This window comes from Bombina bombina, chromosome 4 (genome assembly GCF_027579735.1).
Source record: "Bombina bombina isolate aBomBom1 chromosome 4, aBomBom1.pri, whole genome shotgun sequence".
Classification (NCBI taxonomy): Eukaryota; Metazoa; Chordata; class Amphibia; order Anura; family Bombinatoridae; genus Bombina; species Bombina bombina.
This window is the reverse complement of record NC_069502.1, coordinates 410,831,780-410,903,868: the sequence shown is the minus strand read 5'-3', so window position 1 is coordinate 410,903,868 and position 72,089 is coordinate 410,831,780. Positions and strand designations below refer to the sequence as shown.

General features: G+C 37.9%; 1 protein-coding gene across 2 annotated transcripts; it reads right to left on the bottom strand.

Annotated features, from left to right (window-relative positions):
- Window positions 1-11,566: 11,566 nt before the first annotated feature.
- Window positions 11,567-50,807, bottom strand: LOC128656354 (leucine-rich repeat-containing protein 15). Of its 2 annotated transcripts, XM_053710211.1 has the most exons (3): window positions 50,749-50,807; window positions 45,193-45,344; window positions 11,567-16,752 (listed from the first exon to the last, which is right to left on the bottom strand). In XM_053710211.1, the coding sequence occupies exon 3, from the start codon at window positions 16,745-16,747 to the stop codon at window positions 14,984-14,986; it is 1,764 nt and encodes a 587-aa protein (XP_053566186.1). In that variant the 5' UTR covers window positions 16,748-16,752; window positions 45,193-45,344; window positions 50,749-50,807; the 3' UTR covers window positions 11,567-14,983. The 2 variants fall into 2 exon arrangements, with proteins under 2 accessions (XP_053566186.1, XP_053566185.1); XM_053710210.1 differs by lacking the exon at window positions 50,749-50,807 and having other exon boundaries at window positions 45,193-45,609.
- Window positions 50,808-72,089: the final 21,282 nt, after the last annotated feature.

The following is a 72,089-nucleotide window of genomic DNA, read 5'->3' as shown; positions in this document are numbered from 1 at the left end:
GGCCCCTGATGCCCCTGTTTCCACGCAAGCCTTCAGGTTCGCCAGAAACAGCAGTTATGAAGCATCTGTCTTAAGACTGCTGCTCCTTAACTGGTCCATTGTCTCTGAGGCTGTGGACATCAAACCACCCGATCCTATACGATCGGGTTAATTAAAACCCCCTGCTAGCGGCCAATTGGCTGCGAATCTACAGGGGACAACATTGCACAAGCAGTTCACCAGAACTTCTTGTGCAATGTTAAATGCCGACAGTATCTGCTGTCGGCATTCCTCGATGTCTGTCGGACATGAAACGCTACAGTCATGGGCGTATTATGGCCTAGGCCAACAAGGCCGGTGCCTAGGGCAGCAGATTTGGGAGGGGCAGCACATCTGTCCTATCCTCTCTCTAAAAGTCAGCACACAGTACAGTGAGTGATAAAGTTCAGGCTTTTACAGAGAAGACAAGGCGCTGATTAAGGTCGCTCTTTATAGGCAGTGCTCCTTTAAACCGTTGCTTCATTTAGAGACGCCAGCATTTTTGCAGTGGAAGCGTTCTTGGTGAGAAACTTAACCGGGGATATGCTTCCAAGGTGAGACTGGAGGAGAAGACCTTGTGCCGATATGCTGCCTCCCCTTATCAGCTGTGGTGGGTCTGCGAGCACAGTGCTTATTGCAGATCTTAGCAGCTAACAGACTGGATGCGTCTGTGCACTGCTTAGATCTGCTTGTGATGTCTAATCATAAACTCTCATTGCTAATGTATGCTTGTAACTTAAAATGTTTCATTACTTGAATAATGGTAATTACTGTATGTTGTTGCATGTAAAGGGCAGTGATTGTTCTTCTTTCCCTCCCTTCCTCTCTCCCTTCTTTACTTTTTTCCTTCCCTTCCTCCCTCAACTGACTCCCTTAATTCCCTCCCTTCTTTCCCTCCCTCCCTTCTTTCTCTCAACTCCCTCCCTTGCTCCCTTCTTTCACTCCTTTCTTTCCCTCACCACTTTTCTCTTCTCTCTCTCTCTCTCTCTCTCTCTCTCTCTCTCTCTCTCTCTCTCTATCTCCCTCCCTTCCTGCTTTCCTTTCCCTCTCTTTTTCCCCTTCCCTTTTCAGGGAGAAAATGGTATGAGATGCATGCAATTCAACCAACCTGTATGCAAGTGTTGTGCTAGCCCATTTTCTTTTTGTTATGAACAAACAAACAAAACAAAAACATTTTACACACTGGCCCAAAAAAAATATGTTGTGGAAAAAAAGACCTAAAACCTTTGAGAGGGGGCAGCAGAATTTTGAGTGCCTAGGGCAGCACTAAACATAAATACGCCACTGGCTACAGTATATCATGTTGGACAGACATTGATAAATTGGCCCCCTTGTCTGAACTTCAAATAAGTAGTAGATTGTTTTCTGACAAATTTCAAAGTTATATGTATTTCCTCCTCTCCTTTATCATGTGACAGACACCAGCCAATTACAAATGCATATATGTAGATTCTGTGAATTGTTGCACATGCTCAGTAGGTGCTGGTGACTCAAAAAGCATACATATAAAAAGACTGTGCAAATTTTGTTAATGGAACTAAATTGGAAAGTTGTTTAAAATTGCATGCTGCATCTGAATCATGAAAGTTTAATTTTGACTTGAGTGTCCGTTTAAAGGGTCGGGATACTCAAAACATTTATTTATTCAATTTAACCCCTTAACGACTGAGGACGTGCAGGGTACGTCCTCAGAAAAAAGGCAGTTAATGCCTGAGAACGTACCCTGCACGTCCTCAGTGTGGAAAGCAGCTGGAAGCGATCCTGCTCGCTTCCAGATGCTTTCCGGTTATTGCAGTGATGCCTCGATATGGAGGCATCCTGCAATAACCTTTGTAAGCCATCCGGTGCAGAGAGAGCCACTCTGTGGCCCTCTCTGCACCGGAGATCGGTGGCTTACTGCGTTGGTGGGTGGGAGCCGGACCGGGAGGCGGGTGGCGGCCATCGATGGCCCTGGTTGTGTGAAGGGGGGCGGGATCGTGGGCGGGGGGTGGCTGGGGGCGCACACGGGCGCGCGCGCGCGTGCACGGGAGGGTGGGGGCGGGCGCGTGCACGGGGAGGGAGCGTGTGGGAACTGCTACACTACAGAAAATTCTGAAATAAAAAATGTAAAAAAAATGTAAATAATTAAAAAAAAAAAACGATCAGCAAGGTGGTGGGGGTTTGTCTGTGTGTGTGTGGGGGGGGAAGCTACAAAGCTACACTACAGAAAAAAAAAAAAAAAAAAAAAAAAGCACTTTTTATTGCAAACTGGGTACTGGCAGACAGCTGCCAGTACCCAAGATGGCCCCCAATAAGGCAGAGGGGAGGGTTAGAGAGCGGTTTTGGGGGGGATCAGGGAGGTTGGGGGCTAAGGGGGGGATCCTACACAGTAGCATATGTAAATATGCTAAAAAAATGTATTTATTTTTTTAAAACCCTTTTATTTTAGTACTGGCAGACTTTCTGCCAGTACTTAAGATGGCGGGGACAATTGTGGGGTGGGGGAGGGAAGGGTAGGCTTACCAGAAGTCCCACTTTTACTGGGATTGTCCCTGTTTGGAGGCGCTGTCCCAGTGTCCCACCCAGTTGTTCATTTTGTAGCAGTAGGGTTTCCACCTCTGGGTTTCAACTCATGTATCCGGGTTTAAGACTGCCTGAAACCCGGATACATTATTCAAAATGACTGCACTATGACTCTCCAGCATAGTTGGATGCTGGTACATTGTTACATACAGCCCTGCTTATCTTAGAGTCTGTGTCCTTCAAAGTTTACATTTAGTAATACAGGCTGAGTGAGCAGCATAGGGTTTTTTAATTTTGTAGGGCTACTTGGTTTATTTTTCTAAGAATTTAACACCCCCCGTCGACCCCTGGTGACATCACCAGTGATACAGGTTTAGGGGAATCATATGAGTATGAACAGAAAGTGCATACAGGCTGGATTGGCGTGGATCTTGCTTTAGTTCATGCAGAATAGCACTTTGGCTGTAATCTTCCTGCATTATGGTATAGAGTAGCCTCTTAAACAGCTTTAGCAGGTATGTGTTTCCTTATTACTTATTCCATTCAATGTTGTATTAATGCCTTATCAGTATCTGGTTCTCTTCCTTAATTAGACACATAAAACACATATTACACTGCAGATATTAAATTGTGTGATGTATACGCTTTTCACTATTTTATGAAATTGATAATGATGCTTGATGTTTGGCAGTATTTAGAATCTGAGATTTAGATGAATGATTTATTTGCTCATGTTGTGTATGGGTTGCCATGACAACGTAATGGTGCCTTTTTCACTAGGGGGTGGTGTTATGGTCTATTTAAACTGTGTGATTCACTTGTTTGACTGAGGAAGGGTAGAGTATCCACAAAACATTACGCATATAAAAGCTACTACTTTAAAAGGACTGGTAATAGTCACGCCCCTTTGACCACACCCTGGCCACACCCCCACAGGCACCACACCAGGTGGTCCCAGTTTCACCTCTAAAAATTATGGTAAACCTAGGGAAGGGAGCTGTTTGGGAGGGATCAGGGGGTGGGATGTGTCAGATGGGAGGCTGATCTCTACACTAAAGCTAAAATTAACCCTGCAAGCTCCCTACAAACTCCCTAATTAACCCCTTCACTGCTAGCCATAATACACGTGTGAGGCGCAGCAGGATTTAGCGGCCTTCTAATTACCAAAAAGCAAAGCCAAAGCCATATATGTCTGCTATTTCTGAACAAAGGGGATCCCAGAGAAGAATTTACAACCATTTATGCCATAATTGCACAAGTTGTTTGTAAATAATTTCAGTGAGAAACCGAAAGTTTGTGAAAAAGTGAACGATTTTTTGTATTTGACCGCATTTGGCGGTGAAATGGTGGTATGAAATATACCAAAATGGGCCTAGATCAATAATTTGGGATGTCTACTAAAATAAAATATATACATGTCAAGGGATATTCAGGGATTCCTGAAAGATATTAGTGTTCTAATGTAACTAGCGCTAATTTTGGAAAAAAATGGTTTGGAAATAGCAAAGTGCTACTTGTATTTATGGCCCTATAACTTGCAAAAAAAGCAAAGAACATGTAAACATTGGGTATTTCTAAACTCAGGACAAAATTTAGAAACTATTTAGCATGGGTGTTTTTTGGTGGTTGTAGATATGTAACAGATTTTGGGGCTCAAAGTTAGAAAAAGTGTGTTTTTTTCCATTTTTCCTCATATTTTATCATTTTGTTTATAGTAAATTATAAGATATGATGAAAATAATGGTATCTTTAGAAAGTCCATTTAATGGCGAGAAAAACGGTATATAATATGTGTGGGTACAGTAAATGAGTAAGAAGAAAATTACAGCTAAACACAAACACCGCAAAAATGTAAAAATAGCCTTGGTCCCAAACGGACAGAAAATGGAAAAGTGCTGTGGTCATTAAGGGGTTAAAAGAAAGTGGTTCAAGATGATTTACAGTGCTTTGTTTTTTGTTTTGTTTTGTTTGTTTTTCTTGTTTTGAAAACCATTTTTTTCTGTGGGAAGTTGCTCTTCTCTAAATACCCATTTCTTTCTTTCAATACCATTTAAGCTATTTGTATGGGCCTTTGTTGAAAGATAGTATAGAGTTCTGGGTTCTTAGATATTTTTCTAAAAAAAGGATCCTTGAACATGCCAGAACTGATGGTGAAACATACATTAAATATACAAACATTTATTTCAGAAAGTGGCTTTTCAATGCACTACTCATATACTTCAGTTGTGACACAATAAGAACACGCTAAGTGAGAGTCTGCATTTCTTTAGCATAATATCTAGCAGCAATATTGTGTACAGTCTCTGTTTACCCATGTGATATATGTACTAGTTTTTAATGTCTTCATAATTCTTTCTCAGAAGGTCAAGCTGAAACAGGCAAAAATATAATAAAATAATATGGAGCCTTGTCTGTACTATACTCAGCATCACATGTGCAGACTTAAAATAAAAGAAAGGATATATTTATATGATATATTACTAGGGTTTTAAAAGATCTATACATTTAAAAAAGATTACATCATAACATGAAAAAGTATTCTATGAAACAGAATCTGTGCTATATCTTGTTCATGTGTAAGTGGTTTATTAATTAATATAATTGTTCACTATGCTATAATCACAGATGCTTGAATGCAAACATAATACTAGTAGCGTAATATGATTTTAATGCATGGAACACAATAATAGCTTCAAAATTGAACATGTCTACTCTTCTGAATGGTTAATATGCTTGAAGAGAGTTTCTCTGGCAATCCACAAATTTGTTAACCAGTATACCAATAAACCAGTGTTGCTTTTTTAACAAAGGAGACAAAGATTAACACGAAGAGGAAATGTTGCTGCTGGCCAGAAGAAAGACTAGGTGGGATTATAGGGTTTTATTGATGGGGAAGCCACTAGTGGTTATATTCAATTGGGAGGTCACTTGGGGGAAATTTATGCTTAAAGGGACAGTCAACACTACAATTATTATTGTTTAAAAAGATAGATAACACCTTTACAACCCATTCCCCAGCTTTGCACAACCAACATTGTTATATTAATATACTTTATAACATATAAACCTCTAAATTTCTGCCTGTTTCTAAGCCACGACAGACAGCCTCTTATCACATGCTCTTTTATTAGCTTTTAACAACAGGAGACTGCTAGTTCATGTGGGCCATATAGATAACATTGTGCTCATTCCTGTGGGTTCTGCACAACACAGCTAAAATGCAAGTCAATAGATAATAAATAAAAAGTCATGTGATCAGGTGGCAGTCTACAAAGGCTTAGATACAAGGTAATCACAGAGATAAAAAGTAAATTAATATAACCGTGTTTTCTGTGCAAAACTAGGGGATGGGTAATAAAGGGATTGTCTATTTTTTTAAACAATAACAATTCTAGAGTAGACTGTCCCTTTAAAGGGGGATTTGCAATGGGAGAGCTGTGATTAGAAATCGGATCAGTCATTAAGGGTATTTGCAGTGAAGGGACGTTACATTTATTAGCAATGGGGGATGATAAGGACAGCAAGAATAGGGTTATTTGCTTTGGGGGAGATAGTTAATTTTAGTAGTGGGCATCTGAACAGTGAAGGTGAAGACAAGTTATTTTGTGATGGCTGAAGTTGCAGTTAGGACTAATTACAATGTTGGTATTTGGACAACATAGGTCAATGTGGATGGTAGAGGCTATCATTAAAGGGAAAGTAAAGTCAAAATTAAACGTTCATGATTTAGACAAAGGGGGGTAGTTATCAAGCCGTCAACCTCAAATACGCTGGAATTCCGCAGCGTATTTGTGGCGAGGCTGATTCGCCTTAGTTATCAAAGGCTAGAGACCGGCAAAAGTAGAATTTTGTGAAGTAAACTTCGATCCGCCGGACTCAGTCCGACACAGATCGATTCTTACGTCACTACAGATGTTCCGCACACATGTGCGGCACAATCTGACTACTTTTGCTAGTTATAAAAAAACTAGCAGGTACGCTTGGCACTTTTCCGGCCCAGCGTACCTGGTTTTCAATCCGCCGCCCTGGAGGCGGCGGATCCCATAGGAATCAATGGGAGTCTGACCATAGCGAAAGTACAAGTTCGCTGCTGCCTGACATCCCATTGATTTCTATGGGAGCTGTCTGCACCTAACACCCTAACATGTACCCCGAGTCTAAACACCCCTAATCTGTCCCCCCTACACCGCCGCAACTAAATAAATGTATTACCCCCTAAACCGCCGCTCCTGGAGCCCACCGCAAGCTACATTATACATATTAACCCCTAAACCGCCACTCCCTGACTCCGCCGCAACTATAATATATGTATTAACCCCTAAACCGTCGCTCCCAGACCCCGCCGCCACCTTTATGATACCTATTAACCCCTATCCTGCCCCCTCTATACCGCCGCCCTCTATAATAAAGTTATTAACCCCTATCCTGCCGCTCCCGGACCCCGCCGCAACCTATATTAAACTTATTAACCTCTAATCTGCCCCCCCTACACCTATAATACATTTATTAACCCCTATCCTGCCCCCCCTACACCGCAGCCACTGTAATAAAATTATTAACCCCTAAACCTGTCTAACCCTAACACCCCCCTAACTTAAATATTAATTAAATAAATCTAAATAATATTTCTATTATTAACTAAATTAATCCTATTTAAAACTAAATACTTACCTTTAAAATAAACTCTAATATAGCTACAATATAAATAATAATTATATTGTAGCTATTTTAGGATTTATTTTTATTTTACAGGCAAATTTCAATTTATTTTAACTAGATACAATAGCTATTAAATAATTATTAACTATTTAATAGCTTACCTAGCTAAAATAAACAGAAATTTACCTGTAAAATAAAAACTAACCTAACACTACACTATACTTTAATAAATTATTCCTATTTAAAACTAAATACTTACCTGTAAAATAAACCCTAAGATAGCTACAATGTAATTAATAATTACATTGTAGCTATTTTAGGATTTATATTTATTTTACAGGTAACTTTGAATTTATTTTAGCTAGTTAGAATAGTTATTAAATATTTATTAACTATTTAATAACTACCTAGCTAAAAGAAATTCAAAATTACCTGTAAAATAAATCCTAACCTAAGTTACAATTAAACCTAACACTACACTATCATTACATTAATTAAATAAATTAAATACAAATAACTACAATTAAATACAATTACATAAACTAACTAAAGTACAAAAAATAAAAAAAGCTAAGTTACAAAAAATAAAAAAATAGGTTACAAACATTTAAAAAATATTACAACAATTTTAAGCTAATTACACCTAATCTAAGCCCCCTAATAAAATAACAAAGCCCCCCAAAATAAAAAATTCCCTACCCTATTCTAAATTAAAAAAGTTCAAAGCTCTTTTACCTTACCAGCCCTTAAAAGGGCCTTTTGCGGGGCATGCCCCAAAGAAATCAGCTCTTTTGCCTGTAAAAGAAAAATACAACCCCCCCAACATTAAAACCCACCACCCACATAACCCTAATCTAACCCAAACTCCCCTTAAATAAACCTAACACTACCCCCCCCTGAAGATCATCCTACCTTGAGTTGTCTTCAGCCAGCCGACCCACCGATGGAACCGAAGAGGAGATCCGGAGTGGCAGAAGTGATCCTCCAAGGGGCGCTGAAGAAATCTTCCATCCGATGAAGTCATCATCCAGGCGGCGCTGAAGAAGTCTTCCATCCGGGCGATGTCATCTTCCAAGCGGCGCTGAAGAAGTCTTCCATCCGGGCGATGTCATCTTCCAAGCGGGGTCTTCAATCTTCTTTCTTCAGGATCCATCTTCATCCCGCCGACGCGGAACATCCTTCTTCCCCGACGGACTAACGACGAATGAAGGCTCCTTTAAGGGACGTCATCCAAAATGGCGTCCTTCAATTCCGATTGGCTGATAGGATTCTATCAGCCAATCGGAATTAAGGTAGGAAAAATCTGATTGGCTGATTGAATCAGCCAATCAGATTGAAGTTCAATCCGATTGGCTGATCCAATCAGCCAATCATATTGAGCTTGCATTCTATTGGCTGTTCCGATCAGCCAATAGAATGCGAGATCAATCTGATTGGCTGATTCAATCAGCCAATCAGATTTTTCCTACCTTAATTCCGATTGGCTGATAGAATCCTATCAGCCAATCGGAATTGAAGGGACGCCATCTTGGATGACGTCCCTTAAAGGAGCCTTCATTCATCGTTAGTCCGTTGGGGAAGAAGGATGTTCTGCGTCGGCGGGATGAAGATGGATCCTGAAGAAAGAAGATTGAAGATCCCGCTTGGAAGATGACATCGCCCGGATGGAAGACTTCTTCAGTGCCGCTTGGAAGATGACATCGCCCGGATGGAAGACTTCTTCAGCGCCGCTTGGAAGATGACATCGCCCGGATGGAAGACTTCTTCAGCGCCGCCTGGATGATGACTTCATCGGATGGAAGACTTCTTCAGCGCCCCTTGGAGGATCACTTCTGCCACTCCGGATCTCCTCTTCGGTTCCATCGGTGGGTCGGCTGGCTGAAGACAACTCAAGGTAGGATGATCTTCAGGGGGGGGTAGTGTTAGGTTTATTTAAGGGGGGTTTGGGTTAGATTAGGGGTATGTGGGTGGTGGGTTTTAATGTTGGGAGGTTGTATTTTTCTTTTACAGGCAAAAGAGCTGAATTCTTTGGGGCATGCCCTGCAAAAGGCCCTTTTAAGGGCTGGTAAGGTAAAAGAGCTTTGAACTTTTTTAATTTAGAATAGGGTAGAGAATTTTTTATTTTGGGGGGCTTTGTTATTTTATTAGGGGGTTTAGATTAGGTGTAATTAGCTTAAAATTGTTGTAATATTTATTAAATGTTTGTAACCTATTTTTTTATTTTTTGTAACTTAGCTTTTTTATTTTTTGTACTTTAGTTAGTTTATGTAATTGTATTTAATTGTAGTTATTTGTAGGTAATTTATTTAATTAATTTAATGATAGTGTAGTGTTAGGTTTAATTGTAACTTAGGTTAGGATTTATTTTACAGGTAATTTTGTATTTCTTTTAGCTAGGTAGTTATTAAATCGTTAATAACTATTTAATAACTATTCTAACTAGCTAAAATAAATACAAAGTTACCTGTAAAATAAATATAAATCTTAGAATAGCTACAATGTAATTATTAATTACATTGTAGCTATCTTAGGGTTTATTTTATAGGTAAGTATTTAGTTTTAAATAGGAATAATTTATTTAATGATAGTGTAGTGTTAGGTGTAATTGTAACTTAGGTTAGGATTTATTTTACAGGTAATTTTCTCTTTATTTTAGCTAGGTAGCTATTAAATAGTTAATAACTATTTAATATCTATTGTACCTAGTTAAAATAAATTGAAATTTGCCTGTAAAATAAATATAAATCCTAAGATAGCTACAATATAATTATTATTTATACTGTAGCTATATTATGGTTTATTTTATAGGTAAGTATTTAGTTTTAAATAGGATTAATTTAGTTAATAATAGAAATATTATTTAGATTTATTTAATTAATATTTAAGTTAGGGGGGTGTTAGGGTTAGTGTTAGACTTAGGTTTAGGGGTTAATAATTTTATTACAGTGGCGGCAGTGTAGGGGGGGCAGGATAGGGGTTAATAAATTTATTATAGGTGGCAACGGTGTAAGGGGGGCAGATTAGGGGTTAATAAGTTTAATATAGGTTGCGGCGGGGTCCGGGAGCGGCGGTTTAGGGGTTAAACTATTTATTTAGTTGCGGCGAGGTCCGGGATCAGCAGGATAGGGGTTAAAAACTTTATTATAGGTGGCGATGGTATAGGGGGGCAGGATAGGGGTTACTAGGTATAATATAGGTTGCGGCGGGGTCTAGGAGCGGCGGTTTAGGGGTTAATACATTTATAAGAGTTGCGGTGGGGTCTAGGAGCGGCGGTTTAGGGGTTAATAACTTTATTGAGTTGCGGGGGGCTCCGGGGGTGCCGGTATAGGGGGTAGAACAGTGTAGTTAGTGTGGGTGTTTAGTGATAGGCTAGCAATAAAGCTGTAGAAAAGCCAAAGAGCAGCGAGATCAGATGAGTGATAACTATCACAGTCCGCTGCTCATCGCCCCATACTTGGTGTGCGGCTTTTTGGCAGATTTATTGATAACTTAGGCGAAATTTTGCAGGTCCGCGGCGGCGATGGTAGGCAAGGCTTAGGCGGGCGTATTGGGTCGGCGAAGGCAGGTAAAGTAGACGCGTTGATAACTACGCCTCACAGCATCTAATTTTTAACAACTTTCCAGTTCCTTCTATTATGTAATTTGCTTTGTTCTCCTGGTATGCTATGCTGAAAGCATACCTAGGTAGGGTCAAGAGCAGCAATGCGCTACTGGGACCTAGCTGCAGAAGTGTGACTGGATGTATATGCCCTTTGTCATTGGTTCACTGCATGTGCTTAGCTAACTCTCAGTAGTGCATTGCTGCTCCTTCAACCTAACCATGCAACACTACATCCATCAAAGCCAAGCACACTAGTCTAATTCAATGAAATGAGCTAAAAAAATTAAAGGGACACTAAACACTAAATAAATGCTACATAGAATGATGTTTTCAAAGAATATATTAGTTTGAGAGTAGCAATTAGATGTATTTTTTAAAGTTTCATTAGTTGTTTAACTATTGAAAAAATAAGTGTAAATTTTAGTGTCTATAAAACAATGGGAGCTGCCATGTTGTAACTTAGGTTACCTTCTCTGGTGTGGCCTATTAGGGACAGTTATAAATAGGTAACTAGAGTGTGCAGCCAATGGCTGTGTTGGATAAAACAGTGTTCTGCACTTCGATTTCTAACAGGAACTGAAGAGCTAACAATTTCAGAAAGGAATTACAGGAAAAGGGGAAAAAAAAATAATGAATGTATATTGCAAAGTTTTTATTATATATATGATTTATCATTTTAGATTACCATCTCAAAGTGTTTAATGTCCCTTTAATGCTAGCAGTAAATGATACTCATTTAAACATAAATATTAGTGTATGCATTGTTTATAATTAACACTATACATGAAAGGTTGTAAAAAATCTAACTTTTATTAAAAAATAAAAATAACATCTTACATACAGGTACGGAAACATATAAAATCATAATACAAAATACAAATGTAAGTACTGCAAAATATTTTGTTACTAGAGACACATCAAAGACATAAAGGAAAACCTTAAAAAGTAGAAATGTACACCTTATATAGAACATTTGTGAATTACCTAAAGAGTCACCAGATATATTCATTTGCTGTCAGTTATGTATATGTTAAATAATGCGAAATTATTTTCATTTTAAAATATTTAAGCAACTCTAGCCAAATACACCCTAATTGTGAAGCCTCTAAAGACTATTTTGCATAAGATACATCTTGACTAACTGATAAAACAATGTGAATGTTATTTGTATATGGGCATGATGGGTATATTGGTCATATGTGCTCAATTACTTTTTTTAACGTAATACTTAAAAAAAAAAAAATTGTTTTCCTTGATTGAGAAAACATAATTTTTTTATTTAATGATTTTCATCTAAAATTATTTTTATTTTCTGCAAGAAAAAAAGTGGCTACAACTGATATCACCTTCTATAACAGGATTTCAACAATTTTCATACTGTAAATCATTTAAATTTATGAGATTTAAATTACTGCCAGTAGTTTCAAACCTCACAGTATTGTATAAGGATGGTCTTTTCTGAATAACGTAAAAATTATTATTAATAAGAATCTATTAAAAAACATTCTGGCATGTTTTATATGTTTAAAAAACAAATTGTAAAAACACAATATTAAATATATTTTAAATCATGACTTTTTAAAAAAAAAAAAAAGAAGTAAGAACTGCAATCACAAAAATGGGAATATGAAATAAAATAAACATTATAAGAACGCAATTGCTAAAAGCCATTTCTAGATGTTGCAGTCATGATTTCCATTTTCTTGCATATCCTGCAGATATAGCTATAGAAGATATCATGTATTAAATACTTATAAATATGTAAATGTCTGTCCTGACCAGTACCAACAGACTATAAAATAATGATGAATAAAGTTAAATGTATCAAGACCATATAGTTGTATATACATCTAAAATGATGTTAGTAACAATTTCAGAGTGTATTGCACATGCGCAACATAATATAACTATTCAAAAACATAATGGAATACTTGCAAATATGTGGAAAAGGAACATGTTATAATTAATCAAGTCCCTTTAGGTATCAAAGTAAATAAGTAAAATATGGTCCCAGAAACCTGTCAAAAAGTTTTGAAACATTGCATTGTTAGTACCTTAAATATGACTATATAGGGCATTTATTGATGAGTCAATAACATGTTTTTGGCACCAAAAACCTCTTAATAATCCATGATTGTGAAAACTTCAAGTAAAAAATAATAATCATGTCATAGATTGTGATTGAGGCTCAGGTTTGAAGGAAATAGTATGGGAGGGCTCTGAAACTATGTATTTATCTCTGCGAACAATAAATTCTAACATCCATGAAAGCAGGAAAAGTTTGACTGATCCTGACACTACGTTACCATATGGACAATGTGAAAATATATTTTTTCTGACACTATGTTTAAACTAATAGATGTGGGAGGCTACTGGAACTACAACAAAAACTAAATTTCACACTTATGACAATAGTTACTTTAAAGAATATCACGTTTAAATTAATCTAGATAGCACATGGTTAACTCAGAAGGCCTGTACCAAGCATGGGAGACTATAGAGTTCCAGCAAATTTTACTAGCTGTTTGGTGGCATGCAGCCTTGTTGCACCCACGTCTGGGGTGCGTTATGCCTCCCTATCTTCAACATCAAAGTGTTTAATAATGAAGAAGTGATATTATATCTCACATGGACATATGGGTAATGTCACCTCTGTCCATCACAGAATTTGCTGCACAGAAGGATCATAGGGTGACTATGTGTTAATCTCACAACAGAAGAGACCACTGACTGAGTAAGCACTCTTTTGGAGGTGTGTCTATATGGTACTGCCCAAGTTACTATGTTTTAATGTATCTGAATAACTGCTTTATGTGAGGCTTCCTGAAGAAGTTATTACTTCTATATTGTTTTAGTAATAGATTAGTCAATATGAACAAAGACATATACATACATTTATATATAAATATATAATTCCTACACATAAAAGTAACATTCTTCTTTGCTAACAAAATGTATTAGTATTTATTAAACTGTGGAATTATTACTATCCTTTATCTCTGATAAAGAAAATATGTTTTATCTTATACCAACCCTATTCTATATATGAGATCAAGATATATTTTTGAGCTTCAAATTGCAATAGACGAATATATTCTCAATCCAAATAGATGCTGATAAAGAAGTGCTGAGAAAAGTATTTAAAATAATGTAACTGCAGTTACAGCTGCTTTTAAAGTACATATCCATAAAAAGACTGAACTTTACTTGGAAAAAAAAACAGTCTAGCAAGCTTCCCTCTAGATTCAAACATACAATTTACCTTTTTTAATCTCTTTAAGATTAAAAATTATATTGCTTTGAAAGCAGCTGTATCAATATATACATATGGAGCTTGATGCCCGGTGTCTAAAGATCGCTGCCCCATAACATGTCCGCCTGCTCTGAGGCGGCGGACAGAAATCGACAGAAATCAACCCGATCGAATACGATCAGGTTGATTGAAACCCCTGCTAGCGGCCGATTGTCCGCGAATCTGCAGGGGGCGGTATTGCACCAGCAGTTTACAAGAACTGCTGGTGCAATGATAAATGCTTTGAGCGTATGTTGTCGGCATTTATCGATGTGCAGATCATGTCCGCTTGCACCATTATAAATAGGCCCCATGGTCTTCACAACCTATTAAAGAATAAAATAAAATAATAATCTAAGATGTGTACTCCTCTAAAATGGAGTAAACATCAGTGCTTGAGTGATGCTTAGGCTTCAATTCCCGAAAAAGGTCATAAACATTTGCTTGATTTTACCTCTAATCAAATTTAAAAGCATGCTAAAATGCTAGTACCATCTACTTAATATGAACCTTCTGCAACAAGGACAGTATACATTCAGATTTGCATACAAACTACAATCATAAAGAACACTTATTTGGTATTTGATGTCATGTAGGTGCCAAGTTCATAAATCTTTAATAGTTCAGATGAAAAAAACTGACCACAGGCTGACATGTATAAAGCATTTCTGTTTGTTCAAAGCTTCATTTAAATATTGATATTGTAGATTATTTATAAAATACTAATCTCAAAAGTAACCCAATGGTTGATAATAGATCCTTAAGATGTATGTGAATCTCTGTTTACTTTTTCAAACTAGTAGACATGCCATACTGAAGACATTTTTTATTCAAGTCATTTGACTTATCTGTCCATTTCTTGTTAATGGCATCCAAGAATAGTAACGTTTTTTTTATGCATTTACTTTTAATCATGCTTCATTCTGTTTTTTCATCCTCATTAGGACCACATGATTTTTCTTTTTCCTGGCGTACAATATGCAGGCAATGGCAATTGAAACAAGTGCCACACAGCATAAAACTATTATAGCAACCACAACACCACCTAATAATTGTCCATGCGTTTCTTCATTTCTTTCAACAGGAGCATCTGTGAGTTCATAAGAAGAAGTATAACTCGCACTTCCTCCCATATTTGTCACCGAAGACTTTGAATTTGTTTCTGGCAGATCAGGATCTTTAGAAGAAGTGGGGAGTGTTTCTTCAATAGTGGGGCTGGATGCATCAGTGAAAAAGGTGTCAGGGAAGTTGGTGGATATCTCAACTGTTAATTGTTCCTCACTTAATTCCGAAATGGCCATTCCCTGGAAAGGAGGGTTATCACAGACAACTTGGCTATGGTTCCCAAGTCGGTTCTTATTTTGAGAAATCCATTTTTTAAGAGGTAGCAGATCATGGTCACATTTCCATGGATTTTCATAAAGTTTAACCTCATTTAGATGCACCAGTGAATCAAATATTCCTTCTGGTAGACTCTCCAGTGAGTTATTTTGCAGCTGAATATTCATCACAGTACTCATGTCAGTAAAGAGACCTTCAGGAAGATTATTAATTTTGTTATTCTGAAGAGAAATATTCTGTAATTTGGGAAGGTTTCTGAGAACATCTTCATCAAGAGTGGTAAGAGTATTTGTATGCAGAGAAAGCTCAAGGAGCTCCTCCAATCCACTGAAAGCTTTAGTAGAAATAGAATGAATTTGATTCTTGCTCAGAATCAGCAGTTGTACATTGGATAAATTACTGAACGCATTGTCTACAAGGTTTTCAATTTGATTTTCATACAGCCATAGCTCCCTAAGCTTTGGCATTGGTCCAAATACATCTGAAGGAATTTCCCTTATTGCATTTCCATACAATGTAAGCTTTGATACTTCTGGCAAGTTTACAAATAAGCCCTTGGGCAATTCTGTTATCTGATTGCTAGACAAAAACACTTTTTGTAAATATGGGTTGTTTGAAAAAGTGTCAGATGGTAAGTGGCTGATCTGATTGCTATATAGTCCAATTTCCTGTAGGTTGTTAAGTTTGCTGAGAAATCCAACTGGAATGCCTTTGAGCTGATTCTCATACAGTCTTAGGGTTTGGAGTTTAGTAGCTTTATCCAAAGCATGAGCTGGTAGATTTGTTATGCTGTTTTTAGCTAAATTAAGTTTAAGAAGACCACTCAATTGGTCAAACGCTCGATCTGGAACAGACTGCAGATTGTTTCCCAAAAGCTGAAGTTCTTTTACATTGATTAGTGGCGCAAGCAGGGAAGAATGGATCCGACTAATCTGATTGTTTGACAAAATAAGGGTTTCTAGTTTGCCCAAATCCTTAAATAAATTGCTATGTAGTTTTTGCAGCTTGTTATTGGACAGACTAAGATACCGGAGTGAAATAAGATTGGATAATGCATTGGATCCTATGGTTGAGAGCTCACTTTTTTCAATCCTCAGTATGAGTAATGCCGTCATGTTCTGTAAAATGCCATCACGTAGCTCTGTGACTTCTGTGTTTATTATCTGCAGAGTTCTGATGTTCTGTGGAATAGAACTTGGAATTTCAGTAACATCTGATCCAGAACAGTCTACTTGGCCAGGTCTCAGGCATCTACATTCTGCTGGGCACTGGGCATGAATCAGAGGAAGCACAAAGGAACAGAAAATGAACACACAAGATAAATTCCACTTCATAATTCCTGGAAAGAAAACATAAAAATACGTATTAATAATGCTTTTTTTACTTTCTAAACTTTTTAAATGTGAAAAACAGTTATCACATATGTAATAATTTTATTTTTGTTTTTTTTAATAGCATTAGATACTAATTTGTTACCACTGGGACAAAATATATTAATTCATCACAAAACATTGTTACTCTGAATTATGAATGTTTAATTTTGACTTTTAGGTCACTTTAATAACATTTACTATGAATTTTCAATCAATTTAACAGATGACAAAATAGGCTGATGGGCTTTATTTATTATAGGTTGAGTGGACATGCTACCATCAATCATTGCTGCGAGCGGAACAGTATACGCTGTCACATTTAACATTGTACAAACATTACGACTTACTGAAACGCCTCCTTGCACTGTGCAGTATGTTGCGTTAAGCTCCATACCGCACAAAAGCCAAGGGCTGCTTTGACATGCTCGTGCACACTTTCCCCCATTGACATCAATGGGGAGAAAGTGTTAGAAAAAAACTAACACCTGAAGTGTGGAATGGAGATCTCCGTAATGCAACCCCATTAATGTCTATGGGGGAAAGAAAGTTACATTTAAACCTAACACCTAAACATAAACCCCTAGTCTAAACAACCCTAATCCACCAATCCCCGACATCGCCAACACTAATTAAAAGCTATTAACCCATAATCCATCGCCAACACTAAATAAACACTATTAACCCCTAATCCGCCGCTCCTGACATCGCCTGCACTAAATAAAAGCTATTTATCCCTAATGAGCCACTCCCCGACATCACTTACACTAAATAAAAGCTATTAACCACTAATCCGCCATTCCCTGACATTGCTGACACCAATAAAAGCTATTAATTCCTTATCCTCTGCTCCCCGACATCACCGCCACTAGATAAAGGTATTAACCCCTAATTTGCCGCTCCCCGACATTGCGGACACCTAAATAAACCTATTAACCCTTAAACCACCACCCCCCACATCACAAAACACTAAATTAAACTATTAACCCCTAAACCTAGCACCCCTAACATAAAAATTAAAATTACAATATAACTATCTTAAAATAAATAAAAACAAACCTGTGAAATAAAATAAGATAAGTTTAAACTATAAATTAACCTAACATTACTATTCTAATAAAATTAAAAAAACTACCAATTAAAAAAATCAAAATTACAAATTTAAAAAACCTTAACACTACGAAAAAATTTAAAATATTTAATATTACAAAAAATAATAAACACTAAATTATGAAAAATAAAAAGCACTAAGATTACAAAAAATAATAAACCAAATTGTAAAAAAAAACAATTACACCCTATCTAATAGCCCTATAAAAATAAAAAAGCCCCACCAAAATAAAAACACCCCCTAACCTACAATAAACTATCAATAGCCCTTAAAAGAGTCTTGCCCTAAGTTAAACAGCTCCTATACAAAATACAAAGTCCCTCCAACAGTAAAACCCACCACCCAACCAACCCCCCAAAATAAAAACCTAACTCTAAAAAAAAACTAAGCTACCCATTGCCCCTAAAGGGGCATTTGTATGGGTATTACCCTTAAAAGGGCATTCAGCTCTTTTTCACTGCCCTTAAAAGGGCATTCAGCTCTTTTACAATTTGCCCAAAGCCCTAATCTTAACCCCCCCCCCCCAAAAAAAAATAATAACACTAACCCCTGAATATCTATTTACGGTTCCTGAAGTCCGGACATCCATCTCCATCCAGACGGGAGAAGTCTTCATCCAGGTGGTGACATCTTCATCCATCAAGGGGGCATCTTCTATCTTCATCCTGGTGGCCCGGAGCAGAACTATCCTGGACGACGATGACATCCTGGGTGGAGCGTCCTCTTCATACAGTCACCGTCGTACACTAAAGTTGAATGCAAGGTAACCATTTCAAAATGGCATACCTTGCATTCCTATTGGCTGATTTGCTTCTTCAAATTAAAATCAGCCAATAGGATGTGAGCTTCTGAAATTCTATTGGCTGTTCAAAACAGCCAAAAGGATGAGAGCTACTGAAATTCTGTTGGCTGATTTGAACAGCCAATAGGATTTCAGTAGCTCTCATCCTATTGGCTGTTTTGAACAGTCAATAGGATTTCAGAAGCGTTCATCCTATTGGCTGATTTGAATTTGAAGAATCAAATCAGCCAATAGGAATGCAAGGTACGCCATTTTAAAACAGTTACCTTGCATTCATCTTCAGTGTACGGCAGTGACCATATGAAGAGGATGCTCCGCGCAGGATGTCATCATCCTCCAGGATAGCTCTGCACCACCGGGATGAAGATAGAAGACATCCCCGCGATGGATGAATATGTCGCCAACTGGATGAAGACTTCTCGCTGCCTGGATGGAGATGGATGTTCAGACTTCAGGAACCATGAGTAGATATTCTGGGGATTCCTTTAAAGGGCAATGCCCATACAAATGCCCCTTTTGGGGCAATGGGTAGCTTAGTTTTTTTTTATTTTGGGGGGTTGGTTGGGTGGTGGGTTTTACTGTTGGGGGGACTTTGTATTCTTTTTATATGTAAAAGAGCTGTTTAACTTAGGGCAATGCCCTACAAAAGGCCCTTTTAAGAGCTATTGGTAGTTTATTGTAGGCTAGGGGGTGTTTTTATTTTGGGGGGCTTTTTTATTTTTATAGGACTATTATATTAAGTGTAATTGTTTTTTTTATAATTTCGTTTATTATTTTTTGTGATTTTAGTGTTTTTTATTTTTTGTAATTTTAGTGTTTATTTTTTTGTAATGTTAAATTTTTAAAATTTGTTCGTAGGATTAGTTTTTTTTTTAAATTTGTAATTTAGGTTTTTTAATTGGTAGTTTTTTTTAAATTTTATTAGCATAGTAATGTTAGTTTAATTTATAGTTTAATGTTAGGTTTATTTTTATTTCACAGGTAAGTTTTTATTTAGTGGCGGCGATGTGGGAGTCCAGAGGTTTAGGGGTTAATAGGTTTATTCAGAGGCAACGATGTCAGGGAGCGGTTGTTTAGGGGTTAATAACTTTATTATATTGTCGGGGAGCGGCGGTTTAGGGATTAATATATTTAAATAGTGTTGATGATGTGAGTGGGCGTCAGATTAGAGGTTAATAAATTTATTTAATAGTTGCGATGTGGATGGGCAGCAGATTAGGAGTTAACAGATAGTTTATGGGTGTTAGTGTACTTTGTAACAGTTTACTTATGAGTTTTGTGAAACATTTTTGTTACACAAAATCCATAACTACTGCTCTCAGATGGCGGTATGGATCGTGTCGGTATAGGCTGTAACGCAAGCATTTTAGACTGACCGCAGAACATGTAATCCTGGCACTATGAAAATCCCACACTCAAACTTCATTTTTTTTAGTGCGGAATAGACGTTGCATTACAGGCTAAAATGCTCGTGTTACAGCTATACCGCCGCCACTCGTAATATGTGTTCCTGGCCATTACACACAAAATGGCCAATTTTTTGGTAAATGCAGCCCATAATCGGATCTTTTCACAAATAACTCTGTAGGATAAGACAGACTATTTAATGCTTAATTGTGCAGAGTATGGCCTAGATTATGAGTGGCGCGCTAATTGTTGAGAACAAGTGGAAAGGGGTTTATCGCAGCTCTTTGCAAGCGTCGGAAGTAGCATGATGTAACACGTGTGGGGATAGCGAGACTTCAGAGCTCTGGTTAAATGTTACATTCAACTAAAAAGTTGCACAAAACACATGAAAATTATATAACAGTGCAGTTAATTTAATAATAACACTACCTACATCAAATTATTTAAAAAAATGAATAAAAATGTTATAAGGGCTCAAGTATATGAGGTCTCAAGTCTTAGAAACAAAATGTATGCAAAGGGCTTTAACATAGAGATACATACAGTACATATACATATCTAAATATGTACAGTATATGTGTGCATATATATATATATATATATATATATATATATGTGTGTGTGTGTGTGTGTGTACATATGTTTTTATGTATTTATATGTGTATTTTTGTGTTTACAAATATCTATACACATATGAACACAAAAAAAATCTAATTTATACAATATTCATATTAAATAAACTTTTTACCTATGTATTTACTGCAAATATATTAATATTTCACATTACAATGAAATACATTGGAATGTGAAATATTACTATTTCATGTCGGGTTAGTGCACTTGGTTTAACGTAAGTGAGTTTGCATGTCTTGTTAGGTGTTAGTTTTTTTTTTTTCACTTTTCGCGGTCTATTGAAGTCTATGGGGGATACGTTAATGTGGTTGGGATATTCCAAGTTCGACTTTTTGCGCTCCTCAGGTTAGCGCTCATGTGAAAACTTTTTACTTTCAACTCCTTGCTACCTGACTCGTGCAAAAGAGTTAATGCACAAGCGAGAGCACAAACTAACTCATAATCTAGCCCTATATGTATAGAGAAACAAGAAACACATACCTATGAACAATTTAAAAAAACAACTCATTAATTAAAAAAATATATATTCATCATTTTTATTTAATTTTAATTTTGGATTTAAAAAATTCCATCAACATATTGTCTGTATTTTTTACAAAGCACAAAGCATGCTACAAATGTATATTTGTCACAGCATGTGTGTACTGGTTAATGCTTTACAGATCAGGATATGTTAACTCAATCATATTTTGTAATCGTTCCATATTACACAACTGGACTAGACTTGTAGTTTTGTTCTGAAATACTGGTTCCATATGTTATATACATGATATTAAGCCAAAAGTTCATGTCAGGGAAAGGAAAGAAAAGAAAGAAAGAAAAATTAGATTATAATAAAAAAGACGTGCTTCTAATATGTCAGGAAGAAAATTAAGCTATGCAGGTGAAATAGAAGAATTGTCACATTATTATTATATTTGAAAGAATTATAAATGGTTCAATAAGTACATCTTGAAAAACAAAACAGAACATAAGTATCAATATTATTATTATAACATTTGGAAATTTAAATCTGAGAGGCTGAGGAGACCGAAAAAAAGTGAACTAGGGACTGAGTTAGGGAAGCTTGTGGGAGGAGTTGAAGGGGTGTGTAGAGTAGTATGTGGGCGTGGCTGTCAGTTTAGGGTGGAGCCAGGGCAATCCTTGCCTCGTGAAGGTTAAATTCATTTTAACAAATATTACGAAAGGGGAAGGAGTGTGAAGGACAACAATCACTAGAGCAGCAATCACATGCTCCTCATGAGGAGTATTGGAAAATAATACTGTTAGTGATTGTTTTAAAATTTGGTTTAAATTTCTTGAATATTTTTTTTTCTTTTACATATTTAAGGAAGGTTTTAAAGAGAGTGGTTTGTCTAATTATTGTTCTGTTAAGCTGGATGTGGGATATGGGTTGTTAGGTGATAAAAAAGTTATAAATAAATGCTGCTGTTTATTTAGTCAATTGTATAACAACATATTATTTGCCTTAGTTTACATTGCTAAATATTCATGAGGAGGGGGAAGATTTTCCAATATACAGTGACTTAGGGCCTAATGATCTAAAGCTCTCCGCTCTAGCGAGATGATCTAAGAAGCCTCGTCAACACTGTGAGGTCACTCAAAAAAATGGAAAAGGCAAATTTTAGCTTGAGAGCTGTCTATCTCGCTATGCAGGGTTGTTGATGTGAAGGAGAGACACCTACACTACAGTATGAGGCTCAGAAAAAAGCCCCCAAAGATTTTGCAAAGATTTTTATCATCAGGGGATAGATTAAACAAGCAACGAATGCTGCTTTCTATGCCTGAAGTTTCTGGCTTGCCGGAAACATAAGTTAAGAAAAAACGGTTGTAAGACCTTAAAGGTGGCAAACTGCAATCATCCCGATCTGATCGGGATGATTGAAACCCCCTGATAGCGGCCAATTGGCCGGAAATGAGCAGGGGGCGGCATTGCACAAGTATTTCACAAGAAATGCTTGTGCAATGTTAAATGCCGACAGCTACAGCGAATTATGTCCACCAGGAACTTGAAAAATCTACCCCCAGGCCTTTAGCATACAACGTGTCTTGTGTGGTAAATAATATCTAATTTAGGGTGGAGGCAATTGTCCCTGCCAAATATCAGTGGTCATGCATACCCCAGTCCTACTGCAAGAAAGACTGTTCTTTATTGAAATATTACAATTGATATGCATAGGTCTGATGTGTGTGTGTACGTGTGTGTGCACGTGTGTGTGTGTGTGCACATGTGTGTATGTGTGTGTACATGTGTGTGTACATGTGTGTACATGTGTATATGTGTGTGTGCACGTGTGTGCATGTGTGTGTATGTGCATAAAGACAATAGTTTCTGTCTGAATTTTCCTCAGATGTTCCCTTCATCTGGAGATGGAGGGAGACAAAAGATTATAAGCATTTACTAAGCTTTCATCCTTCTTTCATTTTATTTGTGAAATGCCAGCGAAATATGAGATGCTTTCCGCTGAACGTGATGGAGAAGCCTCGGACTTGGAAGTTAATGGCTAATTTAAGTTTAACCCTTTGGTTAGCAAAGAGTGATGCAGTGTGTTGCAACCCTGTTATCTAAGTGGTTAATATAGTTTAACCCTTTAATTTGTAAAATGTAACTTTAAAGCAATGAGCAGTTTAACTTAGATTTATAAGGTACAACTTGTTAGGGAGGTTTAGTTATTCTCCCCTAAAGTATGAATTTCCTTTCTTGTAATCTAAAAGAATGAAATATCTCCAGTATTATCATGTGAGCCAAGGAGTGACAGTGATTGGGAACAAGCAGTGCTTGTACAGATGAAAGAACCAAGACATGCGACTGATTGCTCATAGGAAAGATTCTGCACTACTGTAAAAACAACAACCATCCAGCCATAAACTAGGCTGACAACTACAGAATAGAAAAGTGCTGTTTAAGCAGTTACATAGAGGAGAAAAAAGAAAATGTGCACAACTGTATTAAATTATAAGTTTGCTCATTGATGCTCTTTGTGCCAAATAACTACAAAGGGCTTATAAGGATGTTTATGTTTCAATATGATTGTATCATGCTTCATATAAACACTATTGATGTTCTTCCCCTGATGTCACCTGCCCATCTCACAACATGCATGGCCTGGGCTTGTGAGCATGCTAGTATGTTTCTTTGCTTAAGAACATGTAAACTAATAGTATGAAACTGTGTTTTATCAATCAAGTTAACGGACTGTATAACACATCAGTGTGGGAGCATTATCAGGGAGTGTTTATTTTGTGGCTGACAGTGTTCAGAGCTAGTTTCATTAGTTAATGCAAGAAAATAGGTGACACATTAGTGTAGTACATTTACTAACAGCCCTCTCTCATCTGTTCAGTTTTTCCAATTCCTATTTTATACCATGGAACCCATGCACTGAGGAGTAGAGATATGTCACGCTTTAGTGAATGGGCAGCTTGTGTTTGCTGGAGAGGTTGGAGAGCTGGAATCTAAGTGTGCTTATCAGTGTAACCACGTGTGACTTGTCAGCAAGTGTGTTTGTCAGTAAGTGTAAGATTATGCGTCACCTGTCAATATGACACGTGTTATTTCAGATAATGTGCGCAGACCGTCAGCGATCTCGATTTCTTAATCTTTGTTCAGTCTAGATGCTGCAAGGTCTGCTGGCCCTTAGTGCCCCCTGCTGGATTCATGAAAGGGGAATGTATCACTCTTGTACAACATAACACATTTTTCCTTTTTTTTTTTTGCTGCAGAATCTGTTGGCGTTCTACAAATAACCGATAATAATAATAATAATAATAATAAGAGAGAGAGAAGCAAATTTGTTTAAAAAAGTAAATTGGAAACTTCTATTCTTTATCTGAGAGAAAAAATCTCGGTTTCATATCGTATGATATGCATATCGTATGATAAGTAAATTGGATTTTCAAACTTGTCCCCTAGACCTGAACAAGTAAGAAATTGCAATTGATTAAAAAAAAAAATGGCATTTTCTATATCTTTTGCTGAAGATGGTCTTAGAATTGGTATTTTAGATGATTGTAAATGCAGCACCTATGAATTTGAACATCTGAACATAAATCTGAATTAAAGGTGCTGTAAATACTTTTAGTTTGCAATATTAGATTATTAAAGGGACATAAAAGTGAAAAGTGAAAGTGCACTAATGTGTGATTGTGTATACTTGGTTATGCTTGTGTATGCTTGTGTATACCTGTGTATGCTTGTGTATGCTTGTATATACTTGTGTATGCTTGTGTATGCTTGTGTATACTTGTTTATGCTTGTGTAGACTTGTGTATGCTTGTGTATACCTGTGTATACTTGTGTATACTTGTGTATGCTTGTGTATACCTGTGTATACTTGTGTATACCTGTGCATACCTGTGTATGCTTGTGTATACTTGTGTATACCTGTGCATACCTGTGTATGCTTGTGTATACTTGTGTATGCTTGTGTATGCTTGTGTATGCTTGTGTATACCTGTGTATACCTGTGTATGCTTGTGTTTACTTGTGTATGCTTGTGTATACCTGTGTATGCTTGTGTAATAACGTAAGGCAATATTACGACAATTTTGGGCACAATGTCAGAAAGATAAACCATATAAATTTGCTCATATCAGATTAAGGCAGTATTAGACAATCTGAGCAAAAACGGCAACAGTATAAAAGAAAAATAGCGAAAAATAAGCAAATAAACATCAGATGTATATATAAAAAATATACTAAATGTCCAATATACACTCTGCATATAGCACCTATATAGGGACATCACAGAGCATATAATAAAAAAAAATCATGTTGCCAATAAAGAGATAAATTAAACCCAAATGTAGGGCCCAACAGCACAGAAACCATATTTAAAAAAATAGTCAGTATCATGGACTCTCAACGTAGGACTCTTATAGTCCACTTGTCAATCAGGATAATTTAAAGGAAGCAATGCCAATCAAACATATTGTTCAGTCCATTAGGTTGTAAGTGTTCAATCGTTGGATCCATCTTGCCTCAACTTGTAATATTAGCCTATTCCTGTCTCTGCCACATTTCAAGGGGGGGACATGATCAATGAGGACAAAGCGAAGATCATTAACACCATGGCCGGCCTCCAAAAAGTGTCTCGCCACTGCTTGGTGGAACGAGGTTTTAGTGGTGCTTTAATTGATGAAAACATTTTTCGCTGCCGAAAATTCATAAAGACTTAAAAAGGCCACCTGGCAGACCAATCGTCTTGGCCAGGAATTCCATTACTTCAAGTCTTTGTGGATTTTTTCCTTCAGCCCCTTGTGAGAAACATACACTCTTATTTGAGAGATTCATCCCATCTGATTGAGGAACTGAAATCCTTAAATGTTGAAGAACCCTGCATTCTTGCCACGGCAGATGTGAATAGCCTCTACACAATAATACCTCATGAGGCAGGTAAACTATGTGTAATGGAAGCCCTGGATGGATACCCTTATATTGGTCCTCCAACAGAGTTCCTAATAGAACTACTGGACCTGAGCCTAAGATTCAATTATTTTCGCTTTGAGGGTCAGTATTATCAACAAACCTCTGGTACGGCCATGGGATCCAACCTGGCCCCCTCACTAGCCAACTTATTCATGGAGAAACAACGGTGATGCAGATCTATGCAAAACCAGAGGTGCTGTTCTACAGATGGTACATCGACGACCTCCTCATTATATGGAGGGGGATCAGCAGCAGGACCGGCCTTAGGGTGTGATGGCGAGGGTGGTCGCCTCAGGCCCCGCGGTTAGGGGAGGCCCGCCACGTCACCGGTACTGTGCAATAAAAAAATTAAATGTAAAAAAAAATTGCCGCCATTTTTAAATTGGCGCCGCGCAAAGTTGTCAGGAGCAGAGCGGACCAAGAAGTGAGCTGTGGGACTCTGGTGGGAGGAGCCTGGAGGATGAGCAGCAGAGTCGAGAGAGAGTGGAGAGACTGTGGCGTGGGAGCCATCATTATTGCAGCAGGGGGATTCATTTTATTGCTGGGGGGCTGGGGACATGATCATATTTTTGTTGGGGGCATCATTTTATTGCAGGGGGCATCATTTTATTGCAGGGGAGATGGGGTATAATTGTATTGCTGGGGGCATCATTTTTTTACAGGGGGGCTGGAGCATCATTTTTTTGCAGGGGGGCTGGGGGCATCATTTTATTGCAGGGGGCATAATTTTATTACAGGGGGACTGGGCATCATTTTATTGCTGCAGGGGGGGCTTCTTTTTATTGCTGGGGGCATACTTTATTGCAGTGGGGCTGGGGGCATCATTTATTGCAGTGGGGCTCGGGGCATCATATTATTGCTGGGGGCATCATTTATTGCAGGGGGGCTTGGGGCATCATCTTTTTGTTGGGGGCATCATTTTATTGTAGGCGAGCTGGGGCATCTTTTTATTGCAGTGGGGCTGGGAGCATCATTTTATTGCAGTGGGGCTGGGGGCCTCATTTATTGCAGTGAGACTGGGGGCATCATTTTATTGCTGGTGGCATCATTTATGGCAGGTGGGTTTGGGGCATCATCTTTTTGTTGGGGGCATCATTTTATTGCAGGGGAGCTGGGGCATCATTTTATTGCAGGGGCTGGGGGCATCGTTTTATTGCTGGGGGCATAATTTTTTTGCTGGGGGCCTAATTTTATTGCTGGGGGCATCATTTATTGCAGTGGGGCTGGGGGCATCATTTATTGCAGTGGGGCTGGGGTCTTCATTTTATTGCTGGGGGCATCATTTATTGCAGGTGGGTTTGGGGCATCATCTTTTTGTTGGGGACATCATTTTATTGCAGGGGAGCTGGGTCATCATTTTATTGCAGGGGCTGGGGGCATCATTTTATTGCTGGGGGCATCATTTTTTTGCTGGAGCATCATTTTATTGCTGGGGGCATCATTTATTGCAGTGGGGCTTGGGTCTTCATTTTATTGCTGGAGGCATAATTTATTGCAGGGGGTCTGGGGGCATCATATTTTTGTTGGGGGCATAATTTTATTGCAGGGGAGCTGGGACATAATTGTATTGCTGGGGGCATCATTTTTTTGCAGGGGGGCTAGGGGCATAATTTTATTGCAGGGGGCATCATTTTATTACAGGGGGGCTGGACATCATTTTATTGCAAGGGGGCTTCATTTTATTGCTGGGGGGCTTCATTTTATTGCTGGGGACATAATTTATTGCAGTGGAGCTGGAGGGCATCATTTATTGCACTGGAGCTGGGGCATCATTTTATTTCCGGGGCATCATTTTTTTGCAGGGGGCATCATTTTATTACAGGGGACTGGGCTTCATTTTATTGCAAGGGGCTTCATTTTATTGCTGGGGGCATCATTTTATTGCAGTGAGGATGGGGCATCATTTTATTGCAGTGGGGATGGGGCATCATTTTATTGTTGGGGGACTGGGCATCATTTTATTGCAGGGGGCTGGGGGCTTAATTTTATTGCTGAGGGCATCATTGCAGTGAGGCTGGGGGAATTATTTATTGCAGGGGGGCTGGGGCATCATTTTTTTGCAGGGGCATCATTTTTGTGCAGGGGGGCATAATTTTTTTGCAGGGGGGCCGGGGGCTGCAGGGGGACTGGACTTCATTTTATTGCAGGAGGGCTTCATTTTATTGCAGGGAGCTGGGGGCAATTGAAGGGGTCTGGTGCATCATTTTATTGCAGGGGATTCATTTCATTGCTGGGGAGCTGGGGACATCATGTTATTGCTGGGGGACTGGGCATCATTCTATTGCTGGGGGCATCATTTATTGCAGTGCGGTTGGGGGCATCATCATATTGCTGGGGGCATCATTTTATTGCAGTGGGGCTGTGGCATCATTTTACTGCAGGGGGGGCTGGGGGCTTTATTTTATTGCTGGGGCTTTATTTTATTGCTGGGGCATAATTTATTTTATTTTGTGTGGGCTGTGTGTGTGGTGTGTGGGCTGTGTTTGTGGTGTGTGGGCTGTGTGTGTGGTGTGTGGACTGTGTGTGTGGTATGTGGGCTGTGTGTTGTGTGTGTATACACCTGTGTATGTGTCTGAGTGTGTGGATGTATGTGTTTATAAGTATCTCTGTGTGTATTATATCTGAGTGTTTGTGTGGTACAGTGCATTGCCCCATTTCTTTTAAGTATTTTTTGTTCTGGGTAGAGTCCCTGTGCTGTCAATCTGCCTAGGGACTTGCATTTGCTAGGGCCTGCCCTGGCGTCTCTGTAATGTTCTTGTTATCATAAGAAAACACATAAAGATAAGACCCAGTTCAACTCAACTGTTCCTAATTGTCAGCATAATTCTTCATTATATACATAAACAGCTGTTCCAATAGTACAAATAGTATATTGCAATATATACAATGTTATAGTGCTCCACATTAGTGGATTTATATGTTTTTTTTATATATATATATAAAATGTTGTGCATTACCTTAAATTATTTTTCTTCTATTTTTTTTTTCATTTTAAACGCTGGGGGGTGGAGATTGGGCGGAGTTGGGGGCGGGGTTGGGGTGGAGATTGGGCGGGTTGGGGGCGGATATTGGGCGGGGTTGGGTCGGGGAGAAAGGGGGCCCCATTTTGTCATCCTGCCTTGGGCCCCGCAATGGCTAGGGCCGGCCCTGATCAGCAGAACAACTGGAAGATTGGTTTACACAGTTGAACTCCCTGAATAATCCGGTGAAGTTCAAGGTTCTACATAATGAGTCATCCATTTAATTTTTAGATTTAAGGATCTTCAAGAAAGATAACAACCAACTGGGTACTGCTCTTTATAGGAAACCAACCGACAGAAACTCTCTCCCGTATGCGACCAGTAGCCATCCTATATCACTTCTGAAAGCCATTCCAAAGGCCCAAATGATTTGTGTCATTAGAAACAATAGTGATGTACAGGAGAGATTAGATCAACTATCAGAAATGGAACAGAAATAGAGGCTATAACCCACGATGGATTAGCCAGAGTAAAGCAATGGCCGAAGATGTCGAAGATGTCACAACATTATCTACAGATACAAAAAAGGCTAATGAACCATTTTTTTTATTTTTTTGAATTTCTAAATATGGTTTCTGTGCTGTTGGGCCCTACATTCGGGTTTAATTTATCTCTTTATTGGCAACATGATTTTTTTATTATATGCTCTGTGATGTCCCTATATAGGTGCTATATGCACAGTGTATATTGGACATTTAGTATATTTTTTATATATACATCTGATGTTTATTTGCTTATTTTTCGCTATTTTTCTTTTGATATAGTTGCTGTTTTCACCCAGATTGTCTAATACTGCCTTAATCTGATATAAGCAAACGTATATAACTTATCTGCCGAGTGCTGGTGGAGAGTTATAAAAAAGAGTCCCCCTACCCCCACCTCACAAAATTATAAAGTATCCCATTCACTTTATGGTCAATCAAAAATGATGTCCAAATTTCTCTTCCTTATGTTACTTGCTCTTGCAAATGATGTAGAGTCTAACCCTGGTCTCCCAGCGAATGCCATTCCTAGCCTTCCAGCTAAAAAAAGGCCTCTCTTTTGTGCACTGTAATATCCGCAGCTTACTACCAAAAATCGATGCACTGCAAGCATGGTGTTCACGTTACAAGCCCAAAATCATTGTGATCTCTGAATCATGGCTAACCGCAAAAATACCTGACTCTGCCATTACTATACATGGGTATTCTTGCCATAGAAATGACCGAGCAAAAAGAGGAGGCGGCATTGTATATTATGTTGACAATTCCATAAAGTTCACCCCCTTGCAAAAATCTAGCTCTCCTGCCACCTTTGATTTCCTTTCTGGCACAATTGAGATCCCTTGCAGTAAATCAATCATTGTTGCAGGAATCTACCATCCACCTAGCTCCCCTGTGCATTCCCTTTCTGACATAGCCTATCTCCTTAGTGAAACCATAGCTCAAAACCCAAAAATTGAAATTTTGGTCTTTGAAGATTTTAATATTGATTGGCTGAATTCTAAAAACAATAGTTCTTCCTCACCATTTAAGACTTTGCATCTAACACAATTAATCTCCTCCCCAACTTGCATAAACATTAAAAGCCATAACCACACCCTGCTCGATTGGATTCTTTCCACTTCCCCTGGCCAAATCCAGGAGGCAGGTGTTCTCCCTAACAGTTTCATTGACCATATACTGCGTGCGCAAAATTAAGGCTACTAAATCCCCTCCCAAGGTTAAAATCACAAGGTCCTTCAAAAAATGTAATCTTCAATCATTTCTAAATGACATCAAGAACCTCCCCTGGCACAGATTAAACCTAATTCCAGATTTAGACTCTGCAGTTGAATTCCTTCAGTCCGGACTCCTACAAGTTTGGAACTTGCATGCCCCACTGCGTAAGGTGAGAGTAAAAGGAGTGCATATGAATTGGATCACTGCTGACCTCATTCAAATGTACCAGTTTCAGGATTCATAGTGGTCAAAATTCAAGCATACTTGCTCTATGAACAATCACTGTGTATATAGAAAATGGCGAAATATATGCACTAAACAAACAAAATTGGCCAAGGCCCAATATTTCTGTGAAAAACTGAACAATAACATAACAAACCCTAGAAAGTTTTGGAAAGTCATAAATAACAATACACAGTCCCCTGCAACTTCCTTTAGAAGTAGCAAATGCCTTTAACAATTATTTTGTCAGATGCTCCACCACCCTGATTGACAAACTAATAAATGACACACATCGTGAAACTACAAATGAGTATCAGGCCCCACTAAATCTACAAAGACCCAATTTAGAAAAGTTAAATTTTTGACCTGTACCCATCAATGTCGTTAAGAAACACCTTAATAATCTAAAAATGAAAAAAAAAACAGTCTGGACCTGATCAAATCCCAACAATGCTGTTGAAACTCAGTTCGTCAGCAATTGCTAAACCTGTCACAACCCTAATTAACGAATCCTTGGTGTCTGGATACATACGCAAACTTTGGAAGACTGCAAGAGTAGTGCCTATACATGAAAGTGGTGAGTTAACCTTGGTTAATAACTATCGCCCAATATCATTGCTCCCAGTATTGTAAAAAATCTTAGAAAAATGCGTCCATACGCAACTATGTGAGTATTACCAACAATCTAACTATATGGCCCATGTTCAATTGGGTTTTCGCCCAAATCCCTCCACTACAACTGCCCTCCTAAAAGTTTGCAACGACATCCAAACTGGCATGGAACAAGGAGACCTAACTGGAGCTATTTTCCTTGATTTTGCAAAGGCCTTTGACACAGTAGACCACGACATACTACTGCTCAAACTAAAAAACTCAGGTATTGGTGATCATCCGCTAACCTGGTTTCTATCATATGTATCGGATTGATCGTAGTATGTCTCTATTTCTGACAGCAACTCCCGATCACGTGTGGTGTTCCCCAAGGTTACATTCTCGGCCCCCTACTATTCACATTATTTATAAATGATCTGCCAAATGTCTGCAAATCCTCAACTGTACATATCTATGCAGATGACACGGTAATCTATGCAAACAAATCTGATCTGCCGCAGTTTGAGGCAGTGCTCCAAGACCAGTTCAAAGAGGTAGAAAAGTGGATCTCAAAAAACAAACTCTTCCTAAACACTGACAAAACTGTCACAATGATCTTTGGAACGGTAACTAAATTACACAAACTACAAAAGTCCCATCTACACATCAAAACAAAATCAAATTGCACACTGACCACAGTCCAATCTTTCAAATACCTGGGTATGTTGTCTTTTGGCCTCCACATAGAAAAACTTGCATCTAAACTCTATCCAAAACTAAGTGCCCTGTACAGAAACAAATACTGCCTCAGCCGTACAGTAAAGGAAAAGATTGTACAGCAAATGCTGATGCCAATCATGGATTATGGAGATGTAGTATATGCACCTGCACCGCAAACTCACCTTAATAAACTAAATACACTGTATAACTCGTTCTGCCGCTTTGTGCTACAATGTAACTACAGAACCCACCATTGTGACATGCTAAAAGAACTAAACTGGCTGTCACTGGAATCCCGACTCACCCTCCATCTTTCCAGCCTTGTGTTTAAGAGCTTTTCTGGGATGCTCCCACCCTACCTGAGCAGTATGCTCTCCCCGGCTGTTCCCACCTCCCATAACCTCTTATCCAGTACCAGCACATTATTTAGTCTGCCTCCATACAAAAAGAAAGCAGCTCGATCCTCCTTTTCCTACAGAGCACCTCAATTATGGAACGACCTCCCGCACACTTTAAAACCTTCCCCAAGCCTAAAATCCTTTAAGAGATCCCTTTCTGCATATCTCAAAACAGAATGCACCTTTCATGGTTGATTATATATTTCCTACCTATTCTATGTTAAAGTTTGCAAATATTATGTATAAATATTGTTTTTGTATTTTATTGTACCCTATTGTATCAATCCAATGTTTTATGGACCCAGAACATACTTGAAAATGATAGAAATCTCAATGTATCCTTCCTGGTAAAATATTTTATAAATAAATAAATATGATACTTATCTTTCTGACATTGTGCCCAAAAGTGTCGTATTATTGCCTTAAGTTAATATGATATGACTGATTCTATTCATTGAGTCCCAGATTGTATATTATTTGATTTTTATCCCCATCACTGGGGATAACGGCATCACTATGGCTACCATGATGCCGTTACCTGATTGGTTCCAGGTGTCACGTGACTGTGACTTGTACCCAAGTGTATGATAAGGGTACTTCTGGATACACGCCGCGGCTGCTATGCAATGTCTAGTTGCAGTCCTGATGATCAGAGCATGGTTTAATCATAAGGAAGTGAGTCTATGTGTATAAATTTATGGCTTAGATGCCTAGTCATCCGAGGAGTTCTGATTACAGTGTAGATGACGTTTATATTTGTAGCATACATTTGGTTTCTATATCTTGTACATATCTGTGTTCCATGTTATTCTTTCCTCCTGTTTTAAATAGTCACTGTTTACTATGGATCACTGATTAATGATAGGCTCAGACAGCTGCTATTATATATCACATGAAGGTATTTTGTTTATTCTGTGATGTAGTGGTCTGGTCACCATGGCGACCGTTTGGCGGTCTTTTTGTCCCAAGTAGGGGGTGGGATTATGTTTAGAATTGCTATAAGTTTGTATCCTTTTGTACATTCTGTGTCTGAGGAAGGGGATACTTTGTTCCTGAAACGTCACTTTTTTCACAGTAAATATTTTACCTGATTGAAAGACCAGTGAGTGCAAGTTGTTTCTATCTGTTGTTATTGATTCCACTAGCACCCTGGCAGTTGTTGGATGGAGTGAGAGTGCACATCCCAGCTATACCTATATATATATACATTATATATATATACTGTATATATACATTTACACATATAAACACATTGATACACACATATATATATACAGTATATACACATAACAGCCCTTCTCAGTCAAATACCTTGTCATATACCATATCCCATAAATATAAATAAATATATATATTTCTATTCAAAACACAACGTATTAAAAATATTAAAATTCAATATAAATGTTTCAACATATTTAGCTGTAAAAGACACTAAAGTGTCTATATAAGTGTATATATGTATATTCATGTGCATATATATTTATTTACACATACTGTATATATACACACACACATACATGTATATATATATAACCCCTTAATGACCACAATGTACCCTGTATGTCACTGGTCGTTAAGGGTTTTTTCAGGACATAATAGCACAAGTCTAGCAAGAACACGCTATTAATGCCCTCCCTCCAGCTGGCTTTGTGTAATAGAGCAGTCTCCACGCTGGTGGCCAGACCGCGCTATAAAACAATAAAGTCCCAAAAAAAGGCCAGTGACATACAGGGTACGTTGCTGGTCCTTAAGGGGATATTATAGCCCTTCCCAGTCACTTACCTTGACATGTACCATATCCCTTTTAACCCTTACAAAACATTTTTATTATTATTTTTATGATTTTTTTTTCCATCAGAAATTGTGTGTGTATATATATATAGTGTGTTTGTGATGTTTTGTGCAACTTTGTTTTAAACCCTTACACCGAGATTACGAGTTTTGCGTTAACAGGGGTGCGTTGCTAATGAGCATTTTTTTTCACTTAAGGCAACGCTGGTATTACAGGTTTTTTTAAACCCGGCGTTAGCCGCAAAAAGGTGAGCGTAGAGCAAAATTTAGCTCCACATCTCACCTCAATACCAGCGTTGCTTACGGTAGCGGTGAGCTGGCTAAACGTGCTTGTGCACGATTTCCCCATAGGAATCAATGGGGCAGAATCGGCTGAAAAAAACCTAACGCCTGCAAAAAAGCAGCGGTCAGCTTCTAACGCAGCCCCGTTGATTTCTATGGGGAAATAAAAGTTATGTCTAACACCCTAACATGAACCCCAAGTCTAAACACCCCTAATCTTACACTTATTAACCCCTAATCTGCCGCCCCGACATCGCCGACACCTACATTATATTATTAACCCCTAATCTAGTGCTCCGGACACCGCCACCACCTACATTATCTCTATGAACCCCTAATCTGCTGCCCCCAACATCACCGACACCTACTTTTTATTTATTAACCCCTACTCTGCCGCCCCCAATGTCGCCGCCACCTTCCTACACTTATTAACCCCTAATCTGCCGCCCCCAACGTCGCCACCGCTACAATAAAGTTATTAACCCCTAAATCTAAGTCTAACACTAAGTCTAACCCCCCAAACTTAAATATAATTTAAAATAATCAAAATAATATTACTAGTATTAAATACATTATTCCTATTTAAAACTAAATACTTACCTATAAAATAAACCCTAAGCTAGCTACAATATAACTAATAGTTACAATGTAGCTATCTCAAGGTTTATTTTTATTTTACAGGCAACTTTGTATTTACTTTAACTAGGTAGAATAGTTATTAAATAGTTATTAACTATTTAATAGCTACCTAGTTAAAATAAGTACAAATTTACCTGTAAAATAAATCCTAACCTATGTTACAATTACACCTAACACTACACTATTATTAAATAAATTAACTAAATTACCTACAATTAATTGCAATTAAATTAAATAAACTAAAGTACGAAAAAAAAACACTAAATTACAGAAAAAATTAAAATAATTACAAGAATTTTAAACTAATTACACCTAATCTAATCCCCCTAAAAAATAAAAAGCCCCCCAAAATAATAAAAATCCCTACCCTATACTAAATTACAAATAGCCCTTAAAAGGGCCTTTTGCGGGGCATTGCCCCAAAGTAATAAGCTCTTTTACCTGTAAAAAAATACAATACCCCCCCAACATTAAAGCCCACTACCCACACACCCAACCCTACTCTAAAACCCACCCAATCGCCCCTTAATAAAACCTAACACTACCCCCTTGAAGATCACCCTACCGTGAGACATCTTCACTCAGCCGGGCACAAGTGGTCCTCCAGAGGGGCAGAAGTCTTCATCCAATCCGGGCAGAAGAAGACCTCCAGATGGGCAGAAGTCTTCATCCAGGCGGCATCTTCTATCTTCATCCATCTGGAGCGGAGCGGGTCCATCTTGAAGCCAGCCGACACGGAGCATCCATCCAGACCGACGACTACACGACGAATGACGGTTCCTTTAAATGATGTCATCCAAGATGGCGTCCCTTGAATTCCGATTGGCTGATAGGATTCTATCAGCCAATCGTAATTAAGGTAGGAAAAATCCTATTGGCTGATCCAATCAGCCAATATGATTGAGCTCACATTCTATTGGCTGATTGGAACAGGCAATAGAATGCGAGCTCAATCCTATTGGCTGATTGGATCAGCCAATAGGATTGAACTTCAATCCTATTGGCTGATTGCATCAGCCAATAGGATTTTTCCTACCTTAATTCCGATTGGCTGATAGAATGCTATCAGCCAATCGGAATTCAAGGGACGCCATCTTGGATGACGTCATTTAAAGGAACCGTCATTCGTCGTGTAGTGGTCAGTCTGGATGGATGCTCCGCGTTGACTGGCTTCAAGATGGACCCGCTCCGCTCCGGATGGATGAAGATAGAAGATGCCGCCTGGATAAAGACTTCTGCCCTTCTGGAGGTCCTCTTCTACCCGATCGGATGAAGACTTCTGCCCCTCTGGAGGACCACTTGTGCCCGGCTAGGTGAAGACGTCTCACGGTAGGGTGATCTTCAAGGGGGTAGTGTTAGGTTTTATTAAGGGGGATTGGGTGGGTTTTAGAGTAGGGTTAGGTGTGTGGGTGGTGGGTTTTAATGTTGGGGGGTATTGTATTTTTTTTACAGGTAAAAGAGCTGATTACTTTGGGGCAATGCCCCGCAAAAGGCCCTTTTAACGGCTATTTGTAATTTAGTATAGGGTAGGGATTTTTATTATTTTGGGGGGCTTTTTTATTTTATTAGGCGGATTAGATTAGGTGTAATTAGCTTAAAATTCTTGTAATTATTTTATTTTTTTCTGTAATTTATTGGGATTTTTTTTCGTACTTTAGTTTATTTAATTTAATTGTAATTAATTGTAGGTAATTTAGTTAATTTATATAAAGGGACAGTTCACCCAAAAACTTTCTCCCCTTTAAATTATTCCCAATTATCCTTTTTACATGCTAGAGTGTATTAAATTGGTTGCAAGTAGCTCCTTTACTCATATTTCAGCATTTGAAATAGCTGATTTAGCTTGTGGTTTCCCAACCTATACTGAAAGTTTTGATACTGGCGTATACGCTATTGACAAGCCTAAGTAAACACAGTCAGCAGAAGAGATTACACCCTCAGTGGGGGCATGATAGTTAAGTAATAAAATGATAATTTTCCATTGTTCTCTCTATGTAGTGAGCTTTGGTGTTCCAGACAAATATAAGATAAGGAAGCAAGTCTGTGTACATAAAAGTGATAACATAATGAGATCTGATATTACCTGAAGCTCAACCCATTGTAATAGGCTGTGGTTTCAAAGCACAAAACCAGCTACTTCAGATACACAAATAAACCTGAAAATGCAATTTCTCAAATATTTTATACCCTGCAGTTGGTATAACAAGTCATTTAAAATACATTTATGGAAAAACAATTTTACAGTGTACTGTCCCTTTAATGATAGTGTAGTGTTAGGTGTAATTGTAACTTAGGTTAGGATTTATTTTACAGGTAAATTTGTACTTATTTTAACTAGGTAGCTATTAAATAGTTAATAACTATTCTTTAAAATAAATACAAAGTTGCCTGTAAAATAAAAATAAATCCTAAAATAGCTACAAATGTAACTATTAGTTATATTGTAGCTAGCTTAGGGTTTATTTTATAGGTAAGTATTTAGTTTTAAATAGGAATAATTTAGTTAATGATAGTAATTTTATTTCGTTTTATTTAAATTATATTTAAGTTAGGGGGGTGTTAGGGTTAGGGTTAGACTTAGGTTTAGGGGTTAATAAATTTAATATAGTAGCGGCGACGTTGGGGTCGGCGGATTAGGGGTTAATAAATGTAGGTAGGTGTCGGCGATGTTAGGGACGGCAGATTAGGGGTTAATAAAATGTAACTAGTGTTTGCGAGGCGGGAGTGCGGCGGTTTAGGGGTTAATATATTTATTAAAGTGGCGGCGATGTCCGGTTGGCAGATTAGGGGTTAAAAAATGTATTTAAGTGTTTCCTATGTTGGGGGGGGGGCTCGGTTTAGGGGTTAATAGGTAGTTTATGGGTGTTAGTGTACTTTTTATCACTTTAGTTAAGAGCTTTATATTACGACTTTAGCCCATAAAACTCTTAACTACTGACTTTTAAATGCGGTAGGAGTCTTGACAGGAGAGGGTCTACTGCTCACTTCTTCCAAGACTCGTAATACCGGCATTAGGCAAGCCCCATTGAAAAGATAGGATACGCAATTTACGTAAGGGGATTTGCGGTAAGGTCGAGTCGCAGAACAAAAGTGAGCGGTGAGCCTGTACCTGCCAGACTCGTAATACCAGCGGGCGTTAAAAAGCAGCGTTGGGACCTCTCAATGCTGCTTTTAAAGGCTAACGCAAGACTCGTAATATAGCCGTTACACTTTACTGCAGGTCTGAATTTACGCTTAATAGTTTGAGTGCAATTTCTGTTTGCACTTGAGCGCAACCATTTACTTTCAACTTGTAATATGTGAGTTATTTAGGGGGTTGCATTATTGCTTATCGGCTATCGGGTCTAACATTAGTGCGCCACTTGTAATCTTGCCCAAGGTGTCTACTGTCCCTTTAAGCCTAGCACTGAACAAATATAACTTATTTTTGTTTTGAAAAAAAAATGACTAAAGAGATAAAAATACCATTCTCCTTCCCACCCAAAGACATATTTGGTTGAATTAGAATTTCTAGACTTAGCTGACGTGGCTGCTAGTAAAGCAAGATAATGCAAAACAAAACATAATTCTCACAGCTAAGATTATGTTCAGACAGCCGCTGTGCATTTTCAATATCTTGGATCTGAGGTTAGAATTAAGAATATGTGACTGCCAATCACATTGCAAAGTAATTCAATTCCTCTTTTCAGCAGCAAACATAGAGCTGCCAAGCACAGACTGCCCCCAGTTGGAATTCTGTCTGAGAAAGGCAGAGCTTCCTTTGCAAAATACTGCTGAATCTAGAAATCTCTGCTTTATTCTTTTTTCTTTTTTTTTAGCAAAAGTTTATATTACACTAAAAGCAGTATCAAGGTTTAACCATGTGATGAAGATTCATTTCACTTTAAAAGTCAGTGATGTAAAATAGCTTGCAATATTATTGCTGACAAATACATTAAACGTGTACGACTAAGTGTACATTTAGTTGAGTTGCACAACAATTTTTAAAACCAGAGGAAATATAATGCTAGAATTCACTTGGTTATACAGTCCCTAAAATTCAGGATTGCATGAACGTTCAATTTTTTACTGGGTATATTTTTACAAACAACTATAGAATAGTGCTGGACTGTGTTCCTTTGTGAAGACTCTGTGCGCTTAGTGAAAAGAACATTTTGAATTCTGGCTGCTACCTAATATCCTCGCCTGCCCTCCCATCCTAAGGGTCCAGTTACACGTACACTTCCTGACTGCTACTTTAAAAATCTTTTCAAGCAACAACTGTCAGCTGAACTAGTCTATGTTTCTCAAGGATATAACCAAAGGTGGACAAAAAAATAAAGACATAAAATATGCACTTTCTGGTCACATACTCAAGGCCAACCATAGCATGAACAATGAGCTGATTTAAACTGATATGGGTCAAATGAGACCTTCAGGCAATGAGGGATGAAGTAGTGATGGCATCAACTCAAAATAAGATATGAGGAGTGCTGAGAGCAGACAGAAAGGGGTAGAGTAGGAGCTCCTGTCCAGATGTAAGAAGAGAGGAGTGACTCACAGACACCAAAGAACAGGAAGAGGTGGTCAACTGTATCAAAGGCTGCATATACATAATGTATTAGCAGGGTGCTCTGGCTTTAGCATTGGCTATAAACAAATAATTTGTCCCCTTAGTCTCTTGAAATATTATGTATAGAAGACAGATTGCAAAGAGTTGAGAAGAGAATTTATTGAGGTAAGCACCTAAGCATGAGGCAATAAATGTTCATTAGATAATTTGTAAAGATTAGCACAGAGTAGCAGCTAAACTAGTAAAAACTATCAAAGACCTGTTCCTTTATGGCATTGGTCATACCAAGATGACTACCCCCAGAAAGAAATGGGTATATGGGCATAAGGTGGCGTGTTTTTCTGTGGTAGCCATCTTAAAAAGTCCACAACATTTGTAAACAAACAAACCTTTGGCTGTGCATATAAGAGATGCTAATGAGATCCAAAGATGAGAATGAGGGTAAAGTTTACAAAAGTATGTATTACTGGCACTACTGGTTGAAATCACCCCTATATATATTACAAATGCAAAGGGGGTCACCGCATAAGGAGGAGTAAATGACTGCTTTGTATGTTGCATGCAACCAATTGTGTAAGGCAAGAATTGGTGGGGTTTTGGAGTGGAGATGAGGGTCATTTAGTTCTGAGAAATACAAAAGGCAAATTTGAGCTACAATTGTTGGGTCTGGAGGTTTAGGGGGCAGCAGATTTTTCAATACCTAGGACAGCACAAAGGCTTAATACATCACTGGCCCCATTAATTTGTGTAATTTAAACATAATCCACATTCTCTACAACAATGTTCCCATTATTGCAGATGGGCATAAAAAGAAAACAAAAATATTAAAGTCTATGGGTACTGTGAGTAGACCAACAATTGACATGTTTTAAATCTGTAAAAATAGGTTTATTTTTTTTCTTTGAATGATACATTAAATTGTATCTAAAAGTGCACAATTATGATGAGCAACAACTATACCCTTCCTAAATTTAAAGTCAATCAGGAACTGCATAGAAATTTAGAATTTATTGTGTAAAACAAAGTGTAAGTGCAGAAGGGTAAAATAACCCCCCTTAAAACATTTCCTGGAGGTATTCCAGAAAAGAAAGGTGACGGGACCTCTGATGTTTCATTGGGGCCGGGTATGTCATTGGCGGGCCTTGTGTGTCATTGGCGAGTCACGTATGTTATGGGAGAGGCTGGTGGATTCTCAAAGTGTCATGGGAAAAGCATTGATGGTCCCTAGAAACAGGGACATTTGCCCTGGCCTGGGGAGCTGCTGATAGCAACAATACCACAGGATCCAGACGGTAAGGAGGTCATATCACCAAACCATGGGTATATTGCAAACAAGTATATAACATTACATTTGTGTAATGCTTCAGGCATTCTGTGTAAATGTGACCTAAATGGTGCTACTTTCTTGCTAATTTTAAGGAATAGTTTACATAAAATGTCTGCTAAATCGAAATCAGAATTAATGGGGCACAGGGAGTATAACGTCCCTTTAATAAACTCTATTGTTATTCATGCACTTGAGACAACTGATAAACCTCTGATTTCAGAATGTCATATTATTTTAGTGCAGGGGTTAAAACGTTGTACAATAAATACACATTCTAGTCCTAATCAAAATGTTAATATCCTTCCTAAAAAATGTCTTTACTAAACAGTTTATACAATACAAGATGCTGTCGCCAATCTGAGCGAACATGCAATTTATTATCCTGGTGCATGGAGCATATCTAGGTCAATACTGGCTAGAATGCCCCTTTTCATAGTGCTAAAATGCTTAAATACATTCTGATCTAGAGAAGAGACTCCAAATAGCGTGTCACATTATCTCATGTTAGTGAATTCATAGGTCTGAAACATTTTTGCCTCTCAAGAACATTTTGGAACCTTCTATATCCAGAATACACAGATGATCTCCTAATTTGTACATTTTCATGTAGTTCCAATACTGTTTATTCATTTTATTTTATGTATCCAAAAAATAACGTCAGTTTCATTGGATAGTGTCCTAGAAAGCTACATTTATCTCAACTGTAATATCTGAGCTTAAACAATACATCTGATTTATTGCTTAGAGAAGAAAAAAAACATATTTTGGAAATGTTATGTGTGGAGGAAACAGGATAATTGTTTTGCATTTACCTGCTTTTGTTCAGTATTATTTATTTATTTCAGTTGCAGTTTGGGAATAAAATAACATTACATTAAGCTGTCCTATTATGACCTCATTTGCTCCTACATGAACAGAATTACACATTGTCCTGGCAGCATTAGATTTTCCTGTTACATTTCCATTTTCTATTTTTAAAAGTAATAAAACCTTTAGTTTTAGTAATACCAAGAGGGGGGGGGGGGCAGCAAAATAAACATATCAGGATTTCAGGATTCAAGGTTAAATTGATATTTTGTGCTGCCATAGGCACTGTGAAATCTGCGGGCCCTAAACCCCTCACCCCATCAATTTTAGTTCATATTTGTCTAATATATTTTTCACAACCTCCAAGTCCAAAGAGAGCAGTGATGTATTCCCACTAGAGCTAGACAATCAAAACTAATGAATAAAATATCTAGAGAGTATAGGATTACGAAAGCATTATGCCATGGAACTACCCCTCAAAAGTCGCTGCCCCCAATACTGTTGCCATAATTATAGGCCTATTAAACCTAGGCCAAGTTCCATTGCTGCATTAAATTTAAATGCAATTCATTAATATATTGTGTTCTAATCCATTGTTTACCCTTTCAAAAGAGAGGCTATATTGCACCCAGGATGCAGACTTTCATGTCCTTGTTTTTTTCTTCTAAACCTAACTAAGCAATGCTGACCTAGCTGCCTAGCCAGGCCCCTCGATAATCTTGTTCTGTCAAAATTAAACTCTGCAAATTACTCTGTTCTCTTAATATCCTTGGTTGAAAAGCATACCTACATAAGGTCAGGAGTGTGCACGTGTTCTGAGCTCTATATGCCAGCAGTGTTTGTAACAATGCTTTTAACAAGGTTATAAATTGGTGAGCACTAGGGGAAAATACTTGAAGCAACAATGTATAACGCTGTTAATACAATTGGTCAAGACACTTGAACACATGTACCTAGGTATGCTCTTCAACAAAGTATACCAAGAGATGAGAACAAAGTAAATTTGCTAATAGAACTGGGAATTTGATTAAAATGAGATGCTCTATCTGCATCATGAAAGTTACATTTTGACTTTAAAGGGATATGAAACCCAAAACAATTATATTGTGATTCGGATAGAGAATATCATTTTTAATAAAAGTTTCCATTTTACTTCTTTTATCAAATTTGCTTTGTTCGCATGGTATTCTTTGTTGAAGAGATACCTAGGTAGGTGTTTGGAGCACTGGATGGCATGGAAATAGTGCTGCCCTCTAGTGCTCTTGCAAAGTGATAACATTCTTGCCAAACAGCTGCCATATAGTGCTCCAGACGTGCACACTCCTGAGCTTAAAGTGAATCTCAACTTTCATGATAAAGTGTCCGGTTTTTAAAAAAACTATTAAAAACAGGGGCACATTCATTCATGAAAGTTTACATTGCACCGGATTTTACAAATACTGACCTTCTTCTCCTGAAACACCAGATCGCCGATCCTATGCCTGCAGCTCCTCTGTACTTCGTCAGCAATGACGAAACCGACTCTCTCCAATCACGGCTTCCCCCCCAGGAGCGTTCATCTGGTGAGGCCACGCCGTGATTGGAGGAAGCCGGTTTCGTCATTGCTGTGTAAGTACAGCAGGAAGAAGCAGGTGGGGGAATTGGAGATCTGGCTTTTTAGAAGAAGGTATTTGTAAAATCCGGTGCAATGTAAATGTTCATGAATGAAAGTGCCCCTGTTTTTAATAGTTTTTTTTTTTTAAAAAACGGGCACTTTATCATAAAATTTGACATTCCCTTTAAGTCCCTGCTTTTCAACAAAAGATACCAAGAGAATAAAGAAAAATTGATAATAGACGTACAATAGAAAGTCATTAAGAATTAAATGCTTTATCTAAATCATGAAAGAAAAAGTTTGGGTTTCATATTCCTTTAATGTCATTTTAACCCCAAGGAGTTAATTATAGCCCTAGCAATAACCCCAAAATGAATATCCCTGCAGAAGCTTCAAACACTACTACTTCACAGAAAAAGTGGATTAGTAGATAAAGGGAATAACCTGCCAGTGGAAATAGTAATGAAAAATACAGTAACTTTGTCCATAATTACCCAGGATATGCATAAATCTACCAGATAAGGATCTATGTATAAGGTATTTCCAAGCAACAACCAGAACAGCACAGCATGTTAGGACCAGGAGTGATGTGTGCCAGGGTCAGTGTGATAAGGAATTATAGTGGTTGTAATTTTGTGACAGTCAGCAAAGTAGTGACCAGCATCTGATAAGTTACTTATTCATCATAATTAGATACACACCATTATTGTTTCAAATTAAAATGCAAAGAGTACCTATAAATATTCAGTCAGCTTTGGATTACTGTATTTAAAAGAAATATCTTAAAAAAGAATAAAATGTATATGATGGCAGATTAGGACAAGAAGACACATCAGTTCTGGCCATGTATCAGTCTGAAGTGAATACTTTATTACTTCTCAGGGTAGCCTTATGTATATCCCAAGCATTCTTCAATTCCTCCTCAGTCCTCACCATCTCTAATGGTTGTCTCTTCTAGAAATCAACAACTATTTCTGTAATGGAGTTCTTCTGAAAATTAGTCCTGAACCTATTATCTACCCAAACTGATACCATGACCCTTGTTCTTGTGTTTATTTTTTATGGGGGGAAAAAACACCCTCAGCTTTATTATATCATTTGATATATCATCTCTTTATACCTCTAAAATAAACATATTTTATATAAAAATACATAAAGAAAATAATTATCTTCTCATAAGTTTAGTACAGTTTAGTAGCCCTCATTTTAACAGTTTCTAGTCTATATATATATCAATTAATATACAAATAATGAAAAATATTAATATAATGCTGTTTTGGTATTTAATGAAAGTTACCACATTTCAAATGTAAAATTTCTAAGAAAAAAATATTTCATCTAAATTATCCTGAGCCCTGAAATTCCACACAAAAAAGTTTACTTACTTTGTCAGTTTGGTCCAGTGATGCTGAAATTGTATAGCTCTGTGTTGCAGCTGCAGACTAGAGTGGGTTTACTTCCCCTCCTTTATTTAAGTCTGGTTAGATCAATGAATCAGCAAAGGGGATGTGTCAATAAGTTGAAACCCCATCCACCTCTGCCCTGGGGAAAATACAGACAGATATTTACACTGGTCAGTTCTCAGCTGTATGAAAGCACAACTGCTGTGGAATTCAGATTTGATGATTAATTTAAAAATCCCAGAGAAAAATAGGTGCTTGTGTTACCCAGCTTATAACTAATGAGGGGACAATGACTTGTTTCAACACTGCCTATTTCTGCAATCTCTCCTTCTGGAAAGTATGAGCAGTTAAAGCAATGTGTTAGTTTGACCATAAAGGAGGCTGGACAGATTACAGTTAGGATGCAGACCATCCTATATGTAAAACTTTACTGTTCATAGAATACCTTGCGTTCATATGCTGATCCTCCCACATCACTGACTGGCTTACTAGAAATGCCAGAGGGTTTTTTTTCCAGCTTTTTCTTAAAACAAACAGATGTAATATTACTCTAGTTTCCTCCTTGTAGTGAAAGTAAAATGATCAGTATGATAACCAAAAAGCCATCAAAGCAGAAACCTCACATGCTTAGGGGAGTACATGCCCAGTTATTACAAAATGTGTAAACTACAAAACATAACCCATCTAAGTTAACAAATAAATCACAGACACAAGTTCTCTGGGAGAGAAAACCATTTTGGTTACATTTATTAAATCGCCATAAAAACATGAGACATAATAACAGTAGATAAGGAGCAGCAATCAGGCCCTAAAACTATAGGTAATATTAATGTAATAAGATGTTCAGTGGTCCAGACATGTTGACACCAAGTGGGACCTGGATTCTAAGCCCTTGAACAAAGGCAACAACATTTGGAGCTTTTTAGGTAACCACGGAACCAAGGAAAGACCCCCCCCCCAGGCCTAGTTGTGAAGGTGTCACTCCCCTTGTCTATGAGAATTACTCTATCCCCTCTCTGCCTGCTGTCTATGTCACAACCATTTGCCAATTAAATTCTGACCCACTACTCTCGCTATCACCCATAACAAATCAAATAGGGACTCTAACAAACTGGAGAAACACTCTCTTAATATTAGCCACTCTTTTAAATCTAAGTCATAGTCAGTTAAATGGATGCCATCAGGGTGGTACAGTGTTTGTTACTTGCTGTAATGTTTTCATGTCAAACAACAAAGCCACCTAGCTCCCAGAAATTTTGGCCATCTCTCTATTCACCTTTTTCCTCATACTAGAGGGTGCCTTATAACATACCATGTGTCTCTATCTGTGCCAAGTAACAACATTAGAATATTCCACATGCACCCCTGGCAACCAAGCACACAACCACCTTAGGTCAGCCTACTTACACTTGATAAGAGCCAAAGTGGTCATTAACCCTAGGAAAATTACAATCACTCATGGTAATCCCCACTTGAGAGAAGTGACTTGCAGCAAACTGTCAGTTCATGCCAACACAGACCCCTGTGGCCTAGCCCCCACATTGCAAGTCTGGATGCTGGAAATCCCAATTGGCCTCCCTTGGGAAATGCTAGGACCCTGATGGATGCCCAGTGGAAAATATGGGTGCCCAATTTTCACCTCCGTAACTGGACCTTTTACTGCAAACAGAAATTAGGACCGTCAACATGGCCAACAGAGAACTCAAACACTAAACCATAACATCTTAAACTAGTAATTCAAGTCTGACAGAGACCTCCTCATTGTGCCCAAGTGGCCTAAAGTTAGACCTACACCTTTGAGGTCTCCAACAGCCAGCAAACAGCCCAGGACCGCTACACTTGACGCAGCCCCAACCCTAAACAAATGAGGGGCTATTCTAGCAGGGTCCAGACCAGCCATAATGGCCGCTCATACCAGAACTCTGCCAAATTGAAATCACATTAATGCAGAAACATTGCTTGCAGTGAGGCCTGAAATGAGCAAAAATTTTAGACCAATGCCCATGTACACACTGTTGACCCAACTCTATGAATCAGCATAAGCAAAGTACCCCTGTCATCCTGATCCATCTTTGACCTTGGAATGTAAAGGAGCACAGCTCCAACTGTCAGCCTTGCATTCTCAGCTTGCACCTAACAACCCCTCTCCAGCCAGGAGGAGGGAACCAACTCACTCAATATGAAACCTCCATAAAACACTAAAGCAAAAGGTGCCAGGAACAAAACAGCCTCAGACTGAAAGAAATGCATCAATAAGCCCAACCAAATTTTCAACAGTTACATCTACGGACGTCACATTGCTCCTAATCATTGACTATTTGTTTCACCAAAAAATCCCCAAGGCAGCTCCAAAAACTTGAAAAACTCACTCAAAAACAATAAAGCCTTGGACCATTCCTAAGACATATTCATCTTTCTCAAATGCATGAGCAAATCCATTAACACAACCTGATTTGCACCACTCACTTTGCCTTGACAGAAGCTTTCCCACTAACCTCAGTGCCTGACATATGTCGCCCATGGTGCAGGAGCTAGTGATGCTCGCATGAGGGAGAAAATTGGTCCACACTAACCACCATTTGCCAAAGAATAGAGGGACATAACCACCCATTCACAGCTGCTTTTGAGGCTTCCAACGTAAATTGATTCAGCTGGAACATAGACAGGGCATCAGCTATCAAATTGTGAATACCATGTACATGCTGAGCCTTCAAGTTAATATTGAAGTACAGGCACCTGAGGACCACATTACAACCATGGATGAGGCAGATAACCGATTAACAGTGCACCCTACAACTCAACACCAACACAACTGTAAACAGTTCCAGCAAGTATAAATTGTGGGTTAAGCCCACCTTAGACCAACTAGATGACCACATCTTCATACTAAATTTGCCATCTAAATAAGCTCAATAGTCAAAAGCTCTTGCTGCTTCGTGAACAAATGCTGATTCAAACAGCTGATTCAAGAGAGGCCACTTGCACCAAATGCACATTCCATTGAACTTGCACAAAAAACACTCTAATGTCCTCCACCATGTCCCCAGTCACTCTAACAACACTGTCTCTATCAACATCTCCTCTCAAAAGCTCCTTCAGCCACCTGTTGAATACATGGCCAATGGGAATCACTAACCCCACAAAATTGACCAACCCCAGCAGAGAATGCAGATCATGAATCTGTAACCCTTTCATGGAGGCAGCCATTCTAACCGCTTCAATAATCTTGTTGAACATTTTTCTGTAAAGTTATATATAATTTGTGGTTTCTGTGTTTCAGGCAGGATGCTTTGTGTCTATACTGGACTTTTAAAGTAATTTACTTTTTAATAGTGGGATTCCATTTTGTTCCACTAGAATATATCCAGTTATGTTTAGGCTCTTTAGGCAAGTGTTTTATTATGTTTTTCTGGTGCACTGTGTACACTTAAAGATTAGGTATTATCCTTAATCTATATTAAAAAAAACAGACTCACATTTATTTAACTTTTATTTGATCTCTTCCCTTATCCCTAGGTTTTAGCCCTTTAAGTGGGAGCATAACTTCCTCCTTTTCTAATTGTATAATTTAGATGTTTATAACCAGGAGGTAGTTTGTTTTTCTCGTCAATAGAAGGAGTCGGGTTATGTACTAATAGGTTAAAGGGATATGAAACCCCCAAAAAATAGTTTGTGATTCAAACAGAGCATGCCATTTTAAAGGTTTCCTATTTACTTTTATTATCAAATTTGCTTAGGTCCCATGATATTCTGTGTTGAAGAGATCCCTAGGTAAGCATATTGGACACTACAGGGAAATAGTGCTGCTATCTCTTGCAAACTTATAAAATTCTTGCAAAACTGCTGCTATATAGTGCTCCAGAAATTTGCCTGATTTTCAACAAAAGATACCAAGAAAATAAAGAAAAATTAATAGAAGTAAATTAGAAAGCTGTTTAAAATGTCATGCTCTATCTGAATCATGAAAGATTGTAGGGGTTTTATATCCCTTTAATTAGTGCAGGAGACTATTATTTCTTCTTAAAAACACTGAAAAGGATCAGCCATCTGACATAGGGCTAGCTCCTTAGCCAGCTTGTCCCAGACTACAGAATCCAGAAACCCAGCTCTAAACTGAAACTATAAACCCCTACGGCAAACCCTGTAGCAGCAACCCCCACTACATTTTCAGTCAGTGGCCCCAAAATCCAGAAATGCATTGCCCACAATCTTCCTTCTGAAGGCCATGTCATACTTTGCCAAGCCCCATCCTGTATACATCATTTGTATCTATATGCTTAAGAACGGCAAGGGCTTGTGGCAGGACACCAACACCCAAAAACACAGCTGCCAATCCTCAAACATAACGAATCTCTTGAACTTATTCTGGCCAGTCCCATCATCAGCCATCTCCTTCTGCCGGTATACTGGGAATTTAAAGATGTTCAAATACTTCCCATCATGTATCACCTTGAACAGTTACCTTCCTTGCCAGTATTTACAACATTGTTGCCCCTCCCCCCACTGTCCAGCTAGCACCTGCACAAATCTGCCCAGCAATGCTAACGGGATCTCTCCCACATGTTGTCTTTGGCACCCAATAAGCATTTTAATCATTTTTTCTGCCCTCTTCTAATCTGATCTGTTTATGCGTTATACATGATTATAGATAGATAGAGTAAAAGATTAAAAGGGCATGAAGCTTAATATTTGGTTCCCTAAAAAATAATGAATAGTGAAAAAAAAAGTTTGCAGTGCACTTTAATTATTTATTCTGTCTACATTTTATTTGATTTAAATCTGAGAATTGTAAAAGTTTTCCTCTCAGAGAGGCTGGAATGTGTTATGTGAAATACAGAACCTTGATCCTACTACATTATGCGCAGTTATTGCTTGATCAGTGCAGAAACTCATTTACGTTTGTCCCTATAGCCACAGAAAGGAATACAAGATAAACACTTAAAGGGATATGAAACCCACATTTTTTCTTTCATGATTTAGATAGAACATGTGAATTTAAACAACTTACTAATTTACTTCTATTATCAATTTTTCTTAGTTCTTTTAGTACCATTTGTTGAAAAGCAGGGACATAAGCTCAGGAGCCTGCCCATGTCAGGAGCACTATATGGCAGCAGTTTTACAAGAATGTTTCCATTTGCAAGAGCACTAGATGGCAGCACTATTTCCTGCCAGGAAGTGTTCCAGACACCTACCTAAGTCTCTCTTGAACAAAGAATACCATGGGAAAGAAGCAAATTAGATAATAGAAGTAAATTGGACATCTTTTAATAATCTTATGGTCTGTCTGAATTATTAAAAAAAAATTGGGTTTCATATTCCTTTAAAATTTATTACAATAGATGTGTGACTGGACTGGAAAACAATGTAAAGTTGGTTAACACAGTGACAGTTTTAAATGCTTCTAAAGATTTATTTCACATGCAGATCTTTTGCAGTACAGAGCTTAATTTACTAAACATAGATCGGAACATGAAAGTCCCTTTAAGCCTGCCACCCTTTAATTCATCTCAATTTCTCTCTCTGGCATTTACTCACACAATCTTTAGTACAGCCTGTGACTGACTGCTGCCACAAATCCACATTTCATTTTCCGGCTTTTTCTGAAGACGTATTTGCCTTGTGATTTGAGAATAAATTATTTTCTTTTTGTTGTCTAACAACTTTACAACATGCAAAAAAATATGATCTTTCAAATACATTAGTAGAAATAAAGATGTTCCCATATGATGGGCATTTCCTGTTTTGTTATAAATGCATTGGGTATTTCAGTCAAGTAGTACTTCCTTACAATTTTCTATTATTGTCTGTTTATTTCACAAGAAGACAATGCAGACATAGATGCAGTAGTATTGCTTTGATCTTCAGCATGTTGACTTTTAAAGGGTGGTCCTAAGCATAAAATCTACTTTAAAACCAGTTAATAAAAATGAGTTTCTCTGGGACACAATCTGGAACAAATAAGCGCACATCTGGATTAATAAAGACATATAAATAGCACAAGTAAAAATGCCTATTCTGCAAAAAAAACATTAACTAGTTCCAGGGCTTACTGTTCAGCAGACTGCTGAATAAAAGAAAAGTTATTTGCTTAACATTTAAAGTGACTTTACTGTTTGCTTTAAATAAATAATTCTGGAGTGTTGTTGTTAAGAACGTGGCTTTATTACATCTTTAAACGTGTCTAGTGTTTTATGAAGCTTCTGGTTTCTTGGTCAGTGTATTGTGGGTATTGGAACCTTGCATTAGACTTATCACAACTCTGACAAGTTATTGACAATAATGACAAGTTAAAAAGGCACCAAAACCCTCAACTTTTTTAGCTCTTTATTTAACATGCTTAGCTTAAATGATCAGTTTCTGTCCCAGTCTGGGTCCTGATTTTGCACTGTATAATCTAGATTTAACCCCTGTTGCTGCATCGCTTTCTGCACCTGCCACCCCTAGCCTCAGAAACTGCAGGAAAGCAGACGGCCATGGCTCTGAGGCTCACTAAAAATAGGTCTGAGATAGAAACTGAACATTTTAGCATTTTGTGAAAATGAAGGGTTATTTAGTGTTACTTTAATTCTCTATTGTTGGAAAAGATTCACATATATTGAACATGATCCTTAAAGGGACAGTTCACTGTAAAAAAAAATCCCTGAGTGTGCTCCTCATGCCTTGTTATACCAGCTACAGCGTATAAAATTACTCTTTGAAACCACAGCCCATCAAAATAGGCTTGGCTTGATGACCGATCAGATCTTGTTTTCTTATCACTTGAATGCTTCCCTTTCTTATCTCTGTCTCTGTACAATACTTAGAAAGAGCAATAAAAATGTACATTTTAGAGCTTTATCTCTTCCACCTCCCACGGTGAGTGTATTTCCTTCTGCTGGCTGTGTTTACATTCACCTAGATAACGAGTTGTGCATTAGGGTTAAAAAGCAGCGTTAAGAGGTCCAAACGCTGCTTTTCAACGCCCGTTGCTATTACAAGTCTTGCAGGTACAGGTGTACCGCTCACTTTTTCGGCCAGACTTGGAAATACCGCAAATCCACTTACGTAAATTGCGTATCCTATTTTTTCAATGGGACTTGCATAGCACCGGTATTACGAGTCTGACAAAAAGTGAGCGGTAGACCCTCTCCTGTCAAGACTGGTACCGCATTTTAAAGTCAGTAGTTAAGAGTTTTACACTACAACGCCGTAGCATAAAACTCTTAACTAAAGTGCTAAAAAGTACACTAACACCCATAAACTACCTATTAACCCCCAAACCAAGGCCCTCCCACAATGCAAACAATATAATAAAAATTTTAACCCCTAATCTGCCGAACCGGACATCGCCACCACTATAATAAATATATTAACCCCTAAACCGACGCACTCCCGCCTCGCAAACATTAGTTAAATATTATTAACCCCTAATCTGCTGGCCCTAACATCGCCGCCACCTACATTATATTTATTAACCCCTAATCTGCCTCCCCCAACGTCGCCGCCACTATTCTAAATTTATTAACCCCTAAACCTAACCTTAACCCCCCTAACTTAAATATAATTAAAAAAATCTAAATAAAATGACTATCATTAACTAAATAATTCCTATTTAAAACTAAATACTTACCTATAAAATAAACCCTAAACTAGCTACAATATAACTAATAGTTACATTGTAGCTATCTCAGGGTTTATTTTTATTTTACAGGTAAGTTTGTATTTATTTTAACTAGGTAGAATAGTTACTAAATAGTTATGAACTATTTAATAAATTACCTAGTTAAAATAAATATAAAAGTACCTGTAAAATAAAACCTAACCTAAGTTACAATAATACCTAACACTACACTATAATTAAATAAATTAAATAAATTAAATCCAATTAAATACAATTAAATTAAATTAGCTCAAGTACAAAAAAAACAAACACTAAATTGCAGAAAATAATAAACAAATTACAAGATTTTTAAACTAATTACACCTAATCTAATCCCCCTAACAAAATAAAAAAGGCCCCTCAAAATAAATGAAGACCTACCCTACTGTAAATTACAAATAGCCCTTAAAAGGGCCTTTTGCGGGGCACTGCCCCAAAGTAATCAGCTCTTTTACCTGTAAAAAAAATAAAAAATCCCCCCAACATTAAAACCCACCACCCACACAACTAACCCTACTATTAAACCCACCCAATACCCCCTTAAAAAAACTAACACTAACCCCTTGAAGATCACCTTACCGGGAGACGTCTTCATCCAAGCCGGGCGAAGTCCTCAACGAAGCCGGGAGAAGTCTTCATCCAACCGGGCGAAGTGGTCCTCCAGAGGGGCAGAAGTCTTCATCCAGACGGCATCTTCTATCTTCATCCATCCGGCGCGGAGCGGGTCCACCTTCAAGACATCCGACGTGAAGCATCCTCTTCATCCGGAGTCTTCTTACTGAATGAAGGTTCCTTTAAGTGACGTCATCCAAGATGGCGTCCCTTCAATTCCGATTGGCTGATAGAATTCTATCAGCCAATCGGAATTAAGGTAGAAAAAATCCTATTGGCTGATCCAATCAGCCAATAGAATGCAAACTCAATCCTATTGGCTGATTAGATCAGCCAATAGGATTTTTTCTACCTTAATTCCGATTGGCTGATAGAATTCTATCAGCCAAACGGAATTGAAGGGACGCCATCTTGGATGACGTCACTTAAAGGAACCTTCATTCAGTAAGAAGACTCCGGATGAAGAGGATGCTCCGCGTCGGATGTCTTGAAGATGGACCCGCTCCGCGCCGGATGGATGAAGATAGAAGATGCCGTCTGGAGGACCACTTCGCCCGGTTGGATGAAGACTTCTCCCGGCTTCATTGAGGACTTCGCCCGGCTTGGATGAAGACGTCTCCCGGTAAGGTGATCTTCAAGGGGTTAGTGTTAGGTTTTTTTAAGGGGGTATTGGGTGGGTTTTAGCGTAGGGTTGGTTGTGTGGGTGGTGGGTTTTAATGTTGGGGGGGATTTGTAACTGTTTTTACAGGTAAAAGAGCTGATTACTTTGGGGCAATGCCCCGCAAAAGGCCCTATTAAGGGCTATTTGTAATTTAGTGTAGGGTAGGGCCTTTTTATTTTGGGGGTGCTTTTTTATTTTGTTAGGGGGATTAGATTAGGTGTAATTAGTTTAAAAATCTTGTAATTTGTTTATTATTTTCTGTAATTTAGTGGGGGGGTTGTAGCTAATTTAATTTATTTGTATTTAATTGGATTTAATTTATTTACGCCTAGATTTAGAGTTCTGGGTTAGCTGTCAAAACCAGCGTTAAGGGGTCCTAACGCTGCTTTTTACCACCTGCTGGTATTTAGAGTCAGTCAGGAAAGGGTCTAATGCTCACTTTCCAGCCGCAACTTTTCCATACCGCAGATCCCCTTACGCCAATTGCGTATCCTATCTTTTCAATGGGATCTTCCTAACGCCGGTATCAGCCAATAGAATGCGAGCTCAATCTGATTGGCTGATTGAATCAGCCAATCGGATTGAACTTGAATCTGATTGGCTGATTCAATCAGCCAATCAGATTTTTCCTACCTTAATTCCGATTGGCTGATAGAATTCTATCAGCCAATCGGAATTGAAGGGACGCCATCTTGGATGACGTCACTTAAAGGAACCTTCATTCGGTGTTAGGATGGCAGAAGAAGATGATGGATCCGCGCCGGCTGCTTCAAGATGGACCCGCTCCGCTCCGGATGGAAGAAGATAGAAGATGCCGCCTGGATGAAAACTTCGGACCCTCTGGAGGACCTCTTTTGGCCGGATAGGATGAAGACTTCGGACCCTCTTCTGGACGGATCGGATAGTACCCGGCTGGGTGAAGACAAGGTAGGAAGATCTTCAGGGGCTTAGTGTTAGGTTTTTTAAGGGGGGTTTGGGTGGGTTAGATTAGGGGTATGTGGGTGGTGGGTTGTAATGTTGGGGGGTTGTATTTTATTTTTAAATGCAAAAGAGCTGTTTACTTTGGGGCATGCCCCGCAAAAGGCCCTTTTAAGGGCTGGTAAGGTAATAGAGCTGTTAACTTTTTAAATTTAGAATAGGGTAGGGCATTTTTTATTTTGGGGGGCTTTGTTATTTTATTAGGGGGCTTAGAGTAGGTGTAATTAGTTTAAAATTCTTGTAATCTTTTTTTTTTTTTGGAATTTAGTGGGGGTTTTTTTGTAATTTAGTTTAGTTGATTTAATTTTAGGTAATTGTAGGTAGTTTAGTTAATTAATTTATTGATAGTGTAGTGTTAGGTTTAATTGTAACTTAGGTTAGGATTTATTTAACAGGTAATTTTGTAATTATTTTAACTAGGTAGCTATTAAATAGTAATTAACTATTTAATAGCTATTGTACCTATTTAAAATAAATACAAAGTTGCCTGTAAAATAAATATAAATCCTAAAATATCTACAATGTAATTATTATTTATATTGTAGCTATATTAGGGTTTATTTTACAGTTAAGTATTTAGCTTTAAATAGGATTATTTTTTTAATAAGATTTAATTTATTTCGTTAGAATAAAATTATATTTAACTTAGGGGGGTGTTAGGGTTAGGGTTAGACTTAGCTTTAGGGGTTAATACATTTATTAGAGTAGCGGCGAGGTCCGGTCGGCAGATTAGGGGTTAATACTTGAAGTTAGGTGTCGCAGATGTTAGGGAGGGCAGATTAGGGGTTAATACTATTTATTATAGGGTTTGCTAGGTGGGAGTGAGGCGGTTTAGGGGTTAATACATTTATTATAGTGGCGGCGAGGTCCGGTCGGCAGATTAGGGGTTAATAAGAGTAGGTAAGGTAGTGGCGACGTTGGGGCGGAAGATTAGGGGTTAATAAATATAATATAGGGGTCGGCGATGTTATGGCCAGCAGATTAGGGATACATAGGTATAATGTAGGTTGCGGCGGTGTCCGGAGCGGCAGATTAGGGGTTAATAATAAAATTCAGGTGTCAGCGATAGCGGGGGCGGCAGATTAGGGGTTAATAAGTGTAAGGTTAGGGGTGTTTAGACTCAGGGTACATGTTAGAGTGTTAGGTGCCGACTTAGAAACTGCTTCCCCATAGGAAACAATGGGGCTGCGTTAGGAGCTGAACGCTGCTTTTTTGCAGGTGTAAGGGTTTTTTTCAGCCCAAAATGCCCCATTGTTTCCTATGGGGGAATCGTGCACGAGCACGTTTTTCCAGCTAGCCGCTACCGTAAGCAACGCTGGTATTGAGAGTTGAAGTGGCGGTAAATATGCCTCTACACTCCCTTTTTGGAGCCTAACGCAGCCCTTCAGAGAACTCTCAATACCAGCGTTATTTAAAAGGTGCGGGGGGGAAAAAACACGCGTAGCTAACGCACCCCTTTTGGCCGCAAAACTCTAAATCTAGCCGTTAGTTATTATTGTAACTTAGGTTAGGTTTTATTTTACAGGTACTTTTGTATTTATTTTAACTAGGTAGTTTATTAAATAGTTAATAACTATTTAATAACTATTCTACCTAGTTAAAATAAATACAAACTTGCCTGTAAAATAAAAATAAACCCTGAGATAGCTACAATGTAACTATTAGTTATATTGTAGCTAGCTTAAGGTTTATTTTACAGGTATTTAGTTTTACATAGGAATAATTTAGTTAATGATAGTAATTTTCTTTAGATTTATTTAAATTATATTTAAGTTAGGGGGGTTAGGGTTAGACTTAGGTTTATGGGTTAATAAATTTAAAATAGTGGCGGAGACGTTGAGGGAGGCAGATTAGGGGTTAATGAGTGTAGGTAGGTGTCAGCGACGTTGGGTGCAGCAGATTAGGGGTTCATAACTATAATGTAGGTGGCGGCGGTGTCCGGAGCGGCAGATTAGGGGTTAATAATTATAATGTAGGTGGCAGCGATGTCGGAGGCAGCAGATTAGGGGTTAATAAGTGTAAGATTAGGGGTGTTTAGACTCGGGGTTCATGTTAGGGTGTTAGGTGTAGACATAAATTTTATTTCCCCATAGGAATCAATGAGGCTGCGTTAGGAGCTAAACGCTGCTTTTTTTCAGGTGTTAGACTTTTTTTCAGCCGGCTCTCCCCGTTGATTCCTATGGGTAAATCGTGCACAAGCACGTTACACCAGCTCACTGCTGACTTAAGCAGCGCTGGTATTGAAGTGAGATTTGGAGCAAAATTTTGCTCAACACTCACTTCTTGTCTGTTAACGTTGGGTTTGTAAAAACCCGTAATACCAGCGCTGTCTGTAAGTGAGCGGTGAGCATAAACTGCTCATTAGCACCACATAGCTTCTAACGCAAAACTCGTAATCTAGGCGATAGTTTCTCAATAGCCTATACCTAGGTATATAAACTTTTAGTATAGGTAGGGATACTACAGGCTAAATCAGCTATTTCAAATGCCAATATATATAGGCTAAGGAGCTATTTGTAAACAATGCAATACACTGCAGCAGGTAAAATGGACCATTGAGAACAAATTAAAGGAAAGTAAACTGGTTTAGTTCATTAAAACTATCACGTATAGCTCTCAAGGACATGTCTACTTAAATGGCCGAACCTGCACAAAGAGCAGATGAGCAGATATTATCCCTCTCTATAATTGCCAATAGCTATGTGTTAAAATACTAATTATGGCTTAGGGTTCAATGAGCAACACCAGCAATTTCAGATACAAAAATCTCTCTCTCTTATCTTATGCTGCTGTCTACTAATTACATACGGCTAGATTACGAGTTGTGCAATACAGTTTTAACGCTGAAAAAAATGCCAATTTCAGCGTAAAAACAGTAACACAGCTATTGCGAGTCGTGTCGGTATAGCCCCGCAAACATTTTAGCCTGTATAGCAACGTCAATCTCGCACTCAAAAAAATTAAGTTTTTTGCGTGGAATTTCCATAGCGCCAGTATTACAGGTTGTGCGGTGAGGCTAAAATGCTTGCGCTACAGCATATACAGACACGATCCATACCGCCATCTGAGAGCAGCAGTTATGGATTTTTTGTAACAAAAATGTTTCAATAAACTCATAACTAAAGTGTTACAATGTACACTGACACCCATAAACTACATATTAAACCTTAAACCGCCGCCCTCCCGCATCGCCAAACACTATTTAAAACGTATTAATCCCTAATCTGCCGCCTGCCAACATCCCCGCCACAATAATAAAGTTATTAACCCCTATTCCGCCGCTCCCCGCCACCGCCGCCACTAACTAAACCTATTAACCCCGAAACTGCCAGCCCCCCCACATCACTACTAATAAATTAAACTATTAACCCCTAAACCTATCACCCACTAACTTTAAATTAAAATTAAATATCCCTATCTTAAAATAAATAAAAACTTAACTGTGAAATTAAAAAAACCTAAGTTTAAACTAACAATTAACCTAACATAACTATTATACTAAACTATTATACTAAAATTAAAATAACTACCAATTAAAAAAACTAAATTACACATTAAAAAAAAACTAACACTACTAAAAAAAATGAAGTCTAAAATTACAAAATATAAAAAATACTAAATTACGAAAAATAACAAACACTAAATTGTCCTTAAAATGGCATTCAGCTCTTTGACATTGCCCTGAAAAGGGCATTCAGCTCTTTTACCTAAAGCCCAAACTCTAATCTAAAAGAAAAAAACACCCAAAAAGATTTTTAAAAAAACCTAACACTAACCCCTGAAGATCCACTCACAGTTTCTGAAGTCCGGATATCCAGTCGGCGAGAAGTCTTCATCTAGGCGGCGAGAAGTCCTCATCCAGGCGGCGCCTTCTATCTTCATCCAGGTGGCACAGAGCATATCCATCCTTGAAGACATCCGGCTTGGAGCGTCCTCTTCATACGGTCACCGCCATACACTGGATCTTCAATGCAAGGGAGCCTTTTCAAAATGGCGTCCCTTGCATTCCTATTGGCTGATTTGATTCTTGAAATTCAAATCAGCCAATAGGATGAGAGCTACAGAAATCCTATTGGTTGTTCAAATCAGCCAATAGGATGAGAGCTAATAAAATTCTAATGGCTATTCAAATCAGCCAATATAATTTCAGTAGATCTCACTCTATTGGCTGATTTGAACAAATCAGCTAATAGGAATGCAAGGGACGCTATTTTGAAAAGGCTCCCTTGCACTGAAGATCAAGTGTACGGCCGTGACCGTATGAAGAAGACGCTCCGCGCCGGGTTTGTCTTCAAGGATGGATCCGCTCGGCACCACCAGGATGAAGATAAAAGACGCCACCGGGATGAAGATAGAAGACGCCACCTGGTTTAAGACTTCTCGCTACCTGGATGAAGACTTCTCGCCACCTGGATGAGGATGGATGTCCGGACTTCAGAAACTGTGAGTGGATCTTCGGGGATAGTGTTAGTTTTTTTTAAAAATCTTTTTGGGTGTGGTTTTTTTATTTATTAGGGTTTGGGCTTTAGGTAAAAGAGCTGAATGCCCTTTTAATGGCAATGCCCATACAAATGCCCTTTTCAGGGCAATGGGTAGCTTAGGTTTTTGTTAGAGTTAAGTTTTATATTTTGGGGGGTTGGTTGTGTGGTGGGTTTTACTGTTGGGGGGTCTTTGTATTTTTTTACAGGTAAAATAGCTGATTTCTTTAATGCAATGCTCTATTAAAGGACCTTTTAAGGGCTATTGGTAGTTTATTGTAGGCTAGGTTTTTTTTTTATTTTGGGGGGCTTTTTTATTTTTATAGGGCTATAAGATTAGGTGTAATTGTTTTTATTTTTGATAATTTCATTTGTCATTTTTCGTAATTTGGTGTTTGTTATTTTTCGTAATTTATTATTTTTTATTTTTTGTAATTTTAGACTTAAATTTTTTTAGTAGTGTTAGGTTTTTTTTTGTTTTTTTTTAAAAATAATTTGTCTTTATTGGGTTTTACATATAACACGGTACATTAGATATTGTATGCATTTCTTAAACACGTCGTATACAGAGTTTTATTAAGTACATAATACAGCTAGCATTGGTGTCATAACCAATGTACTTCTTATATCAGGAAACTTAAAGAATGTTAAGGCATTTAAAAACAAAACAAAACCGTTTAACCAAACTACCTAAACTACCAAATCTCTTACATATAAATATAGTATGATCTCACAAGAACCTATTTGCCATACATATCACTATGTGATTTCGTTCCGTCCAGAACTTATTTATTGGGTCCTTTTCAGGTCTGTTTGTTATTCTGTCCCAAGGATGGCATAATGGTGAGGGGGGAGTCAAAGCCTATGTGGCACAACTGTCTATCGTAAATTAAGTGTCATCTTTCTCATGTCACACTCGAATCTTGTGAATAAGTCCTAATGTTGAGGGGCAACTTGTGTTGTATTTCATCCCATATAAATTTAAGATCGTGAAAGAAAGCTACTTTATTAATTTTAAAATATCCATACTCCTCCATTAACAGGGTGTCTTTCATCTGGACTGACCATTCTTTAAATGTTGGGCATGTTTGAGATTTCCATCTCCTGGCTAACAGTAGTCTAGCCGTATTTAATGTTAATTGGATCAGTCTGCTTCTTAGTTTACACTTACAATTTGTGGGGAGATTCAATAGTGCTACTTCTGGTTCTAATGTGTAATGACTACTTGGGCCCAATATAGTTTTTATATTTTCTTGAATTATTTCCCAGAAGGGCTTTATTCTGGGGCATTCCCACCAGATATGTAGTATGGTTCCTCTCATCCCGCATCCCCGCCAGCAGAGTTCTGAGGAGGAGGGAAAAATACTCTTTAATCTGGAGGGGCTGAGATAACATCTAGTTAATAGCTTGAAATTGGTTTCCAAAAACCTTGTGGAAAAAGATGACTTTCTAATACAATTAAAAATACTATCCCAATCTGAATCTGTTAATCTTTTACCCAAATCCTTGTGCCAGCGGTCAACATAATCAGGTAATCCCCCTTTTTGGGAATTAAGTAAGAGTTTTTTGGCAAGAGATAAGGTGTGATGCGCTGGGAGGTCTACCGAGCATACCTGTTCAAATGGTGTTAGGTTCCCGGTCAGAGACTCTTTCTGTGGATGCGATTGAATAAAGTGATGTATTTGATTGTATTTCAGCCAGTTTGTAAAGGCTCCGCCTAATATGTCTGTTAGCTCCTGTCTCTGTCTAAGTCTCCCCTCCTTTACCAATGAGCAGAGTGGAACTGTGAATCCCATCTCCCATACGTTTGAATTTGTTTTGTCAAATCTGATACCTCCCTTCATTTCTGCGTTAGGAGATATGGGAAGCATAGGGGAATTCACTGTGGAGATACCTGGGTTTCTTTTAACTATATTATCCCATGTGTCGAAGACATGTGGAAGTAGAGGATAATGTTTTAGCCATGGTGGTCTATTGTGCTTAGCTATCCAACATAGTGCATATTTGGTGTGTGTAGGATGTGAGAGTCCATTGGGATCCAAGCCTTCCTGTCTCGGTTTCTATGCCAGTCTATTACTCTTTGAAGGCTTGTAGCCAGATAATAAGTCTCAATGTTTGGCATTCCCAGTCCTCCCTCTCTAACCGCTCTATACATTGTCAATTTTTTAACCCTGGGCTTTATTTTCCCCCATATGAATTGGTTTAGGACCCTTTGAGTTTGCACTAAAAAGGGACGTGGTAAAGCCATGGGTACAGCTTTTATAGTGTAAAGTATTCTGGGCAAAGTATTCATTTTAAGTATTTGCATTCTCCCCCACCATGAAAATGGTCGGTCTTTCCATGTTTGTAAGTCTTGTGAAATTGTGTTTATAAGGTTTTTAAAATTTAATTGTAAAAGGGCTCTGGGGTTCGGAGTTAGGTAAATTCACAGATATTTGATAGCTTTGGGTTGGGATTTAAATGGGCAGTGTTCTAGCAGGGATTTAAACTTCATTTTTGAGAGGGAAATATTTAATATTTCGGATTTTTGTTCATTAATTGAGAAGTTAGAAAATTCTCCAAATGTTTTTAACTCTTGAATTATCCCGGCGATTGAGGATTCTGGGGAGGATAAAGTAAAAAGGACATCGTCCGCATACATAGATAGCTTAAAGTCTAAAGGGCCTATCCCAATCCCGGATATATGTGGGTTACTCCTAATTCTCTGTGCTAGCACCTCCATACTGATTATAAACAGGATGGGTGAGAGGGGGCACCCCTGTCTCGTCCCATTGCCTATTTCAAATGTATCTGAGACCAGGCCATTAACTCAGACTTTTGCGGTGGGGAAATGATATAAGCATTTTATCCTTTGAATCATCTTTTCTCCCAATCCTATTTTTCTTAATGTGGCGAATAAAAAGTTCCAATTTAGGTGATCAAACGCCTTTTCGGCATCTGTTGAAATTATCACCATTTCTGTGTTATTTCTCTTAGCATGTTCTATTAGTTGGAGTACCCTAATGGTATTATCCCTCGCTTCCCTCCCCGGGACAAATCCAGATTGGTCTGTGTGAATAATTTGGGGTAAAATTTTATTTAATCGATCTGCAAGAATCTTGGTATAAATTTTTAGATCTGTATTTAATAACGAAATAGGCCTATAATTGCTTGTAAGCTTTGGGGATTTTCCTGGTTTGGGTATCACCGTTATATGGGCTTCAAAAAATTATTTAGGGAGATGTCCAGATTCGTCAATTTTGGTTGAAGAGGGCTAACAAATGTGGTGCTAATTGATCTTTATATTGTTTATAGTATTTATTAGAGAACCCATCGGGTCCTGGGCTTTTATTTGAAGGTAATTTATCTATAGCATCTATAATTTCTTTTAGGGTAAATTGGCTCTCTAAGACTTCTCTATCACTTGTCTGTATTTGAACAAGTTCGGACTCCTGGAGATACTGATCTAATGTACTATTCTGGGATGTTGTAGGAAGTTTGGGAAGGTTGTATAAGTCTTTATAATAGTCTTTAAAAGATTGTGCAATTAGTTTAGATTCTACAATCTCCTCTCCTCCTTTGTCTGTCAGACTGAATATGTGATTGTGTAGAGATTTGCGTTTTAGTGCCCTAGCCAACAGGGTGCCCGCCTTATTCCCTCCCTGATAATAAAGCTTTTTCAGATATAGCGCTTTTCTACATGCTTCTTTGTTTAGGTAATCCCTTAGTAGGTCCCTCGAGTGGTTGAGAGCTGATAAAGAGTCCACATCCAGTGGATCCTGTTTGTGGGCCATCTCAGCTGTTTGGAGCTTTTGTAATAGTTGTGTATAATATGTGTTTGTTTTGCGTCTATGATTTGTTTTATCTTTCATGAAATGTCCTCTCATGAAGGCTTTATGTGCTAACCATACCAATGGGATTCCACTAGAGATGTTTAAGTTTGTCTGAAAATATTCTGTGATGTTGTTGAGTATTTGTGGTGATGTGATAGGATCAAGGAGACGTGTCTCATCTAGTCTCCACAAAAAGGGTAATACAGGGGCAGAGGGCCAGTCTAAGCTTAATGAGACCGATGAGTGATCGGACCAAGATATTGCCTGTATATTAGCATCTCTGATTAATGATATACTTTTATGTTCTATGAACCAATAATCGATTGTAGAATATGACCTCGCTGGGTTGAAGTAAAAAGAATAGTTGCGAGTTGTCGGGTGTAGGAAACGCCATGTATCTATCAATGTGAGTTGTCTTAATGTGTTGCTGATGGAGTGTCTAGTACTTTTTGTAGTGGAACTATAACCATGGGAACAATCTTCAGCTGGCTTCAATGCGACATTAAGATCCCCTCCCAGTATCAGGGTCCCCTTTTGTACTTCCAGAATTTTGTTTCTAATTCGTTTAATAAATTGGGCTTGACCCGCATTGGGAGAATATACGCCAGAGTGACTAATCTATTGAACAATAGGCCTATTAGAATGATGTATCTGCCCTCCTTGTCTGTGTGTTTGTCCATTAATTGAAAGGGAGTGTTTCTGTTAAATAGTATTCCTACTCCATTAGTCTTTTTTATGTGTGAATGAAGGAAAATGGAAGGGAACTCTTTGGATTTAAAGGTGGGTTCCCTATCTTTCAAGAAATGTGTCTCCTGCACAAATACAACATTCGCCCCATCCCTCTTAAACCAGTTAAGAGCTATTGAACGTTTTGTGGGAGAATTGAGTCCCTTACAGTTTTGTGAAAGTAATGATATTTCTCTGTGCGCTGTACCCATTACTCCATAAAGTTATGTTTATGCTTACCCACAGCTAGGATTTTATAGGGGTTGTGCCTGTTAGTGTGTCTCTTGCTTACCCTATTGGTTCCATCTTCATACCACATTGGGTTACTAGCTGTCGAGTCTGTGGACATGTTAGTCGCTGTATAATAGATCCTTAGGTATTGAAAAATAAAGAAAAACTTTAGAGATTCGGTTAACACTAGAACAAATAATATAATTAACATTATAACAATACTGAACCAGGGAATAAAAATCCCGTAACTAGATTCTGTCCCCAAGGAGGGAATCAGTGGGGTAATAATTCAACCAATTGGGTTGAATAGCACCTATAAGATAACACTCTAAGATTTCATAACTTTGCAATACATTGTAACCTTTGATAGCAGTGGAATATTATAGAAGGAGAAAACAACCATGGTAAACAACAATAATAAACTTGAACCAGAAATATTTAAACTCCATATACATTTTGTATTAATAGGTATTTTTTATAAGCCAGTTACTCCATGAGGGCTGTCTCTCATCATTAGAGAAGTTCTGGCCACACCCAGCGTGCAAACCTCTCAGATATTTATTCTTTGTTTTCAGCCATTTTCAGGCTCAACAATTGGTGCAGTCTGTGCTGATGGTGCCTCTCTTGATCTCTTTTTGGATGCCTTCGTCCAGTGATGTCTTTGTGGTTGTGGTTGTGAGAGATCACCTCTATGGTTAATGTTCTTGGAAGAGTCCAGTGATGGGAGCGAAGGGGGAGGGATATCCAGAGATCTACAGAATTGTTCCAGATCCTCAGCATTCCTGTATGTGAATATTCTGTTATTTTGATACTAAACGGGAACCCCCATCTGTAACTCAAACCTTGCTCTTTCAGATGTATTGTAAGGAACCTCACTTCTTTCTGGTTCTGGAGTGTAATTGGGCTAAGGTCTGCATAGAATTGAAGCTTGTTCCCATCAATTTGGAAGGATTGTTGCTTTCTTGTGGAAGTCATTTTTCTCTCTTTGCCCGTAAATCTATGGAAGCGAAGAATCACATCTCTGGGGGGTACTCCGTCTCTTGGGGGCGGTCTCAGAGCTCTATGGGCTCTATCTAGAGGGATATTTTCTCTGGTATGCCCCTTATACGTATATTCTGCCTCCTCCCTCTATTGTCTAAATCCTCCAGTTTAGAGTTGAGAAATTCAATCGGAGATTCCTGTGTGTCAATTTTTCTAGTAAGTAGATCTAAAGTAGAGGTGGTTTCTTCATCTTGCTCCTCCAGATAAAGACACTCTCCCCCCCAGCTCCGCCGCCTCTTTTTTGATCCCAGAGAGGCCATCTTTTAATATCTGGTTAACTTGCTGAAAAAAATTGGTAAGCTCAGCCCTTGTAGGAAGCTCTTTCAAATCTGCCCTAGTTATAGGGGAGTCTCTGTTCTGAGATGGGGTGTCTGAGTGTTCTTCTTGGGACTGTTGTGCGTCTTCTCCCTCTGCAGGAGGGGTAGTTTGCAATTTTTGAAAAAATGTGTTCATTTTGGTACATGGTGTATTGGATGTCTTTGCATTCTTCTCAGCTCTATTAAGTTTCCTTGTCGCCATTTTAAGTAGGTTATCTGCAGGTGATGTGCCAGATGTTAAGGGGTCACCCTATTGCTTCTTATTAAGCTGGGCACTTTTGTAAGTGCTGTCTGTCGTAGTTTGAATTATTAATTTCTCTTAGTGAACTGAATAATCAGCAGTCCCTGAATCAAGAGATCTCATTTGTAATTGAATAAAAGTGATCCAAAATGATCTGATTCTTTTCAAAGGTTATTTTCTTTATTTCTGTAGCCCTTCATGTATTTGTATAGAGCCCCCGGCAGATATGATCTTTGCCAGACAATATAAGTTCTTTAAGGTTTGTGTTGCGCAGCAACTAACTATACATTCCCCATAAATGTTTCCACCCTCCAAACAATCTTTTAAGCGATGATTTGTATTCGTTCTATTTTTCTTGTGTGTATTTATTTGACCACAGTCCTCTCTTACTGATATCTATTTACTTGAGGTAGCCCGTTTTTAGGCCTAGTGAATACTAGCAAAAGACAGGGTAGTTGGGGTTTCCCAGCCCAATTAGCAAGGGCGCTTTACCATATGATGACCGGAGCTGTTTTTGTGCAATACTATGAGGTGTGACCCTCTTCACTCACCGGACCATCACTCGGTTACTGTTATTTCACCTCCGTTGTCCTTTCTGGGCCTCTGCATAGCTGCTTGGTTCTGTGTAATGGAAGAAGCTGTTTGGGGTTTCCAAGCAGTGCAGCAGGGGCGCGCTTTATTCAGGCTGGTTAAAAGGCTTTAACTTAATCTACATTCCTGCTTTTCTCCTCAAATGTCCTCCGTTCTCCACACTGTCCCCACCACTGCAGCTTGTCGCAAAATGAGGCCTTTAATTGTGAGTGTTATCCCCTGGGTGCCTAGTTAATCACGGAGTATCAAAATATTGCGGCCATCTCAGGGCATGGTCGGCTCCGCCCCCCGTTAGTTTTTTTTTTTTATGTGTAATTTAGTTTTTTTTTCTTTGGCAATTATTTTAGTTTTAGTATAATAGTTTAGTATAAAAGTTATGTTAGGTTAATTTATAGTTTAAACTTAGGTTTTTTTAATTTCACAGTTACGTTTTTATTTATTTTAAGATATGGATATTGTAATTTTAATATAAAGTTAGGGGGTTGTTTGGTTTAGGGGTTAATAATTTAAAAAAAAATTTGCGATGTGGGGGGCAGGCGGTTTAGGGGTTAATAGGTTTATTTAGTGGCGGTGATGTGGAAGGCCAGAGGTTTAGGGGTTAATACATTTATTATAGTGGCAGCGTTGTCGGGGAGCGGCGGAATAGGGGTTAATAAATTATATTAGTGGCGGCGATGTCGGGAGCGGCAGATTAGGGGTTAATAACTTTATTATAGTTTCAGCGATGTTAGGGAGCGGTAGAATAGGGGTTAATAACTTTATTATAGTGTCGGCGATGTCAGGAACGGCAGATTAGGGGTTAATAACTTTATTTAGGTGTCGACGATGTCGGGGGCGGCAGATTAGGGGTTGTTTAGACTTGGGGTTTAAGTTAGGGTGTTAGGTTTAAACGTAACATTTTTTTTCCCCATAGACATTAATGGGGCTGCGTTACAGTGATCTTCATTCCGCACTCCCTCCCCATTGATGTCTATGGGGAAAAGCGTGCACGAACACGTCAAAGCAGCCCTTGGATTTTGTGTGGTATGGAGCTTAACGCCACCATATCGCATGCACAAGCCGGCTTTTCAGAAACTTGTAATTGCAGCACTATTGAGGGTGAAGTAACGCAACTTTTTGTTGCAATCGTTTCGCACCCTCTATAGTGCAAAACTTGTAATCTAGGTGATAGTTATTTATACAGAGAATGCAGCAGTATTTATATGTTTAGTATATGTGGTGGTCTTAAAAGGCAAGAGCAGCTATTTCAAAAGACAATATAGACAAAAGACATTTCCTGCAAAAAAGTAACAAACTCCCCAGGGCAGACTGAGAGGTTAGCCATTAGGACCTTGCCTGAGGGCCTGGTACATAAGGGAGCTGGTCAGTGGCATCTCCAAAGAGGACTACTGTTGTGCTGCTTATGCTCACAGTCACATCCAGTTTACAGTAACTAAGCAACTAGCAGTAACTAAGCAGTTAAAGGTGGGCAGAGTGGGTGCCTTGTCCCTGGAGAAGGGACCCTGGAGTGTGGTCCTATCTAGGGTGTGGGGGCCCTGTGAGATTTAAACAGTCATAGAAGGTCATAGCAGACCTGGACTTTTTAACTATTTACCATCTCTCCTTTCTATACTCTTTCTTAACTTCCTTCCCTCTTCAATCTCTATTTTTTTACTCTCTCCCTTCTCTATCAGGCAATATCTTCTCTTTGCACTCTTTCTCCTCTCTTATATATCTTCTCTATTAATGTTTTCTCTCCACTCTCTCTTAACTCTTTCTTCTCCACTTTCACTATCTCCCTATCCCTCTCTCTGCCTCTCTCAGAAGTAACAGTCTAAGCACTAATGAGGTCCCTACATCTCTAGATGAGTAACCTTTTATGGATATACAATATCCCTTTAGATAATATTTTTAGTGCATAGCTCAAAATGTGTGTCAATGCTGCAGTAGAAGCTCACGGTAGCAATTAGCGCTTATAAAATTAACCAGAGATCAGATCTCTGGTTAATTTTATAAATGTTTGCCAAATGACTTCAAAATACAGTCTAGTGTATTTTATAAAAAAACATAAAGATAGCAGCATCTTTATTTTTTAATAAAATTACTGCGCTAGGCAGTATTTTGATGCACTGAAAAGTGCCTTTACATTGTGGTCAATGGGAACTGTGTGTTCCCAGTAAATATATATGTACCGTATATACACATATAAACACATAAATATATATGTACCGTATATATACACATATAAACACATAAATATATATGTACCGTATATACACATATAAACACATAAATATATATGTATATAATCATATATATATATATTTGTTTGCTGCCATCACTGCGCTACTTACCCCTTTCGCTGCGCTATGTTCTGATGCCGTCTTTGAGGGCATCAGAACAAGGCTCCCATAGGAGCCTATGGAAGAGCGATCTTGTGAGCGCAATGCTTCACAGCAATGCAAACGCTTCCCCTAGTGTACAAGCAACTTCAGATTCTTCTGGCAAGACAATTATATATATATATATATATATATATATATATATATATATATATATATACAGTATAATCAAAACGAAGAGATCAGCACTCACTCACCAACAAAATCCATAAACTCGGTGCACTGCTAGGTCACTTGAGGATCAGGATCCGGTGTATATCCACTTAGATCTTCAAATAATGGCAGGCACTCAGAGAATAAATACAACACCTTTAATGTGTTTAGAGAAACCACATAACGTTTCGGCCCCTCACAGAGGCCTTGGTCACATGTACAGGTGAAACTTGAAAAATTAGAATATCGTGCAAAAGTTAATTTATTTCACTAATGCAACCTAAAAGGTGAAACTAATATATGAGATATTTAGTTTAGAATGAATAGAGCACTGGAACTTATGGACACAGAAAATTATTTAAAAGAAGCCCACAGATTATTGGGAGACACTAACACATACAAGAAATTAGAGTTTGACCCTACAGAAAAATTTAAGAAAAACTTGAATAAATTGCTGGCAGAAGGTGAAAAATCAGGAATACTCAACAAAAATGAATTTGAATTTCTTACTCCTAAATTCCAAAAAATTACGATTTTTTACTTTCTGCCAAAAATACATAAAAGCATAGTCAATCCCCCCGGCAGACCCATTATCTCTGGGATTGATTCTCCATCTGCCAATCTATCAAAATATGTAGATAACTTTCTACAAACCCATGTAAAAAATTTAAAATCATACCTCAGAGATTCAACACAAGTCTTAAATACTCTAGAATCAATAAAATGGAATGAAAATATGATTCTTGCCACGGCAGATCTCACATAATTGTATACCACCATTAACCACTCCAAAGGCCTATCAGCAGCAGAATCTTTCCTTAAAACAGACAAATCTATGACAGACCAACACAGAAATTTCATTATAAAGAGTATGAGATATATATTGGAAAACAATTATTTTGCTTTTACGGCTATGGGCACAAGGTTTGCGCCAAGTTATACGAACTTATTTATGGGTTCTTGGGAAAATGATTTCTTCAGCGAAAATGACTATGGCGCAAACCTTGTGCTCTATAGAAGATATATAGACGACCTGTTAATTATATGGGAAGGGACTCAAGAAGGACTAATTAATATGTTAGAGAACATGAACAATAATACTTGGGGTTTAAAATTCACTTCAAATTGGAGTAAGGATACAATAATTTTTCTAGACTTAGAAATAATGGTCATAAAAAATAAACTAGAGGCAAAAACTCATTTTAAAAAGACTGATGCAAACAATTATATACATTCAAAAAGTTGCCATTTAGACACATGGAAACAGAATATCCCATTAGGTCAATTTCTCCGCATAAAAAAGAACTGCTCAAGGCCTTTTGACTTTGAAGAACAGGCAGAAAAGTTAGAAAACAAATTCTTAGCCAGAGGATATAAAACTGAAACCACAAAAAAGGCACTCAATAAAGCTAAAAATACAAATAGGGATGGTTTACTCATATATAAAGAAAAATTATCCAAAAATACAGAAAAAATTGAAATACCATTTATAACAGACTACCATGCAGACCATAACATTATTAAAAAAATAATTAAAAAATATTGGCATATAATAAGGGAAGATGAAATCTTAGGAGAAAAAATCTCAGAAAACCCAAAATTTATCTTCAAAAAAGCAAGTAATTTAAAATCAATTCTTGCCCCTAGTGACCTTAAACAACCAATGATAGGCCAAAAAATACAAAAAGATCTAATGGGTAAAAGTGTAAGGGGTTTCTTCCCATGCTACTCATGCAAGGCCTGCAACCATAGTAAGAAAATAACAAATTTAAAAATAAATAACTCAGAAGAAATTTTTCAAATAAAAAACATTATAAGATGCACAACAAAAAATGTAATTTATATCCTTAAATGTTCGTGCAACTTATTTTACTTTGGGGAAACCAAAAGAATGTTAAAAGATCGAATTAGGGAGCATCTGAATAATATATAAAAATGGAATGGATAACACTTACCTTTACAAACATTTTAAAAGTGTACACAAAGGGAACAATAAAGACCTGACATACTGGGGAATAAAAAAAGTACAAAGACACTGGAGAGGAGGAAATATGGAAAAAAGTTATTGATAAAGGAAGCAGAGTTAATATATCAATATAATACCCTTTCCCCGTTGGGTCTAAATTTTGAATTAGATTTGTCCCCATTCCTCTTTGAGTTATAAAATTCCAATCAGAATTCAATACACATATCTCATATATTGCTTAAAATAAACCTTTTTTCCGTATATACATACTATACATTTCAATCAGTGGGAGAACATATTAAAGTAAGAACTTAATAAATTACAAAGATGAAACTTATAATGCCCAAGTGTAACTACATTATATACATCATAAGATGGAGCATATAGTCAAAAAAATTCTTATCACTATATGTTAACACATAGATGGAGGCATCAATATCAGGATGAATCAAACTGACACCAAGGATATATTAGTCTCACGAATATGGGAATATATAATAACTATATGTCAAATAAAAAAGTCTTAACTATTACAAATTAGTGAAACTAAGGATATAATCATTGATCACACCAATATGGGAAGGTGTAATAATTCTATGCTTACTAAAAAGTTTAGTCACTATACACACATATGGGAAGGTGTAATAATTCTATGCTTACTAAAAAGTTTAGTCACTATACACACATAAGTTGATCCAGATCTATAATCTCTTCATATGAATAATGAAAATTATTAAGTATCTCTTAAGTTTTTTAAGATAAGATGATAAAATGGATTATAGCTACATAATAAAATACTGTTGCCTCTAACAAAAGAAATTACAGAACGGTATATTGATATAGCTATAATGCAGGGATATACATCAATACCACCTTAAAGGAATAAAGCCCAAAAAAAAAAAAAAAAAAAAAAAAAAAAAAGGAAATTCAAATCAAGAGAACAAATAGAATTTTTTTTTGACTTTCCATAACGAATGTGGATCAAAATTATCTATTAAATATATAAAAAAAAACATATAACAATCAAGTTAAATTATTTCTATATGAGG

What these genes read in the sequence shown, in the direction of transcription:
- LOC128656354 (XM_053710211.1), bottom strand. Translation starts at nt 16,747, where the DNA reads ATGAAGTGGAATTTATCTTGTGTGTTCATTTTCTGTTCCTTTGTGCTT.